This window comes from Epinephelus lanceolatus, chromosome 2 (assembly GCF_041903045.1).
Source record: "Epinephelus lanceolatus isolate andai-2023 chromosome 2, ASM4190304v1, whole genome shotgun sequence".
Classification (NCBI taxonomy): Eukaryota; Metazoa; Chordata; class Actinopteri; order Perciformes; family Serranidae; genus Epinephelus; species Epinephelus lanceolatus.
Window position 1 is genome coordinate 7,269,707 of NC_135735.1, and position 72,089 is coordinate 7,341,795.

Below are 72,089 nucleotides of genomic sequence, written 5' to 3' on the forward strand. Positions count from 1 at the left end.
GATGATGTTGTAGTTGGTTGTTGTGTTTTGGATCAGCTGGGTGGATATCGTTGTGGAATGGGTAAGAAAAGACAAATTTTGGGGGGTAGCAGTGCTCTCTGGAAAAACTTTACAACTCCAGATCAAACAAAATGGGCTGCCAGAGCAAAAAGAATATTTTATCCGATAAGCATGATGTGGATTTTGGAAATGATTACATCTTTTTATTTTTATTTATTTTTTTTTTAAATAAATTTTGACTTTCAGACTATAAAATGCTCTTGAGTGATTGGAAATGTCCGGCATTCTCTGGTGTCCTCCATCAGCTGTGCTGGTGACATGGTGTTACTAGCTTAAACATTAATTAATAATATTAATTATTAATATTTGTGGATGTTGGAGCTAAATCTGTTTATGGAAAAAATAATTCAGCAGATAATCTTAGTCATAACAAGATTGAGCTAGCAAAGAAGCGGTGTCTTTATACATAGGGTACTTACTCAGTTTGGGAAACCCGACAATCACTGGAAAGTATTAAGCTCATGTTGGCTGGTGGAATCAACAGGGACTAGAAAACAGATCTGTTGTTAGGTTGTTACTATGGTTCGGTCTACTTGCCAGAGTAGTAAACTAGGTTTTATTACATATAGGTGCCTACTTATGATTCTTTTTTCAGTTATCAGTCAGACCCTATGTATTTCCATGGAAACGGAGACAACTTTAAAAACTAATTGTCCCTCAACATGAATACATTTTGATTATATACTTTATTTTGTTGGTGCTAGTTGTATAATTGCAATATTACACTCTCGTGTAATATTGGTTAAATATATTGTTGATGAATTTCCATTCAGGTTGGTTAAAGGCACAAGAAAGTGCTGAAAGCTTGGCGACATAGTGACGACTTGTCCTCTTGGTCTGGAGCAGTTTATACCCCAACATAACAGTTATTAAATAGAGTGATATAAAATTAGGTGATGAGACAGCTATAGTAGTTTCTTACATTCTGGCCATTCTGTGTCTTTGTCACTCCAAAGGTCAGCACTGTCAAGACAGTTGTCAATCTGTCAGTAGCTCAAATTTGCAAATCAAACTTTAAGTTAAACTCTACATGCAAAAGCACTGATTTATGTTGCCTCTGCAGTGATTACACTGAATGGAATTGTTTTCTGTCCCTGTTATAGGTGCTGTTTTACACTGTCTGCTCAAGGCGGGAATGCTGCGCAGTTATTCCACCTTGCTGTTCTATGTAAGGGATAATGTATAATGAGCCGTTGAATACTGGGAAAATAACTCCCGACAGGGGAATAGAATAGTTTTATTCCCCTGAAGGGAGTTATTTTCCCAGTATTCACCGGCTCATTATACATTATCCCGCTTATTACACGGCTAATTATCAGTTAAATAAATAATGTTGTCTGCCTCCACGAAGTGCATTAAAACCGACCGGATTCGACAACTTTTGGTGAAAGTTTTGTACTCACCCAGGCTTAGTGGACTGAACCGAGGCATAAAACTCGCGTAAAATGTCATTAAGCATGACTGCCGAGTGTGTATTCAAATCCATGTTCTTTTGTTTTTGGCAGAGAAAGTCCGTATTCTTATTCTTCAGCGGCATCCCATTCCTCAAAATCCTTATAGCTACTCTCCAAATAAGTTAAAAGAAATGTTAAAATCAGCCACTTCACTTCAACGCTGGGCTACATAGCAACTGTGTAATGACCGTTGCTAGTAGCAACGGTCATTACATGCTGAATGCCGTGACTGACCAATCAGAATACAGCATTTAATAGAGCCGTGTAATAAATAAAGGTATTAACATGAATTGTGGCACAGAGTTGTTAAGCCAGCAGCAGAGGTAGTAGCAGAGCTGAATCGACGAAGGTATAAAAGGAACAATTGGCGTGGCAAGACCACTCTTTTGTACTCTGTGCTCTAACTCTCAAACCCATAACAACAACAAAATATAATTTACCACTGTAATATTTGTTTTGTGATCTTCATTACAAATGAGGAGTATTTACTTTGGAAGATAAAAAATGATACATAGACAACTGATCTCAGTAATGTTTTTCAGGATTGTTGAGAGCTGTGTCATCACAGCATGCAAAGTATGACGCCACATTACAGATACTAGTTTTGACTGTCAGTCATCTGGGTACTAAAACATCATTTTTAACATGCCACTGGCACCAGCCAAAACCAATAAGCACCATTCTGGAGAACTGGGACAAATCATGTCCTACCTAAAAAACAAAAAAAGGCTGAAAATTACAATCTACCAACACACTAATTCTGTTTGTGGGGTGAAATATTATTATGAAAGAATTAATTTATATGAAATATATTTGATTAAACAGCCTTGTTCCAGACAAGAACTCACAACTTAAAACAGTTTAAAAATGCATTAAAAGCATTCAAAATCTAAAAATGTGTCTTGGGTTTTTTGTCAACACTGTCAGGTTTCTACTAGTCTCGCTCACTGGTCTGGCTGTGCTGACTCTCACTTTAAGATTGGAGGAAAAAAATGCCCGGCTTTTTTTATTTCTTTCAACCAATCACAATCGTTCTTGGCGGTGCCACAGCAACGGTGCGCTTGAAAACTGGAGGTGGTAGGGTGGGACTTCAGCAGGTGGCTCGTTCCGCCCAATGAGAGGCTCATCTATGCAGTGAACTTCCACCCACTCAGACTAGGTTTCTACAAAAACATGATTTAATCAGGCATAGAGGAGCTTAGCTATATCCAAATAACTCTCACTTCCTTGTTTCCAAAAAGGTGGGAATGCTGCTCAAGTACTGAGTAAGCTCTCTATTATATGATTTTTATTAAATAATATTGCTATCGGGTGTGTCTCAGCCATAACAGGTCAACTGTGTAGCTCGTCTTAATCAAAACTAAATAAGAATTATGGTTTAAAAATGAGTATTTTGATTAGCATTAAGATAACTCTTAGCTAATGTACAAATAAAATGGCTGCTCACTGCGACTGCTGTGAACTTAATTAATATATTTCAGTCAGACAGCTCACAATTTAAATGTTTATTTAAACAGCAGAACACAGTTAGAGTTTGGTGTCTAGACTCCGGCCTCATCCGGCTCCCTGCAGATATGTTTACATGAGACAATGGGGAGTGATGATTAAATATTCCCCCCTAGCTGGAGCCTGCAGGTGGATGCTGGGGTGGAGGTGGGGCTGAAAGAGCAAGCACCAGCAAACACATATCCCCAGCCTAATTAAAGAATAAAAAATAAGCTTCACAAATGGTTGAAAGAAAAAGTGTTCCTCTGACTGTGAGTGAACTGCAAAAGAAATGTTGAGGTTATTGTTTGTATGTTTTTTTGGTACTGTATTTTCTCTCTGTATTTCTCTCGCATCATCTCATAAACATTTAATTTCCGTCTCATCAGCCTGAGTTGGCGCTCAGGACAGTCCCACACAAAGTCAAATTATATGGGCCACTGCTTCACAGACAAATGCCTGGAATTAGCATCTGGATATGCATTGTGCCCCAATCTCCCACACCAGCAAATTTTAATTTAAATATACACCCTTTCTGGAAGTCTGAGCTGGCTCGCTCAAATGAGACCAGAGTACCTTTTATGTTATGTCTACAAATTTTCATTGCAGAGTTGCTCAAGGTTACAATAGGCCATTTATTAAACTGTAATGGATTTTCTAGTTGATACATTCTGCAGTGAAACTGCACACTGAACGACTGGCTGGACTGTCTGATGGATGAGTTTTCATGAGGCTGCATTATGTATAACAAACCACTCCTTTTGCATTAGGTTTCGAGATGTGGAGGCACAGTTTTCAATATTTCATGTAATTTGGAGAACATGTTTTCAGTCAGCTTCAACTTTGCTGATTGGATGCTTTCTCTCTATTTCCAAAACCTTGAGAGACAAGTCCTAATAAAGACAGCATTGTTCTTGTCTTCTAGGCGTCACAGGGATGTGGAATTAAGCATTTAGTTATATTACACAATAGTGTAAGCTGCCCATTTTCAAACAATGTGTAATACATTGTGCTTATACTTGTAAAAATGTATATATATTTATTTATCCTTTTTTTTGTTTTTTTTTCTTTTTTTGTTGTAGCTAGGAATGTCCCATTGAGATATAAAAACCCTTCTCCAGGAAGTCAAAATGTACATTTTGCAGAGTTAATTAAAACAAAACAAAATGTAGCACATCAACATTAATGAATCATCCATTAGCCAGTATTATTACAGTTGTTTTGCCCTGCAGTACATTACTAATTACCAATAACATTTCATTTAAATTTATCTAGTCAAACAAGCTTTGTGATTCTTAGAGACGCACCCTGTTTAATTTGGGTTTCACCAAATCATCCTTCCACAATAACAAATGGCATTATGGGTGAATGTTGTCATACAAAATAAAAGGGAGGTGATTTGTTGAATTTTTAACTTTTTGAATTCCTTGGTCATGCAATGATCTAAAGTACATAGTGCAAGTGCATTTTGGGTATGTCCAACTTCATGGTGCATAATCTGGTGGCAAAGTACAACACAAGAGGTTGTATTTAGTCCGCTATGTGTGTTCTGGGCATAAGTAGCATGAATTCAACCAGCCCATTCCCTTTAAAAACCACATGTGCCAGCACCTGATGTAGTGCTTCTTACGTGCTGCAAATTGGAAAAGCGAGTGATTTTCTGATGAGAGGAATGCAGTATGGGTAGTAATGTCACTACAGCAAATCATGGGACATTAAAACAGCAAAACTAAACACTGTAGTTATCAATATGAGAAATGGAGCTAAACCTTTAAAGATAACTTTATATTTCTTTCCAGCAAAGTGACAATATGTTGCCTCAAACACAGTGTTGACTTACCTTAGAACAGATGTAGACATCATTGTTAATCTTATTCATGTTGAGTTGATGCTGTGGTCTAACGTTACCACACAACTTTATCCTAAGGAGACACTTTTCTCGGTTGAGATGTGGTTTAGGAAAGGGTAAAAAATACACCTCGTTGCCCAGCCTCTCAGGATACCTCATGTCAGAGTTGCACATACCCTATGCACACCGTTTGACCATTTTTAAACTTGTGTGTGGGAATGGCTATACGCACTGTGATTGGCTCATCGCGTTTGAGGGCGGGACTTAGCCATAGGTCAATTGAGAGGCCAAGCGGTAGACTTAAGAGCAAGCTAGTCTTAACCCTAGTTCAGACCAAAGATTTGTGACGAGATGAAACGTAGAGAAAAGTTGTAGCAGTGTGAACTGGCCGGTCTGAGTTCGACTCACATCTGCTGATGGTGTCACCTGCAACTCAGCTGGTCAAAATGCCAGTGGCTGGTTTTGGAACGTAACGCATGTGACCTGTTTCAACGGCTTGTAGTGGAGTCTTGTAGGGCTGGTTGGTCGCTACTCCTCACAATGGTAGTAGGTTGGGACGGCATTATCAGTGGTAACCACTGTGCATGTGCGACCAGAACAGCCACCACAACAAAAAACAGAAGAGCTTGGATTACAACATGCAAAGAGGAAGCGTGACTTACTTTTTCCTGCTACATTATTGCATTTAACATTGCATACGGCTCATTTAATATTTCAAAATTAATACAATTTCATAGGATTCCTGGAAAGCTTTGGCTAATGTATAAAGATGAGAGAAAAAAAGTTTTTCTGTGTAAAAATTCAAGCTGCTGCGTTCTGACAGAGTGGAAGTCATTTTGTTTCTCAGGGAGGCCATGGACAGTTTGTTTTCATCTACTTAAACACGCACAGACAACAGTCAGAAGATTTAGTCAATACATTACAATGTGAGGAAAAATGAGAATTAGAAGATTAGCCAACCCAGTCTCACTCGGAAGTTGATGAAATCCAGCGCCATTATAATCTGAAGGCTGTGAGGAACAGGTGGTGGATAGGTCCAGCAAACACCGACTCTCACCCAGGAGAGCAGTGTTCACATCCCATAAAATTATAAGGCCAAACCCTGTCCTTTTTTCCTACACGCAACCAATGCACCCAGGGTACCTTTCACGTCACATCTGGAAGTAGAAGGTCCGTGACCAAACATCAATTTGCAATGAGGTCAGAGTGAGATGGCCGCTTATGCCTCGACCTAAAAGGGTCAATTCTGCCATCACATATTATCAGTTTTGAGTCTGTGTTTGTTACAGTAAACATCAGAATTTTGACAGACAAGTTTTTATCACACATGTTATTCTAATTTATTCAGCTCAATACAAGCAATTACGCTTAATTCAACACGTCCAGGTTGTTTTTGTGCTTTCTTCAGCATGAAAACCTTCAAATTAACTTATGTGCACAGAGAGAAATACACAGCCCACACAACACCAAGCAAAGTGTCAGGGTTATTAAATAAGGTCAAATTTAAATAATCTACATGGTAATTGGCTATAATATGTAAATGTGGGGGAATTTAATCATAACACAGTTTACTGTTACAGCAAGTTGCAGAGAGGGCAAGAGAGAGAAGAGAGAAAGAACAATACACACAGCCACAGGAGGTTATGTGAGGTTATTTAAAATCTTCCACTCCAATTAATCACTTCCTGCGTGGGGGAGAGATCATCAGACCGTGACCACTATGTCCATGCTTGACACCTGAATTTAATTTGGGCAAATCTTATGTGTCTCAATTAGAGGAAACATAACTCCGCTCCACTTTATGATTTGGCCTAATAAAACATGCACTCCCTTTGCTGTTTTTCATAAGTTACCTTCACCACATACCTATATATGAAGCCCCTTAGTAGATATATACTACTGATGAAAGGCTTTCCTTAAACAATTTGTATGTGCCGTTAGCTGTGTTGTATGATGAGCCTGTTTTATACAAACATATGAGCAACATAAAGAATAAATACACTCTTTATTTTACCCAAGTTTAAATATAGCGTCTTGAGTTCACTCTCTCTTCTCACTCTGTTATCCTCACAAGGTCACAGTCGTCACCATCATTAACCCAGTGAACTGCTGACCTGAGAGAGTATGCGCAATTCATTATGCCCTCTTCAAATTATCTGGCAAATTAGCTCTGCCAAAGTCAGAGCGAGGCAATTACCTCAATCGTGTGAGAACTCCAATCAGAAACTCATCTCCATGACTAATACACAGACCTCCAGCGTACTCATATGGATATATTCTTAGGTTGTTTTCTTTCTTTTTTTGTCATAATGTTTCTCTGCATCATGTCAGGGTAAAATAACTTTCTCACTGACATTTCTGGGTCTATTTAGGTACCCTCTGCAGTATATCAGTGCATGTATCTCATGGGCGTTATGTATATCCATGAACATTAGAATAATTTATGAATTATTAGATTAATTTCTAAACATAGCACAAGCTAGAATTACAGCCTTGCAGTTGTATGCCTCCACTAACCAGTCAAGTTGCTGTTCACATGCATGTCTGTCCAGACTCAGATGTAGGCAAAACAGCAGACAGTGCTTCAAATACAGATGTTGTTGTACATAAGCTACATATTCTAAAACATGGATGCTTCAAACACATCTTCAACCCAGCAGCACAGAGGATCTATACACTTAATACATTCTCAAGGTGCACACCCAGCTTAGTGTCACCAATTAAGTAGACGACCAAATGTCTCCTCCTCTGTTCCTGAGGGTTAGGGTTAGGGTTAGGTGATGCCGTTTAATAATGGCTAGAAAAAGGTTTTTTCAGAACACTTTGATGTCACAGTGGAGTTGAACTTTGAACTTATGGATTTAAAATATAATAACATCATCAGTTTATCACATTAGACATTTGTGTGGAATTTTGTCATAATAAGCACATGAATTTATGAGTTATGGCCAAAAACATGTTTTGTTAGCTCACAGTGACCTCAACATTTGACCACCGAAATCGAATTAGTTCATTTTTGAGTGCACATGGACGTTAGGGCCAAATTTGTGGTAGTTCCCTCAAGGCCTTCTTGAGATATTGTATTTGGGAGAATGGGACAGAAGCAAGAGCACAATGACCTTGATTTTTTACTACCAAATTGTAATCAGCTCATCCTTCCGTAAAGGTGGGCATTTGTGCTAAATTTGAAGAAATTCCCCTAAGTTCTTACTGAGATTTAACATTCGCGAGAATGGGACAGACCAGGTCACTTCAACCTTGACCTTTTTGCCCACCAAAATCTGAACAGTTCATTGTTAAGTGCAGGTGGAAACTTGTGCCAAACTTGAGGAAATTCGCTCAAGGCCTTCATAAGATATCACATTCACGGGAATGAGACTGACACAAGGTCACAATGACCTTGACCTTTGACCATCAAAATCTAATCAGTTCATTGCTGAGTCCAAGGGGACATTTTTGCCAAATCTGAAGAAAGGTTGTCTTGAAATATCGCATTCAAGAGAGTGGGATTGAACAATGACTGTGACCATGACCTGTGACCTTTAACCACCAAATCTGCTCAGTTTATCCTTGAGTCCAAGTCAACATTTGCGCATTCACAAGAATGGGACGTATGAACGTACTGACAATCTGAAAACATAATGCCTCTGGCCACAGCTATTGCTGGCATGGAGACATAAAAATACGATGTTTTGAAATGGGGAACATATTTTCGAGAGGAAAACAACATCAGAGACAGTATATAAAATATCCACAATAAAGGGAATACAGTGAGAAATTGACTTGAGGGGTTAAAAGGTCCCCTGTCTCAGCTGTAAAATGTTAATCCTTGATCACATTCTTCTTTCTTCTCACAAATCTTACTTATTCCTCTGCGTTTCTCTTTAATTACTAACTCAGTGAAACCTTCAAGGCTGTGCCCCCTTGCTCTTTATTCATTCTTACAGGCATTCTTCTCTTTGGCCTTCAATCTCCCCCTGCCACTTTTTCCATTTCTCTCCCTTTCATTGTCTCATTTTTCTCCTCATATTTACTTCTTCTTTTCCTCCCTTTTATTTCAGGCAAACTTGCTTCAGTGTAAGACGGATCACAGCTCTGGTCTATGCAATCTATCCTCTCTCTCCCTCTCAGCTCTTTCCCTCCAGCACTCTTTTCTTTTCTCCTTTTCTTTCATTAATGACTGGCTTTGACCCTCTTTAACCCCACTAACTCCAGCACGCTGGTCTATATTCAAGAGACATGTTGATCGAAGGATGACTCCCTCTGTTAAGCACCACTTGAATGTGTTTGGCCTTGAGAGGCAGTGTGTGGCCTACTGCTTAAAAATAACTTAAAAAAAAGTGAATGTGAAAGAGAAAGTGAGAAAATATTGACAAAACATTAGAAAAAGGATTTGAATTCAGACCTGGGTATGGCTATTAGGTCCGTGCAAAAGTTTTATTTGGGTTTTTCTTTTTGCATGAAGCTTCAATACCACATCCTCCTACTGTACTGCAGTAAATAAGGCAGTGCATAGACCCTGTAGAGACAACGTAGTAGTAGATAAAAAGTTGAAGTCTAAAATGCTATAATACAATAACAACATTTAAATAATACATGCATTTAAAAAAGAACCATAGTAACTATAAATAGTTAAAGGAATAACACAAATAAGAATCTCAATAAAATGTGTAAAATTTATGCTCTTTTTATAACATGCCAAACTGAAAGAACCCCTGTACATTTTAAGATAACCTCACAGGCCACCACTGCAAAGAGTCATTAAAATAACCTCGACAAAGTTCAGACCTCACAGCCACACACAAATCACAATAAATAACTATCGATTCATTGCCCACACATTGGGAAACCGTTTTCTAACCCGCATGTCATCGGACAAATTAGTCTTCAGCCAGATATGTTGTTTGTAACTGCCCTCCAAAACAACACATATAAGGCTTTCCCAATGTGACATAACTTTTTCCATGCTGACATCATTTGTCACTGCTGTCCAAAAACCTTTTTCCCTCTGTGGTGCCATTGAGGTTAAAGGGATAGTGCACCCTAATATGAAAATTCAGCCATTATCTACTCACCCATATGCCGATGGAGGCTCAGGTGAAGTCTTAGAGTCCTCACAACACTTGTGAAGATCCAAGGGGAGAGGGGGTAGCAACTAAACTCCACCTAATGGAGGCTTATGGTGCCCCAGATTCAAACATCCAAAAACACATAATTGAAATCACAAAATATCTCCATACTGCTCGTCCATAGTGATCCAAGCGTCCTGAAGCCCCGACATAAAAAGTTCATCATTTGAACTCTGTTGTTAGTCTCATTGTAGCCTGTAGCTCTAACTGCCTCTCTGGGCACCATGTTCACGTGTGCACGCTTGCATGCGAGACCAGCACAGTGCCCATGTCTCACAAGCGCGCACAAGGCCTAGTTGAGTTTAGGCAAAAAAAAAAAAAAATGCCTTGGTAAGGGAAAGATCTTGGTTGGGGTTAGGGGGCCTTCGTAATTAAAATTGGCCAATGTATGCGACGTTCAGAGAATAACTACAATTCAGTAGTGTGGGATGGAATCGTCAGCATTGAGGTTGCTGAACTGGGGGCGAGCAGCTAACAGCGCTAAATCCATAAACAGTGCAAACAACGGCTACAGTGCTGACAGAACTAACATTCTTAACCTTGGGGGAAGTGGAGGGTGGGCGCTACACTTTTGTGACACCGCTATCCTGATATCAGTGCAGTGGCAGTGAGCTAGCCAGTGGGATACGCACAGGGCTTGCATGCACTAACATGCACATATGGGCAGCACAGCCACCACACCAACCCCCTGAGAAGCTCAAGATTACAACACACAAAGAGGTAGTGTGAATTTATTCTCTGCTGTGGACGCCACTGCTCCACTTTATCTTTACACATAGTGGTTTGTTGCTCTAATAACACTGAATGCCAGCTCCTTGAAGGTTATGAAGCAGCTGCGGTCATGGTGCTAAGAGGTCAGTGTTGACTGTTGGCAGGAATCAGCTAGCAGACAGCGGTCTCCTGTTTCAAAGTCCAATGTTTTGACCTTCTCACTCTGCAAACTTAGCTGAGCAGCTTTATTTCTTACAAACAAGAATCATAATTCATGCAGCTGCTAGAGGGCTCCATCAGATAAACATAAACATATGTTAACTGGCTGTTGCTGACAAAACTGATATTGTCATATGTCTTGGCGGACATTCTCTATTGAACTGTAGGATTCTCTTTTTTTGCCTTGAGTGCCCTTTCATTAGGACATGTCTGGGCCTAATGAGACACAAGACCATGCTTCATTGTTGCTGTAATATTATAGTCCCCTTTCATCCCCAACATGCCTTGCTGGTCAGCCAGATGCCTTTCTGCTAACTAACTGTTCCCCTTATCATAAGCTTAGTAGAGGAGCTCCTTTTTCCTTTTCATAGAATCTTCTTAGAGAGTCTGTGCACGTCAGTAGAGGCCAGTGACATCGGCTGCTGTCTAATGACCACAGCACAGTTCTTCCAGCAGAAAAATAGGGAACCTGTGGAAGAGCATATGCTGCCTCACTCCCCACGTCCAGGTCAACATCATCATATGAGGGCTGGAGAAAGAGCCAAAAGTGGAAGCCCGACATCAGTGGGTGGTATTTTATATGCCCCCGGGCAGACACTGTGGTGAGTCTGGGGCAAAAGAAGCAGTGCCACATAAAGGAGAGCAGAGATGAGACCATCCTTGACTGTAGGTAATTGTCTCATTTGTCACATAGCTCTGTCAGTCGTGGGGAAAAAAAAGGGGGAAGCGAAGCTCAGCACAAGCTGGCTCTGAGCCAGTCTAAACCAAAAATACATATCCTGCAAACACACACAATAAAATGATTGTTGACCTCCTGTATGCACAAGCTGCCACAACAAATACAATATCACCTTTTTGTCACTAATCCACCATTTTGCTATCAAAGGCTGATTTGTTTCAAGTGCCTTGCCACTTCTGTCAGTTTCTCCTCCAACCACTGAATTGCTGTTTCATAGTTTTTCAGTAATTGTACCAAGTATTGAAGAACAGTGGATAGTTTACAGTCCTTTGCCAGATGAAATGCTTGAATGGTCCTAGCTTATTCTGGCATATTCTACTGCAATGCTTTGCTTATGGTTGCTTTGTAATTAGAGCTGAAACAATCACTCCATTAACTGAATAGTCAATCGACTGCAGTTTAAGTTACAGCTAGTTTAATGATTGATCTTTTTTTTTCAGTCATTTTACAATCAACAAATAAATATTTGCTAAATTGATTTGCTTGTTTCAGCTTGTGAGGATTTGGAACTCTTCTAATGTCTACATATTAATAAATTGAATGCCGTTTGGACACCACCTCACTGATAATTAGACTATTGAATTTATAATTGATTCAGTGGGAAATTAATTGGCAGATTAATTGATGAAAATAATTGATACATGTCCTCAACTCTTGCTTTGCCAGTGGATGGGTGTCACTGATTTACACAAGGGGAAACCCTGTTCCATGAAGCAGGTATAGTGAAAGACATGGTGCTGCCAAATGTCACACATATAACTCACTAAATGTGTTTCTTGCAACAGGGCCCTGTAATATTCAAACTTTTATAATGTTGACATGACTGTGTTGATGGTCTCTACTTTACTTGAGTAGTGACTTTAGTGTTTCTGTTACTGTGAGATAAAAATGATTTAGTAAGAAGGTGTCATAAACATGTGATAAGGCTGTTTGCAAGTTGTCAAAGAAGTGATCAGTGGAAGGCAGGAATCTGTTAAGAAGCAGACTGGTTTTCTTTGCTTTGCTTTTGATTAAACAACCGATATCTTGACTGAAGTAAATGGCTTGAAGTAAATGGCTTTAAGTTTCCATCAGAGTGGGTGGTCTCTGCGCAGGTTTACAATCAGACATGCAAAAGTGGTTTTCAGGAATCCAAGTCAAAACAAATTGCCAACACTTCAATGCAATCTCAACCTTCACAGTGGCCACAGGGCACAGTCATGACGAAAAGCTTAGTGCTTAATGCATAGTGTTTGTGCTCCTATAAGTAAGGTATGAGATATCTAAAAAATTAAAGCCCATCAAATTAGCACCCTCATCGGTTAGGTTTAGGAAAAGAATCATGGTTGAGGGTTGCCATTGTTACACACTTAACATAACGTTACGTAGGTTTGGGTTGGGAAAGTAAAGTTACATTTGTTTCTTGTGGTTCCTTGCTTGTCTCTCTTTGTGTCTGTGTGTCTGGGCGTGGCTCTCATCAGTCCTATTGCCATCAACCTGCTGTCAATGTGCCTGTTCACCTGAAAGCCATCCACTAATCAACCCCAGTAGTACAAATACCCCAGCTCTGCTGTCCAGTCTCCGCCAAATCGTTCAGTCTACCTGTTCTACTAACTACGGCCTATTTGTTGCTTGTTGTGTTTTTTTTTCCTCTTGGATTTTTTTTGCCTAAACCCTTGTTTCTCTGTGCCTCAGATCCACACTCACTGGTCACCCCTTTGCCTGCCACTCCAGCCTGCCAACCTGTTTCCAGCCCTGCTCAGCCTGCCTGCCCTGTTTCCCCCAAGTGCCCTGGATCAAGCCAAGACAGCCCTTCTTGCTTCATTGAAAATAAATCCATTTTAAACTGAACAGCTGTTTGAGTCATGCTTTTGGACCCAGTTCTCTCTATACTATACAACAGTAGGCTAGGTTTAGGAAGGTGAAGTTCCGTAAGATGAGAAACATGATTGGGTATTGTCACATTACATACTTAACGTAAAGTTACATAGGTTATGTTTAGGAAAGTGAAGTTAAGTAGTTCAGGATTAGGAAAAGAATCCTGATGGATGTCATCATGTTACATACTTAAATTTAAATAAGTTAGGTCAAGGAAATTAAAGTTATGTGGATTAGGTTGAGGATGATTGGGTTTCGTCACATTACCTTCTAAAGGTTGCATATCCTCATAATAATTCAAAGTTCACTTGGTTTCATACAGGATATGAACAGCGGACTCCTGGGGGAAAGTCCTGTGTTTGTTTGACCCATCCTCCACTGCAACCTGCCTTCCCATGTGGACTTTTGCTCTTTATAGTACTTCCGTCTTTATTCCTGTCAATGCATTCGCCACGTGAACACAGCCTTCACAATTACGTGGGTTACCCATATACGAATTATTTGCTCATGATTACGTTGCCTACATAGTAATTGTGGTGCTTTGCTTTTTGTAGGTGTACAAAAAGAATGTGCAGCGGCATATTGTGACTAAAATACTCACATTAAATACACTATTATGACACAGTCTTGCTTAACATGACAATAGTGGTATAAATACTGTGTATATTTGATCTGCTTGATTTTTAATTCACAGTAGATATCCACTTTTTGTTTAAATCCGTTATTTTAATGAGGCCGACTTTAGATAGCAGAATTCTTCTGATGGATACAGTTTGATTGATGCTGTCTATTTGGTGACTCTCCCTCAACTTATCTTCATATGAAAGGTACACAGACAAAAGAGGAGAGAGTGACTCCTAAAATAGTGCTGTTTTATAACAAACAGCATGCGGCAGTGGACATGACAGCTTCCCACTCCTCTCTCCCCTTCAGCCATAAGTTAACAAAGAGTGAGGACTGTATGAGCTAGGGAGCTTTCAGATCACTCACGCACCAAGTCCCAGCCCTATCTTATGTCACCCTTGAGTTCCAACGACTGAATTTAATTTTCAAACACAATACCTTCAAGATCTATTGTCATTTATTGTGAGCTGAGAACAACGAAGATATTATCCATGAGAGAGATATTCCTCTGGCAAGCATGATATGGTATAACAATTCTCATCTATCAATCTCAGCCAAGACATTGGGCTATTATTGTTATGACCACAATCATCAACACCCATAGTGAATATAAAATTGAATAATAAAGGATTCTGTTTTCTATTGAGCATACACAAAGAATTACTGCAGCTGTGTCCTTGATTGACCTTGACTAGGTGGACCCATTGAATATAAATAGTCATATTCAGTGATTCCAATCACAGCACTGCTCAAGCTTGCTAAATCCAGCTTGTAATGTGTGTTCAGACCTGAGCACTGAGTCACTGAGTGAACAAAGAGTGATGCGAATATTTAAAATAGTGAAAAACCATACAGATACCACGTGGCCATCAACCCGCACTGTGAGTTTATTTGTTAAACTGTATGTCTTTGTTGGTTTTCATCTGTCAGCATACTTTGCTATTAAATGCTATTCAGATTCTGAGCCTCCACAATTGGGAACCCAAGATGCAAACACAAAGACATGTTGGTATAGAAGGTTATTGTGGATGATATGGAGCTGATGAGAGTTTATTTTGGCTGTAAAAAAAAAAACACTAGAAATGGAACAGCTAACATCTACTGCAGCCTGTTTTTATTCCAATGGTGTCAAATACTTTTGGTTTGTGGACGTTGGTGTCTGATTCCAAAGCACAATGAACCCTATCGCATCTGTTTGAGACATATCGGGCTTTCAGCTAACTCCAGTGTAAACCCATCTGTGGCAATGATGTAGTATAAAGAGCGGGAAAGTTTCACTAGGGGTGGTGTATGGGTCAAACAAACACATGACTTTCACCCAGGAGATCACTGTTCATGTCCCATGAGAAACACTGAGTTTTTACAAAGTTGACATCATGTGGCATGTGTGAAAAGACACTATGCATGTAACAAATAGAAAGTGACATGCTGTCCCTGAGCATCCAAGCCTGATGCTAGACAGGTACCTAGAGCATGGCAAGGTATTCTGATTCAATAAAGGTATTCTGATTATAGTTTGAAGCATAGGGTCACTGACCAAGCTGTAGTATTTGATGAGTTGGGAGTGAGAACGTGTTGTGTGGTGAAGTCCACAAAATACCCAGACATGAATGGAACTGAAATTGGAATTTAATCACATAACATTCTGTGCTTCCTAATTGAAAGTTTGGAGAAATTTGGGAGTTTTACTTCCTAGCAGAAAGTTTGACAAGGACATCAATACCACTCTACAGCCTGTTCTCATTCAAAAGCTGTCCAATCTGGAAATCCGTCAGTAAAAAAAAACCCACCTCTGGAGGCACAGCTCAGAGTTTTTCGACTAATGGAAGTGCAGGGGCCTCGGCGATTGCTCATGCCCTTCACTTCCGGTGGATCCCCCAGATAATCGCCGTGTTGTTTACAAATACTTCGGGTAGAAAACCAGCAGAGTTTAGCTATATATCACATTTTTCACGTTTCTGTTTCACCGTGTAGATAATCTAATGTTTGTAAAGTCTATAAAACAAACGTTACTATTTCTGTGTGCACGTTTTGTAATTAATAACATGGTTATCGTAGATTAGCTGGGCTAACCATTAGCTGTTAACATTAGCCGTTAGCGGTGTCTGTAATAACCATAGACTGTATAAAAATAAGGTAATAACTCAATAAACGGTCTGTGAATAAAATATTTTTTCCAGCGGATATCTTAGTTACAACATGATTGAGCTAGCAAAGCAGTTTTGTGTTGCTATGTGTGGTATTTATTCAGTTATGGGAAATCACGATGTCTAGAAAGCATCAGTGGCTGCAGCTGACAGGGACAGTTAGCAAAGCTAACATCAGGACGTCATCTGTTAAAAGCCTCCCGTTGTCGGATACGACATGAAACTACTCCAGTTAGCTCAATCATGTTGTAACTCAGACATCCACTGGAAAAAAAAAAAATTCACGTTGACGAGACGGCGTTTTGGGTGGAGCAGTCGCTCTGGACGCGGAGCTTGCTGTTTCTGTAGGTACACATTTCCTGGGGACACCTGCACATCTCGGCCAAATACTGCTGTTCTGTCAGTGATTTCGGTGTCAGACACCGACCCAAAAAAGCCACCTTTTAAGGTGGTATGATACGTCACTGGGCTATGTAACACTACTGGACGGAACCATTGTGGTGTTATAAGAAACTTTATTGTCTCAAATGGAAAATTGGTTTTGGACACATAGTCGCATAGCACATACAACCATCATATACAATCAAGACACCCAGGAGACAACCATATAGTACTGCAAGAATGCCGATTTGAATAACATGATTGCACAGTCAGGACTTCTGGGCAAAATAAATACATCAACTTTGTTGTAACAGGCATGGCTAAAGAATAAAAGCTCCTTAAAGTTGTTCTAGCCCAGGAGATAATAATTAAAAGTGCAGAAAAAACTGTAGTATGAAAAGTGCAAATGAAACTGCTGCGAATAAAAACTGAACTGTGCAAATAAAAATGTACCAAAGCGTGCAATAGGTCAACAGTCACAATAGCAGCCCTGCTCTGCCAGGGTGACACCGCGGGGTCAGCAGATGAAGAGACTGGCATAACCAAAAGAACATTACAAGAATATTTTTTGTGAGGGGGGTGTCAGGCAGGGGATCCGCAGCTATGAGCCTCCCCCCTGCCTAGCTTATTGTATGTGTCCAGAAGGAAGGGCAATGGAGGTAATGGTTCCACAGCAGTGCCCCCCCCCTCTCCACCCTGACTGGGGTGGGGGGTGGAAGGGGGACTAAGGTGGTGGATCCCAGCAGTAGACCTCCCCTGATACGCTGCCAGTTGGCCAGATGACTGGACAGCACCTGTTGGTGTATAATATATAGATGGGCGGCGGCGGTATGTGTTGCAGTGGTATGATGTGCTGCTGGATGGCGTCTCTTTGACACACCACTGGTAATGACGTAATATAAAGAGCTGGGAAGTCCCTATATGGCAGGTGATAGGGGTGGTGTATGTGTCCAACAAACCCTGGACTTTCACCTGCAAGCCCAGTGTTCACATCCCTTATGAATGAAGAGCCAAACCATGATGTTTTTTCTCAGCCTAACCATGTGCTTTTGTTTTCTAAACCTAACCACGTGTCTCATTAGTGAGCTTCAGAGGTGATAGTAGGCAGATCTTGTTACTATTGTTTCCAGTTTTAGTGCCAATCTAACGGTAGTTGTGGCTTCATATTAAATGGACAAATGTGAGAGTGGTTTTGATCTTCCCAACTACCTCTCCAACAGAATCCCAATAAGCATATTTCCCCAAATGTCAAAAGAGTTCTTCAACAGTTGATGTCAATTCTAAATGATTCTGTATTATCTGTCATTACCTCTTCTCTTGAAAAATAGTGCTCTGCAGTTTTTAGTTTCCTATCCAGCCCTGACACGTCCAGCATGCAGTTCAATGAGCTCACACATACAGTGGGCCTGGATAATTAGAGTGGTTAACAAACATGTCTGTGACAGTCCACTTCTAAACTGGCAGTCACCTTACTCGGATTACCTAAATGCTGAACTAAAGACCTCATAAAATCACTCAACTGAGAGTAAATGCGTATTTTGTTACTAGCAGATTATAAATATCCTACACTGTTTTTTCAGAATGGATTATTTGCAGGCTGATGGCATGTTGATGTTAAAATTTCAGATATAAAAGTACCCCAGGATATAAAAGAAAGCAAGACACAACCAGTGTTGACAGGCTAATACAACAGCAACTTTTGCTTTAAATTTTGCTTACCACTGCTCAAGCAAAATTATTTGTACAGGAAAGATCTCACAGCGGTGGCACTATTTATTCTCCTTACTTTTTGACACATACAAAGATACAGTGTGGATAAATACCATATTCGCAAAATGTACATAGAGAGTCATACTACAGTATCAAGCTGGCAGTGCAGTTTGAGAAAGACCGACGTGTCCCACAGAACAGAAGGTGTCACAAACTGTCATGTGCAAGCAGAAGAGAGAAATCATGCAATGAGATTATTGTCAAATCAGGGTTTTGTGAAGTTCATCTGCATTTTTTTTTTTTTTTTTTTTGCATCCTCAGTTCATCAAGGACGAGTGCTCATCATTATTGTAATCGGGTTTGAATGAGGCAGTGATGAAAATAACTGGCTTGCAATACTGCCGGCTCTGACAGTATATTGTAGTCGGGGGGCATTGTGTATAGGTACAAGAAAGGAAAGAAATTTCATTGCAATACTCATAACAAGGTGGCACTGTGTATACTGTGTGTGTGTGTGTGTGTGTGTGTGTGTGTGTGTGTGTGTGTGGGGGTAATAGTCAAGCTGCAAACTAAACTAAACTAAACTGCAAGAGACAAGATGTAATGTGGAAACAAAGCTGTTGTACAATATCTTATTCTGTAAGCCCCAAACCAGTTCCTCTCATAGAACTGCTGAACAGTTTGTAACTTTGGTGGTAAGAAACACATCCAGTTTTATATTCTGTTGTCTGTACAGATGTCTATCTTATCAATTTTACATTTCACTTTAACAGGAAGACTACTCAATTTCATGATTTGCTCCCAGCGATATTCCTATGTCACTCTACATTTTTTTTTTATCTCCTATGAGCAGAGAAACAAGACAGCAAATTTCATCAAAATGTAATCTCTGTGCTGCCTGGGAGATGGATTCAGAGCTAACACTATGAGTTTTGAACTAGAAAATGTGCCCTAATACCCAGAAAATCATCCTGGGTTCTGCCATAACCATTAACTCTGCTGGGTACTGTCAAAAGCCCTCGTTTTTTCTTTATCAATTGATTCTCCATGGAGCTGTCCAACTCTCTGCAATTTTATATGAGATGACTTACAAGCTCTCAACTTGCATTTATTGCTATGGGAAAATAAAGTAAATGTTAATATAACAACTTACACAACACAGGGGCATAGGTATGAGATATGAAAGTTGAAATTAAGTTACAGTCACTAAGTCTTGCTCAGAAAATATGCTTTTAGTTTATCTCTGCACACAGTGGGGACATGTTTGCCTGCCTCTCTCTTACAGTGATTCTTGTGTTGTCCAGTCAGTTAGCAAGGTGGTCAGCAGTCTGTGTGGATACCTACTGCAGTCATGGGAAGCTTCTCATTTTTACTCATTAGTTTTTATGGAATGATTATGTTTCCAGGTGGCAGAACATGTTAGATTGGACAACCACTGCTCAACTTGTACACTCGATTTCTGACATTTCTCAAACCTGTTGTGTCCACTGACCCTTCTTAAGTCCCGCCCCTTTTCTCTCTGTAATCCAATAGCAGTTGAGCAAGCTTGGAACCCAGCAGAACCTCAGTCGATTTCCTTCTTTCCTGTTGTAGATATGTGCAGCGCCAGTCCATGTTGAAATGAAAACCAAACTTTGAAGATGTTTAAAAGATGTGGCTTGAGGACTGTCATGTCTGCATGTCTGCATGTCAAAGTATCCTTGAGCAAGATACTGACCCCCAAATTGCTCCCGATGGCTGTTCCATCAGTGTGTGAGTGTGTTGAAAACTGAGTTAAAGGTGACACCCTGTATGGTAGCCTCGGCCACCAGTGGGTGAATGTGACTCAGTGTAAAAAAGCGCTTTGAGTGGTGAGATGACTAGAAAGGTGCTATACAAGTGTAGGTCCATTTACCATTGTCTATAGTCACGTCTTAAGTTAGCTAATATTAGCAAAATGCCAGATAATTCGCTGTCTAATGTATAGCTATATCAACAGGAGCTAATGTCAGATCAATGTCAGCTTCCTCCTTAATTCTGTGGTAACATTAAAGAGGTTTGGAAAAGGAAACGTAGGTTGTTTGCTGACATATTTTTAGGATGACAAGAATCATTGTTAGTCAGATAAGATCAAGGCTAACATCCCTTTATATATAATATCTCTGTAAGGCTACGTGCCAAACTGAAGTGAACGTTATTTTCGACAGTGAAGAATACGATTGAATACATTGAGTATGTCACTGATCCACAGACGAGGAAAAGGGGACACATACTAGCAGTGGAGGAACAATGCTGACCAAAAGTCATATCATTCCCGTCGCTACTTGTTCCCTTTTTGTTGAGACCGGAAGCCACATTTGTATTTTTTCACCTTGTTATAAAAATCAACATCGTGAATACATCCTTCTATTAAGTGCTGTAGTCCCTCATGTCAGCTTCTTAAAGCTATATTGCCTTATGCCCTCTAATAAACCACTGTAGCACATGGCTAAACGGAACGGGTGTATAAGGAAGGGTCAATTCTTGCATCTAACATATATGTTACACATATGCATGCCACAAAAATAAATGCATTATTAAAAAAAATGACCAGTTGCAGGCAGTGCAGTGCTTTTTTGTTCCCAAATCTTCTATTTTGAAACATGCCAAATTGGTAGTTAGATCTCTACTGCTTGTTGCAAACCTGTGTGCTGTTGGGGCCACAAACATGATGCCATCATTTAAGCAACAGATTACCATGAACATTACATGGATGTGAGTCTAACAGGCAATTTTGCTCACAGTGAGATTAGTTTAATGATTGATTAGTCTAATGTTTATCTGCCATTAATACTGACCTACTTAGTGCATGATTATGCCTTCAGGAAGAAGAAAGTGCTTCCTTGAAAAACAACCCCTCTTCAACATGTATCTGCAGGAGCTATTTGTGATAGTTTTCCAACCTGTGCAGCAATGCATCATGGCATTAAGCAGGAACCAAACCCATTAGCTCATACAGCCATTAGCCATTAGCTCATGGCCCCTAAGCAGTCATGTCACCACTGCAACACTGGTTCCAACCTTTCCAAGGTTACTCGGCTATCCCTGTTGAATAGGAGAAGGTATCCCATGGTCAGTGATGGCCCCTTCAGTTCACCTTTTCTGTATTCACACACTTCTTCACTTTCTTTACTTCTTCCGTAGCCTTTAGCTTCTCACACCAGTGTAATGTCCTGCAGGGGCCAGGTGGAAACCCAGGACTTCCTGCCCCTCAAGCAACAACGCTACAACAGTGCCAACAGGGATATCGCTGTTTCTTTCCCAAATACTGTAACAACCCAGGGGCCACTAAGTGACCCAACACCAAACAGAAATAGCCAACAAACAGGATACTCTGTTTGGCACAGGGGAAGCGTCTTTGCTTGAGGGTCAGGAAGTCTTGGGGTTGCCCCTGGTACTCAAGGTTGTAATATGCTTTCATTGCAACACGGAGCATAACCGAGTGAAAACATCCCTGAGGACAATGCTGCTGATAGGAGAAGCTGACTGGACTGATTTGGATGTCTTCACACTTTCCTCTTTCAAGGTCTAATCTGAGTCCAGGCATTGCCTTTCCCAGGATGCAGAAAAGCTTGAGTGATCATCTGGATCACCAAGTTAATTCTTTCCCTCAGGTAAAGTGTAAAGTCCTCATATCTAACATAAAGCAACTCCCATATATTGCCTTTTACCAGTGGCACTCAATGTGTAGCAGGTATTTTTCCTTCGCAGTGACACTTTGAATCGAACAGTAGTGGCAGTTTGACCTTCTGTGCCCTCTTCACGGAGAGAATGACAGGTTGGAACAGGACTGAAAATGTCACTCCTGTCGCTCCTGGGCTCTGGCCACTCAGGGTGGTACACTAATTCAAACATACAGAAGGGTGATATACAGTATCTTAAACAGAAGCAAAAAGAAATGTCTGTATTCAGTGTTATGTTTGTACAACTGGTTGTTAGGGGTTGTAACAGAATTACTCATTAAAATTCAACACCTAAAGCTTTGAAAGATAACAGTAACACTGGAAAGCCTGAAAAAATATTCCAGGCTGTGCCTTTTTCGCTGAATCAAAGGGTATTTAAAACTTTGTGACTTTCAACTCGTGTACAGTCGATTCAGTCAACGCCAAGGCAAAAAGATAAGCATGGTATCTATGACTGAAGGGTCTCCATTTGTGTTACAGCATTGCCAGTCCCAAACGTGTTTCTGTGCTCAGTCAGGTAAAATTGGGGTTTATGTTCAATGGAAGTGGGCACAGTTCAAGAGAATAAAAGACATTCTGGTGTAGGAGAAAGGTAGATGTGGGAGTTTATTTCTTCCCCTCAGGTAGCTTCAACTTTCCTGGCACAGGAAATAAAGAAAAACTACCTTTTTGTTGAGAAGTTGATTTAATCTTTAAAAGTGCCGATAGAAACATAACACACATGTTTAAAGCAAAGGATATTCCCCTGTGGAGTATCTTGTAGAGTTTGTTGCCTGTGCGAGTCTCCCGAAACTTCATCGATAGACAGGATATGATCACTGTGGCACAAACAGGAATCAAGTACAGGTTGGTACAGCAGGTTCAATGGTTTCCCTACACACATACGACCTCTGAGTGTTTGACTGCGGGGAAAGTCAATGAGAGGCTCCACCATTCTCCTCCACCGTACGTCCGCATGACTAATGAAGTAAGCCAAGAAGGCTGGGGCACGACTCGTGGAGAAAGATTAAGAAAGAAGACAAAAAGCCTCCTCTTCTGAGGGAGAAATCGTACTCTTGTTCAATCTGCCCACATTACCTTACACTGTTATCCGATATAAAGAGACACACAATGCTGGTCAGTGTTGATGTGGTAGCTTACAGAGAAAGAGAGAAAGGACAGCAGCCTGTGAGAAGGGGTGGGGTGAGGGGGTTGTGATTGAGCCACTGAAGTGATTGTCTCCCAAACAATCCTGATTAAAAACTGATGAATCAAGTACCATCATCAACCAGACATAAAGGGCATCCACATTAAGTTCAATGTTAATGAAAAAATCAGGGCATGATTGCAAGTTTTTCTGACCCAATAGCAAAAGACCCAAGTACCCAATCTGTCACTGTTTGTATTGGTGTTGGTGGAAAATCATTTCAGCAGCCCTATTGTAACAATTCAAGTTGTTTTTGGGGACTGTTCATACTTACATTATTTACGGTGCATTAGTTTTGGCAGGTATATCCCACATAATCATGAGCCAATAATTTGTGTGTAAACCTACATAATTGGATCACGTGACCAATGTACTGATGGAGGTAAAGAAGGAAGTAGTCTGCATAAGGAGGCAGGCTGGGGTGTCAGCGGGTCACAAAGCACAGGACTTCCCCCAGGATACCAGTGTTTGGAACCGTGTGAAACTGAGTTATTTTAAGATACGTTGTCACCATGTTTCTTTTCATAAACTAACCACAGTAACTTTACTTGCCTACACCTAACCTACTTAACTTTATGTTAAGTAAATAACTCTTTGTAAAGTCTAATTATCATTCATGATATCATGCATATAAGCCGCTACGTGGACATTTTCGTAGGACATCATACGAATTGTTGTATAGGAGGATACGTCGATAATTCGTACACATCTGAAAATGCACAGATTTTTATGCTTTCTTACACTTTGATTTAAATGCCAAATTTATCATTAAATTGTGTGTACTTTTAAAGTCTTCGTTGCACTTATGATTGGAATTATGATCTGGGAATTACAGCTGTGAACACTACTTCCTCCGAGAATAAAGTATAATCTGTTTTGCAAATTATGTTGGGATGGAAAATGTAATTCCTGCCTAGGTTAGATTCACAGGCAACATTTTTTTTTTTTTAAGATATTTTTCTGGGCATTTTAGTCTTTAATTGACAGGACAGGTGAGTGTGAAAGGGGGAAAGAGAGGGAGAGTGACATGCAGCAAAGGGCCACGGGCTGCACTTGGGGCGCCTGCTCTATCCACTAAGCCACCAACGCCCCCACAGGCAACATTTTTCTTGTGAGTGTGTGAAGAGCTACTTTTTTTTTGCATCTAGTGCAGAGGTGGCTAGGTTTGATGGCTGAACAAAGTCCAGGACTTGGTAACACTTTCCATTATGGCCCCCAAGATACAGCACTATTCTACTCATTTCATAGTGTAGTTTCTTTGTACTGACAGTGTACCAGACATTGCAGTACGTACAGATACGTACACGGTGGTGTAACTGAACAAGGTGAGAAGTCAGGAAATAATACTTATTTTATTATTATAGGCTACATGACTGTGATGAGTGGTCACATCAGACCAATAAAGCCATTTTAACCCAAGCTATGACCACCCATCGTTCCCTAAATCTAACCAAGTTGTTTCTAACAGATTAATTGTTTAAACAGTTTAGAAACCATGGACATATAATCATGAGAAAAGAGGCATCAGATCAGAAAATGCTTTCGTCCTAGAGGGCATGGACAGACAACGCAATTTGTCATTTAATTTGAAGAGCTTGTCAGAGGGTCTGGTTTGATTCTGTAATGGATAAAACAAATAACTTTTTCTAAACATTTCAAACATTTAAGCTCCACAGTGGAGATCGTCTTTGTTGCTCTTTTATACATATTGCCCTAGTGTACTTGTCGAGGCTTGGCTTCTTGACAATACACCAAGTTATTTATAACTTTCAACACTTTCCTCTTGTTCTAGGGAAGGAGCTTTTCAAGACTGAGTCCCCAACCGTTGGATTTTTTAGCACTTACACCAGGGATATTCAAACTTTTGTGAGTGGGGACCAGATAAGATAATGTGAAAACACCTGAAGGGCCAGCTGCTTCTTGAATCATACAGGTTATAAGAAAATGAATGAGACAAGTGTAAATGGTTCATCTTGCAGTAAAAAAAGTATTCAACTTTTCACCACTCCTGCAAGTGACTTGTTTGCTTCTTTGCCGTGGCCATGTCTGCTACTAGTAGGAAATATCTTCTGTTAGGTAACCATTCATGTGCTTGTTTGCCGTCTGTTTATAAAAACACATTGATTTCATCCATGTAGTTTCTACTTGGTGCATGTCTACAAACTGTAAGTGTTCCTGCTTGATTAACCAATATTGTGAGGTGGGCTGCATTTAGTATATTTTGAACAACAAGTCGTGGGCCGTTTAAACTCAGTGCACAAGCCATAATTGCCCCTTGGGCCAGACTTTGGACATGCCTGACTTAGACGATAAAAATAAAGATTTTTTTTTTTTTTAAAGAATGTCTTATGACCAGTTTTTTATATTTATCCTTTCAAAAGAATTTGAGTTTTTGGCATTTAACCTCACTGGCTCTGCATGAGCTGAGTGGAGTCAGCTGCTAGCAGCTAACGGTACTAGCTCCATAAACAGCACTAAACGATGGCAACAGTGCTGACAGGGCTAATGGTGTTAACAAGAGAGAAACTTGAAGGTGGGTGCTATATTTCTGTGACAGTGCTGTATGAGAACAGTGCAAAGTGTCGGCAATGAGCAAGCCTGCGGGATACACACATGCACTAACATGCACGTGCAGCCAGATCGGCTTACCACAACAAACCACAGAGAAGCTCTGATACAACACACACAGAGGTAGCGTGACTTCATTCTTTGCTCAGGACGCCGTCTCACCACTCTACCTTTACAAAGCAAATGGTAGCTGCTGCTTCATTAATGCTTTGAATGTTGCATACAGAGCCTTTAAATTCAATAATATGGGACCCTCAACTTGGAATCTCTTTTCTGTCCTCAAGCAAAAACCTCCAAAGGTTCTGCTCATTCCTTCATTCTGAAAGGACCTTAGATAACAATATAAAAAAAACCTGTCTAGGGCAGTGCTTTGAAAAAGTTGAATAGAGAAACTTACAAGAAATCAAATAATCTCACATTCCTCTATTGACTGTGCTAGAGCTGTGTCTGCACAGGAGAGAGGGACCATAGCGGTTGGTATTCAAGCAGCTCAGATGTATCTTCCCCTTTGTGCAGTATCTTACTTGGATGTTTTGAACACAGAGCATTTGTGGAACCTTACCTGCCTACAGGGGCATAGTGTTCATCTGTTAGCATGACAGTGTATAGGTGTTCAAAAGGTAACTCTCCCACTACAGTCCGCTGCAGACCATTGGCTATGTGATGAAATGTCTTCAGAGTCTTTAAATAATTTGAATTACTCTAACTGCATAGTCTGATTGTGGTTAACTTTATGATTTGTGGGTTGAGGAGCCATACAGTCATCATCAGCAACCATGAGTAACCATAATTGCAATCTCCCAATCAACACTCCCAGACAGAAGATTAGTGGATAATGCACTTAATCAAAACACTGACTTTAACGTTGGCGTCCGACAGAAAAATATCTTATTATCATTAAGGGGTGTTCATTATTGTAATCAGTCACTTGTGGCTCTTGTTTTGCTCATGAGTAAATACAGCCTAATGTTTTTGGATTCATTTTCATCCCTGTCTTCTCTACTCTTCTTTCTACTAATTTGTCACTTTGCATCTGCAATAACAAAAGAAGGGAATGAGCCTTATCTACAGCATGGTTCCACAAGTAATAAAAGCACCTGTGGCTCTCATTAAATAATTTTCCCTGATGACATTTTAGCTTTACTCTGCTGTGTCTAAACAGGCTTTAGCGGGTTTAAATTGGTCTTTTGAAAGCACAATCACACTTTATCCTCTGATAAGAGGGCACCTCCAGCCCATGACAGCAATGTCTCATCAAAATGGGTCATTTTCTTTTTTAATTTCACAGTCATTTAATTCTGACCTCTTTGAACTCCCAAAGCCTGAGAAATGAGCAACCTGACTATAAACACTGCAGAAACATGTGAAAGTGTCCTCAGGGAATTGGAACAAAACACTATTTTGCTCATGTGTACGATGCATGTGTGGGCTCTTTTTTCCAATTCTAGTAAGCACAGACCCGCAGATGTTGAAGACAAAGCGCTCCGCTTCTTTCTTTGCTCTCATGTGGGACATATAAAATGGCCAGAGGAACTGGTAGCCTGCGCACAAACTCAATATTCCTCTCATAAATCTTTCGGTTTCTTAATAGAGACAAAGCGCAAGTGAGCATCTGGGTCGCAATTCCATTGAAGGGGTGGAAAATTTGTTTTCCTTTGCCCCTCAAATGCTCTCCTAGTTGGGGGATCAATTTATCATGCAAGCAAATGATCCTTTTATTTTTTGTTTTTGCATGTGCACGTTTCACTGCTGCACGGTAAATTCAAATTGTTATGCAGTTTGGACATATACGGTAAATTACAGGCTTGGGATAAGAGATAGTTTTGCAGTACATGAAGCAGTGGGAGTTTTCCATCCTCTGCTGAGTGGAGCTGTTTCCTCCTCTGTGGTGGATTCACTGCAGAGCGAAGGCGGATTGGGACCGTTGTTCTGGGTCAAGAGCAGGCAGCAGAAACCATTCTCCCTTTGAGTGTTGTTTGGTTAGATACTCTCTCAACTCCCACACAAATAGATGAATAGCTTTTCTTCGATATTTTTCACAACTGTGTCAAATATTTGGCCTTTGCTAAATGTTCCCACTAATTCTCCACCTTCAAACATCCCACTGTGAGAAGGTGAATTGATCTGACATGCTCCTGTGCATTGAAGAAGATACATCCCACTTTATTTTTTCCACCAACCACTGTTGTCATTCAGATCATCCTGCATTCCTCACATCTTTGTTTTGCAGCCACTGCAAATCAAAACGACCTGTCCCATAATTCATTGCAGCTGAAAGAGAGGGTGGATGTGATTTATTTCTCGTGATTAGCATAGAAAAGGAAAAGGTGTGTTATTGAGAGGGGGAGAGGAAGATGAGGCCCTTTGAATGTGACATTCCAGGCCTGGTTCACTGGTTTAACTGAAGCCACATAACAGGTCTCATATAACCTTTAACTTTTACTGTATCGCCATGGCGACTGCTGAGGTAAGCAGTTGATCTCATTAAAACAGGAGCTTAGGCTGACAACAGTTTGGAAGTTGTCCTTGGGAAACAGAAACAGCAGCCTTGGAATGCTAGCGCAAGTCTCATTGCTTTTTGGCAATATCCGTTTTTATTCAACAAACCTTTAAAGCTTGTGTTTCAAAACCTCATTAGCATGATAATAAGATTCAGGAGGACAGCGTACAATGTAGCAGGGCAGACCTTGATACCCTGCAAGATGAGCCTGTATTCCAGATTTCCCTTTGTGAGACCCTGATTTTAGCATGCGGTGTCTAAGGCCAGGTGCTGTACATCCAAGACATTTGAAATTCTAGTAAGACGCCTCCACGAATAATGGCTGATATTTATCACACCATCACAAAAAAACCACATTAATTATGTTTTCATCAAATGTGGGGCATGTTCTAAGCAAATTTTCCCAACTTCCATAAAACATAAAACAGCATCTGTTTACTAAAAGTATAAAAAAGGGTATGAGGGCCATAATTAAGAAAATTTTGGTCAACTGACATTCTACTTTCTCTTCAATCAATCGATTGGTTGATGGGGGAAAAAGATGCATATAATCTCTAGGTTAACTAAAGCCTTGTTCACATTACACGACTGGCTGACCAATCTTGAGTCGTGGAGATCTTTTCAGTGTTCATACCAGGCGACGTGTGTTTCTGTCATTGGGAGTCTCGCCAACTTAGTTACGACCTGTGTGTGCACACCACAAGATTTCACTACCGAGTCCTTGCCGACAGAGCCCCAGATAATGCAGTGACGTCACCAAACTACGTTTTGTCACGTGTGACCAGGTCATTTGTGCCCTGCTCTGTGCTGAGAAGAAACAGAAAAAGAAAAACGGGATTTGGGTAAAGGTGGGTTGCTGCATGCAGATTGCGCAGGTTGTCAACTCTGCAGAGAGAGTTGGAGGTGAGTTCTGTGCCACTAGCCTATTAGCTTGCATCGTACTGTCTATATAGTCTATGCATGTATTCTGACCCAGATTATTGTACCTGTCATCGAATGGGTTTTTGGGAGATGCTACAGATGACAGCAGAGGACTCTGATTTCTTGCTGGGGCTGGTAGAGCCGTACATCGCAAGGAAAAACACCAGATTTTGGCTTGCCATATCCCCTAGAGAACATCTCTCCTTGACCCTGCGCTATCTGGCCACAGGTGGGTTATTTAAATTGCGTGGAAGTAAAAATAAATGAATTAGATCTGCCTCCAGAGCCTGGGTCAAAACACAACGCGCACTACATGCTCCTGTGGATGCCGCTTGTCCCCCTCACATTCCGTCCTCCTGCGTGCTGACGTGGGACGTATCCCGCCTGTCATTGGCTGATGCTCTTTGTCAGTCGTGTCACACCTCTCTCTAGCATGCCAGATATCCAGTCCCAGTCTCAGACGAGGGGGCGACTTGCTCGTAGGCTTGTTCACACATGAGGACTCGTCATGGCAGACTATCTGCCGACTCACCTCCGACCCAAGGTGGCTCTCAAGATCCTCTGCGACGTCAAAATCGCGGTGAAAATGGTGTAATGTGAACTAGGCTTACGTTGGCCACAGTACACTGAGTGCACTCTACCTCGTGGTGTTGTGTGTTGACCAAAATGTTTTTTTTCTCCCCTGAGCTCGACATTAACAGTTGCTTAGGGTAAATAATCTCTGGGTTCAGACAAGTGGAATGCCTCAAGTGAAAATTAAACGTGATCTTTAATGTAATATTGTCTGAAAATAAAGCTTCCGCACTGAAGGTTTTTCCACCAGAGCTGCGTGCGTGAATCCACCTCACCACTAAACGTTTAACCGATGAGGAAAATCTGACATACTGGACACCATAGAAGTTAACTTTTGGGTTGATGATGCGAGAATGACTTACCATTTTTAGCTCAGACTCTAACGTCAGCCATCCTGCTGCTCCAACAATAATCACATCCTTTTGAGAAGCTTTGTGATGCAGCCTTGAACTGCGTGTGTCTTTTTGGAGATTTAGTAAAATGAATCCATAATGATAAATCCAACACTGAATGTCTTCTGTGATTATTTATCTGTTTTTTTGATGAAAATGAGAGTTGGAAAATGTTTAACTTTGGGTAAAAGGTTGCACTTGTCACTGTCACCAGCCGTCGAATGACAGTGGAGAAGGGGCGGGACAAATGCTGCAAAGACCAACCATCACAAAGGACAAATCTGTGTGTTAAATACCATTTTTCAACAGGTAAAGAAACACTTTGGTGAGAATTTTGTCGACCAACTGACCAGAAGATTACAACTCTACATGGTATACATGGAAACACATGTAGTCTGGCAGATAACCCCCCAAAAACAGTGATTTTGTTTTTTTGCATGGATAACAAACAAGACACCTGCAGTGACATCCCACTTCAAGTTACAAATCAGTCAATACAGTTTAACAGTATGTTCATACATCTGCCAAATACTGTGGTTACAACAATGTAAACAATACCTTTAACAAAAGGGAACGTGTTTCATAAAATCTTTGAAAGGAATCCAGGTTAAAACAAAGCTCTTGTGGGCTTCACATACTTTATATAAGAGTTTTTCCTAGAGGCGAAAGAGACAGCACCTTCCTTAACCACTGTAAGAATGACGTGACCTTATTTGACTTCCAGTTAAAAAGAATAAGGCTGTGAGCCACCAGTGAAGCAAATGCTTTAGCATTCGCCTGTAGGGTTGTGACCCTGCATTGTGGGGGTGATATACCAAAGATGGCTGTGTTTTTTTTTAGAGATATTTGAAAATATTTTTCCTCAGTAGCTGTTGAGAGAGTGACACGCCCAGAAACTGTTCTACTAATGCTGGACTGTGGTTGCATGTTGGACAGTCAGGGTCTGTGCTGGAAAAGAGTCTGGCAAGTTTTTGCCCCAAGTAATGGAGACAGTGAAATACAGTAAAGTGAATTAGATCGTGTTGTATACACAGTGAGGAGGTGTGTATACGAGTTAAACTATTCCACCAAGCATCCTGAGTGCTCCCAGCTCTTTCTCAAGCAGTTTTGAGTCCTGTGTTTGTTTGACCCATCCACCACACTTCCCTCCCACCATATTCAGACTTCTCACTTTTTATACTGCATCACTGCTGCAAATGGGTCTACTGTGGAGTCACTTAAAAGCCTGGTATGTATCATAAGCCCCGTTTCAGGTATGATTCAGTTCAGTTTGGGACACATTTTTTCCGTTTCCACTGTGAAAAGTTGTGGATGGTACCAATGGAACCGTTCCTAACCGTTCCCATTGTGGTCCCTCTTCTGCTGGGGTACCTAGCACATTGATCCAGTACTAAAAGGTGGAGCTAGAAACACTACAGTCTGTTGATTGGTCAATAGAGTGATCGGACACTCTTGGTCAGGGCGTTGTGTCTGGTTTTGAGGCTCATGTAACCACTGTTCATACTGTGGAAAGTCTTACATACATTAGTAAACTTTAACTATAAAATGAAAGGATGTTTTGCTGCCTTCAGCAACAGCTGTCGAGTGAGAAAAAAAATATTTTATTCACTGGGCTGACTGCCAGCAACTTATAAGGTGGAACGTTTATTTGTAATGTTACTCAATGCATGAGTTGACGACGTGAATCCATCAACCAACCTTAAATTTCAATGTGACAATTTTGACCGTTCCATTAGCTTTTATTATCTTTATTATCTAATCCTCACTTGAAGAAAAAAAAAAAAGCAGCACGGAGCGTCGTTCCTGTGGGCTACGGCAACACTAAACCCCTGAGCTTGCCTGAGAAGGACTAAATGCACAAACCTGCTGTTTTTAGATATCTAATTGAGAGAGACTCTCACTGCAGCCTGTTCTGTTTTGTTCTGAAAATGCTGGCATGCATCCTTGTTCTGTGGACGATAAACAAGGTGCAGACTTCCATCTGTGTCACCAGTGATGAGAAATTACAGTGAGAGCGGGACGGAGCAGTGAGTGACAACAACCCCGCCCACATTTAAAAGAATTGTTTGCGGTGGAAATGCTAAACAGACCTATGGTCTAGGTACCATGTCTGAAGGGTTACTTTTGGCTCCAAATGTACCATACCGAAAGTGTTTGGTGGAAACGGGGCTATAGAGTCGCTAAAGGGTGCCTTGTACATCAAAATCAGACCCAACGGCCACTCACGGAGCTGCCGTATTTGACGAGTGAAATTTCATGATGCTTAGTATTTTAGAAATGTTTTCAAAAATGTCATGAAGATTTATAGTTTTATAATTTTATTTTAACTAGAACATCGCCAAATTGATTATCTTAAAAAAAGACAGCACAGTTCTTAAATTTATAACTTAAGGTGAAAGTTAATGAGACCACAGACAGGTGGCTTGAGGCATTTCCCATAGCACCACAGGCACACTGCGTTCATCACATTAATGCATTTGCAGTAAAACAGATCCCAGTCTGTGTGTGTGTGTGTGTGTGTGTGTGTGTGTGTTGTAACAACTAAGAATGTTGTAGCCAGTGTTTACTCTCGGGCTGCTGGCATTCCCACCTGAGCTTTAACTGCTGTGGCAGAGTTTTATCAAAGATGGCCGTCATGGTCAGGGTCAGATCCCCACGGGAAAGCGAGGAGGGTAATCCTGTTAGAGGTGTTATTATCACCTCTGACAGCTACACACATACTGTGACCATCTCAGCTGCAACCATGTCAGCTGAGCCACCAGGTCCTGCATTTTGCTTAAGTGTATTTTTTTGTATTAAAATTGGACTCATGCTGTGTGTTGCACACACCGTCTTCTGACATTTGAAAATACCAAATGTCACAAGAAGATGGTTCTCATATGTCCACTGCTCAGTGTTTCATATGTAATAAATATGCCTGCACGAAAGCATTCATAGTGAGACTTGGGAAAAATCCAGATACATTCAGTTTTTATCTCAGACACTGATTTTAGTGGCACTTAATTTGATTGAAGTGGTTAGATTCACTTTAAAAATAGCTACAGGGAAAAGATTTTAGTGTTGTGAGCCAAAACTTTATCTGCTGTGTTTTTCATGCGCTAATCTGAATACTAATTATGTTGACAGACAGTTCACTGTGGTGGGTGGATGCCACGGAGACCTCATCAGCTTTGCACAAGAGATGTTTATATAACTACACGTAACGCTTCAGATACCTTCTGGAAATAACAGCTTGCCTGCAATCAGAGCTTAAAGCTACCTTGACAATATCAACCTTCTGGGACTTTGACACTGCCTGCTCATTTAATGGTGAGTGACACATAGGGGGCTAAATAAAATTCACAATTTTAAGTGTGCTCTCATGAGCTGTGGAATTAAATAGACTTTACTGACTCAGAGTTACCAACGTGCCTCAGGAATTTGTATCTGAGGACTGAGATGAATTGTGGATGTCTGCTTTGTACTGTTTCCATGGATGGTGGGTGGTTGGCTGGCAGCTGTCAATACACAGTGAAGGACTCAGGATACTAAAACATAGTTCCAGTCAACAGTTAAACCAACAGTCTCAGTCACTGTACAAGGTATTTTGAACTGAAGGTTGTGATAATGACAGTACCTAGGATAACAATACAAACAATGTTTTGTGGTATCCCACACAGCACAACAAAAGAAAAAGAGCCTCTCTAGTTTTGTACACATTAGGCTGTTGACATGTCTTTATTTGCCCCATTTGGAGCTAAAGTCACTGGCTTCACCTTTAATTTTAGAAATCTGGAAAAGGCAAAAACCAAACAAACAAGAAAAAAAAAAATAACAGCAGAATTTGAAAATACACCTTCTCCTACAGCTCTCCTGTCTCTGTCTTCAGCCCCTCCCACCTGATAATGATGGTCACATGCATGTGCTTCATACACTAACCCATGCTTCACATACACTGATTTATTTTCTCCAGTGTCATTGTACAGTTGACCGCAAATGAGAATTAGCTAGCTAACATTAGCCACAACGAGGTCTCTCCCCACTCCTCATCACTGTGGGTTGCTTTCCCAGGAGGAGAGCAGGCAGCAGTGTGGGAGATAAACTCACAGTCAGTGGCTGTAGCGGTTCAAATCAGGCCAGTGCAAACCATGGATGTATAATAATTAGGGCTGTCGAGCGATTAAAAACATAATCTAATTAAGTACATGCTCTGTGATTAATTAATCTTAATTAATCACATACATCAGTTTTTGCTGTGAAAGTATGTAAAAATTTCAATTCAAGTGATTTTTGACTGATGTGTTGTAGCAAAGCTGCTGGATTTTGGACACAAATGTCCCCCTGTCCTCTACCACCGAAACTAATCTGCAGTCCATTGCAATCCAAGGGAGTTGAAAGGGTGTTAGTTAGTCAATCACAGGTAGATTTTCTCAGTTTGCATCTGAACACTTGGTCAAGTTTGGCTAAGCGCTAGCATTAGAGGCTGTGCTAGCTTGTACCTCTGGGTTTGCTGCTAAATGCTTTGCGTTAAGGTGATATTTCGAGCCTAAAGTTCTCTGATGGTAAAACTCCTTACAGCATAAATTGCTAAATGTAAACAGTTCTCCTATCAACAGTTCCATTTGGGCGTTTTTTAAATGCAAATGTTTCATTCCAGCATCTTCTCATCTGCCTCCATCAAGAGACAAAGCCTCTGAGGCCTTCAGTGACGCACCAGGTCAAAGGGCACCATGAGATGCCATTAATCAGCATTAATTTTTTTAACGTGTTATATTTTCTGTGATTTATTAATTGAAATTAACATGTTATTTTGGTAGCACTAATAATAATAACTATGTAGATACTGTACCTTAGGATGGCGCCTCTTTAGTCCAGTGGATCTGCTTATGTGTCTCTAGCTCTTGGGTTTACTTCTGCACTATGCTGTACACTGAATATATGCGGTAGCGTTTCTGTGGCTGGCCCCATCCATGAGTTCCCAGTCAACTTATAGAATTAACATGTGATGATGTCATGGATTTTAAACCACTTTTCTAGGCTTAAGGAAAAGGAAAGGAAAGACGTCTCCTATGTGGTCCATGGGGAAAATGCCTTTTGGGCTGCAGAGGATTATTTGCTGCAATACTACCAGTGGCCACTGGAAAATTAAAAAAAAAGGCTAAGCTGCTTTCCTGGGGGCCTAGCATGAACCCCCCACACCAGGTGTCAAAGCGGGCTGATGGCCAGCAGCAGCGCCAGGTCTAACCTGTGAAATGGCAGTAACAGAAAGTGCTGTTCCTGCGGGGAGTCGGGGCCGTCCGGTCCCATGGAGCTGGGGGTTTGCACTGGCTGGATTCAAGTTCCTGCTGCCGCCGACTGGGGGTCCATCTCTGGAGCCTCTGCCTGCTCTTGTCCTAACAAGGTGATCTGTCTGTAGCAGTGGGGAGTAAGGTGAAGTACACACTGTGATTGACAGCTCTAGCTGTGATTGGCCAAAGTCTCCTGTCATGGCTAGACTTTCTAAAGCTTGATAACAGAGCCAAGAGGAGGGGCAGAATGCTCGTGTTCTCTCAGAGTGCTTGAATTACAATATACTCAGAGTTTATTATGGGATTTTTGCCCAACAAAGCCAAAATTAGACAGTCTAGACCAGCTTTAATGCAGTAGTTCAAAGCAACTTGGAATCTTGTAGACAAGTGAATTTAAAAATGGAGCCATGTATGTAAGATGGTGTGACATATACTCCAACTGCAAAGCTGAAAAATGTTTAAAATTAAATGCAAGATAATTAACAATGTGATATAAAAAAAATGAATGTTTGATATATGAGATGTTTTCCATTGTATGGAATTATATTAAAATAATATCTGACTGAACAGTTTTTGCATAAAGACTTTGTGTCATATCTCTTTAAAGTGAACACCCAGAATCTTTTGATGATTTCAAACTGAGCCCAGTTTTCTGCCTGTTTTTGTCTTCTGATGAGCACCGTTCATTTTTCTAATTGATACGCTTGCACCAGACTGCTGCAATAACAGATATGTGCATTTTTAGACTGACAGCTTATTGTTTTTAAATGACATAAATATGACACAAAGATCCACTGTAATGAAGCCTTTATGAATGGTGATTATCCATTAATGCTTCATTAGACATGAAATATGATCCTGTTATGAATGGGAAATGTAAATGTCTCTCAAAGAAAAGCGATAAGTTGACTGAGTGGTAAGTCAATTTTACAGGCAAGCTGCCACCTCATTCATTCAGTGAAACTACAGGAGTCAATCAGGGGGAAGACTTTAAGAGGCAAGGACAAGGTTTTAAAAACCAGAGCCTATCCTAGCATTTTAGTGTGAAAGGACTTTTCTATTTCCCATGAGAGATCTATAAAAATATCTCACGTCTGCCGTTTAAGCGTAGCTGCAGAGCCACAGGCTGATCGGCACACTCTGCACAGTTAGCAGCTAATGTAATACACGAGCAGCGGACACACCAAACTCTACAGCATGCTGGTGTGACTCATGAAGACTGACACCTACATCTACCTGCCAGGAAGAGCTTGTTTGTATCGTGAATATATCTGTGTGGGTTTGATAGATACGGTTTCTGCACACCTGTGCTTCAGCGTGTGTGTGTGTGTGTGTGTGTGTGTATTTGCTGCTACCTGTGAGTGCACAGGTGTATCAGATACAGCACGCACACAGTTGTGTTTACGCAGTAATTTTACATCTCCATCTGATGCTTTAACAAGTTGAGTTGTTATTCTGACTGTGGAGTGAGCGCTCACTGCCTCAGATTGGGATAACAGATTGCCTTGGGTGTTTGGACTCCGAGACTGGTATTAAATCCACATTGATAAAACAGATCCTCTTCTCACCTCTGATAGGCTGAGGCACTTTGAAAGTCTTTCTAATATAACTGAGGGAGATACCTGTGACACTACAGAGGTTAATTTGAATTTCAATACATGAAATAGAAAATCATACAAGTCGTGTTCATTTGTATCTTAGCAACCACAGTGTGACTACATCTCAGTAATTACACTGTCCACTAATAGGAATTTAATCATTGGCTATTAAAAATAAAGTTTAATTAGACACTTTAAAATTATTCCAACAATTGTATCAGTTGTATTAATTATATTGTACTGTTTATTTTGTGACAGCTAAGATGCAGACTAATTAAAAACTTACGCTACCAGAAACTCTGACTCACAACACCTAGAGCAAATTCACATCTCTTTCTTCTCACATATTTCCATTGAAAATGGTATGCAACCTTACAGCCTTCCATAACTCTTTTGCACTCAGTATAAACCCATAAATTGTCTCTTAATGCATTAAACATAAAAACACAATGACTTGCTCGGCTAATGAATTCAGGAAAATCTGTTCATTTAGGTTTTTAAAGACAGTGTGCCCTTTTTGCAAACCAGTCTCTGAACCCATCGGCCATTGGCGTCATGATCCTGGGTTTGTGTTAATGGTTTTGTAGATTACCTCCATTTGTGTCATGTCTGGTTTTATGCTGCATTCCCAAGCATTGGGAGGTGGGATACATCCCACCTGGAGTTAACTAGATCCCACCTCAAAGCATTCCAGATAATCGATGTTGAACATAAACAACAAACATGGAGGACCGCAGACCCAATTACTTTACATAGCAATATCCAGATACAACTAGATATCGCTATGTAAAGTAATTGGGCATTTACGTTTCACCACATATTGTCATGGAAAGACACTATAGCAACATATTTCCACACCAACAGCATGCAGAACTAGTTGTGTTAACATTACAATGTGTAATATTACCACATACATGCAGAGAATTATAGTTTCTTGTCTGTGTGCGCCGCCATTGTTGTGTTGATTCACTTTGTTGATTCACGGTGAGGTCGGGGTAGCTCGATTTGACCCGACTCCACAACTAGGACCTCCAGCTTCAATGGGCGTTTCAATGCATTTTTAGGGACGCACCATAACTTCCTGTCTTTGTGTGTTTTCCCACCTGCTTTCTATCCCACCTGTCTTCCACCAGTCTCGTTAGTCCTTCCCTGTTCCCAGAGTCTTCCCTTCACACCTGTTCTGTATTAAAGTTAAAGTTCCACTGATTGTCACACACCTGAGTGTGTGAAATTTGTTCTCCGCATTTGACCCATACCCTGAGGGAGCGGTGAGCAGCAGTGGTGCCGCGCTCGGGAATCATGCGATGATAGTCTTGTTTGCTCCACCCTAGTGTTCCACACCACACCCTTGTTGTAGACCAGTGCCCATTTTCCTCCTTTTGCCCATGTCCTCCTCCTACAGCTGTGACTCGTTCTTGGGATTAGTTTTCTGTGTATATATACCTGTGTGTTTCTCTTTGTTCCTTGTTAGTTTGCCCTGTCAAGTATCAGTTCAGGAAAGGATCCAAATCTAGAGTATTAGGCAACAAAAGAAAGAAGAACCAAACTAAACTGGAAACCAACCGGGATAACGCCATGAACTCAGAGGAAAAAATCCAAAACGCAACACAAGAGACCAGGCAGGAAACAGAAGAGGGAACGTCACCATGAACTATGACACAATAGATACCGTCAGTTTTGGACACTCAGTGATAAAGTTTTAATTTCTCCTCATTACATGCATCGTCTCTTTTTCTAAAATAAACTACCATGTTTGCAGGAAAGGTTGGTTGTGTCACCAAAACTACTTTGGACAACAAAACTACTTGGTGATAGGTTTAGAAAAAAAGATCATGTTTGGGTTAAAATAAGTATGTTGTTACAAAACTTAATCAAGGAAACAAGTATGTCCCACTGTATGTGACATGTGGTGTGTGTCATGTGACATTAAAGACTTAAAGTCCTGTGTTTGTTTGACCCATCCACTGTCTCTCTCTCCTTACCTTTTCACTCTTTATACTACACCATACAGTGTCATTGCTGCAAATAGCTTTACATTAGAGTTAGTTGAATGTCCGGTACATCTCACATGGATGCCAAAGGGTGCCTTGAGCATCAGAATCAGATACAGACAGCGGCTGATCAGCTGCAGTATTTGATGCCCCGAAAATTAGAATGCAGGCTGTGCTGAAAGTACTCAAGATTTTTTTTTACCTTGTATGTTGAGCTTTACAACCCAGAATGAGTCACTGTGCTTCCTGTCCTTACTTCCTTGCTCATCAGCATTAACATGGTTGCCAGAGCACAGTACTGGGTATCTCTGAAGCTAAGCTAACCAGCACCTCGCTGTCCAACAGAAAACAGGCCAACTGTGTGTCACCTTGTCGACTTCATGTTTTGCCTCACTGCACTCCCATGTCCTCAAGTGTGTGTCCACTATTTCTGTTACTTCTACTCCACTGACACTGAGCATTTCTTCAAACTGCTGTTTCAGACAATCCTGCCCATTGGGACACTGAAGAGTCAATGACCTGCGACATGATCTGGTGGTTGTGCATGGTGGTGATGTTGCATCAACAAGAGGGACAAGCACACAGTGTCTATACTAATACAGCCTACTGCCAAATGCCTCATTCGGCTGGTGGGTAACCCATGACATCAACATTTTTAGTGTCAGCATCATGACTTAATCAAGGAGGAACTCTAGATGAAATACTCTGCAAGTTATAAGAAAATTTGTTTTGACTAGTTCTTAGAGATGCAGAGCGCTCAACATTAAGGCTAAACTATAATTGTTTTTTTTTGTAGGTGTACAGTGTTTAGCTGTTACCTTGAGCCCTTGTGAGTTGTGGTTGCAGTTGCTTTTATAATTTAGTCTTTTCATGCCCTGTTGGCTTGGAAATTATTCCTCAAATTGTATAAGATGCACTGATGCTCAGTTGCCCAATAGGCTAATTGTTGACTGTGTTTTAGTTTGGTGCCTAATAGACAATTGGCCATGCTGTTACTGAGAATACTCGGTGACTAATGATAAGCAGGTCAACCCTGCAGTTGTGGGAAAAAAATTAAATAGCTCTTTTACTTTGCCTGTTAGGTTAATCCATGTATTAATTTGTTAATTGTGTTTTTCTATTCAATTTACAGGGTAAGCGTCCTCTCTGACCTAACTGTCTGAGTCACATTTATAACTGACGACCCCAACCAATTACATTTCCGAGCCTCAAACCTCAAATAAACTTGCTGTTGTTAATACCAAAGTACAGGCTGATTGGACGATGCAACAGACTGTGCTTTGGCTCATGTCGCTGTAACTAGTAATCTCACTGTCATGTATGCCGACCGTCTTCTGTTTTCATCAAGATAAATGAGTCAAATAATTCATGATGACAAATGCAATCGCTCAAAGGTTATGCAATATTCATGCAACACGGTTCCATCACAATCATGTTTTGTTCATTTTGCTGTGGCCTAGGACCTTACACAGTACAGACTGAATGATAAAATATGCTGATTTGAAATATACATTTCATCTTCTGATCAGTATTTCATCCAGGTAAAAAATTGACCCCCTGCCCATTAAAATGTATGTGAACATCCCCAAATATCTATACACCATCTGGGGGATAAAACATAGGACTTTGTGAATAATAAAGAATGTCAAACTGTTTAACATAGTGAGTGGAACTGTAACAATACATTTGCAAATTAATTTGGTCTGTTGTCCTTGGCTTAATTCCACCTCTCAAGCAGAAGTATGAAAAAGTGTAGTGATGCTGTTTCCAGTGTGTGGGGAGCAGTGTTCGCCTTGTTACTCTAAAAATGTGATATAGTACTCATTTCCCCTTTTTTCTTTTCAAAAGTAATAATATTGCTTTACTTATTACTCCCTGCCAACAGTAATTCTTTACACTACTCATTACATTATTTTTCTGTTACTCCCCATAAAACTGATAATTGTGTATCTCCCCAAAATTCAGATGTGTGCCTCTGTGTGAATGTCAGGGTAATCGCCAGTAAGTGTAGCTAAGGTTAGATAACGTGCAAATGATTTGTCTGTGATCTGTATTTTCCCGAGGCTTTGCCTGAAAGACGGACAGTCACTCATGGAGCACCATTTCATCCACAACATATCCATCCACAAGCTTCATTACGTCTCTGTAGCTGCAGCTGTCCATGATTAAAATCCAGTTTTGGTTGTTTAACTAGTGTAGGGCTACACCCGACCTCTGCGGCCAAAGAGGGCTCCCCTTTGATGGGGTGTATTTTATGGAGCTTCAAGTTGTTGTGCTGTCAGTCGTAGTAGCTGTTTGAGGACATGTTTTTCGCAGTTACTGAGTTTAAGTTCTACTACCTGCAGCAACAGTGTTCTCGTAATCTTTCCACCTGACAGAATCAAAAGCCCTTTTTAGATAGGAATTGTGCAAATTTGCAGGAAAGCCCAATCAGTCTTTTTTCAGCATTGGCAGTATAAAAGCAAAATCGTGGCATGCAGCAAAATGCCACCTGCCTACTTGTGTTTATACAGAATGCACCTTTTTCGGGGCAATGGGGGGCGTGAGCAAGTAACAAAACGTGTAGCTCAGCATGTGACGTAAACAGTGACGTGAGAGGGAAGCCGCGGCTGGTCAGTCCTGTGGCGATTCTCTCATAAGTCGGCCCGTTCCTCACCGTCCCCGTCATCTGACAGTTAATGGCCTCTTCATTTGTGAGGACAAGGAGGGCGCGCAATTCCTTGTCTCCCCAGTTGCTCATCTTTACAGTGTCTGTCAGGTTTGTGTTTCCCTCTTGCTACTAGCTGCTCACTAATTCCTGCTATCAGCTGTTTCCTGTTTATCCACCGCCAGTGGGTCGCACGTGCAGCGTCATCAACAGCCCCTCCCGTTGCAGAAGGCCGCCTCAGTCTTTTTAAACCAAAAAGGTCCCGCCAATATGTCTACCCTACGAGGCAGAAAATTGGGCATCTCGGATTAACGTGCCAATCCGGCTCTGTGCGTCTAAACGCTCACAGCTTGCCGGCAAAATGATCCAACACTCGCCGAAAATCTGGCAGTGTAAAAGGGGCTAAAGTAATGGGAATATTTCCAGCTGTTAAAGTAAGTGATTCCATTTTCCAAACTAGCACAATGCTTTGTGACGGGACTGCCCAGTGCAACGATTACAAAAATGAGTCCGTTAATGTGATTATTGTATTTCGTGTCAGTAGCAAAGTGATAACAAAAGTGACGTTGTAACAAGTTGTTTGGTGTTGGGGTAACTGTAATAATATAACTGAAATTTTATTAGTAATTATTCTTTACTGGAAAAAGTAATATTATTATTACTTATTACTTATTACTGCCTAACACTGGTGAGGAGAGACGACAAAGCTGCTTGCTGGTTTCTACAGTCAGGGAATTTCTCTGCAGCTGAACTTCCAGTGAACTAGAACAACATTGGTACTGGGACGCCCTAGAGTATGTCTAACTCCTCGGGCAGTTCTGAACAAGTTTAGGATACACCACCCCCTCTCCCCCAATGACTTCTTGGACACAGAGGAAATGAACAGTAGGAAACTGCACTGCACTCTGTGACAACTTGAGGGGCCACTGGCAGATTCAGACGAGCCCTGTGTCTTCCACCTTGCAGGATGTGAACATCCCCACCAGCCAATCTACACATCGCCTCAACAGTCGACCGCACCACCCCCCAATCACAGCCCTGTGTGGCATGTTGGAAATTGACCAGGGGATGATAGTGACAGTGCTCGGATGGAAGAGGTGAGTGGAAGAGGGAGGCAGGGAATTACAGGGAAGATTTTTACTGATAGAAAAGACAGAGTCGGGGGCATGTTGAAAATGGAGAAGATATCACAGGGAGGGAGCTGTGTTTGCATGGTAATCCGGTAGAACGTGGCTCAGCTCGGAAAATCCTCTGTCTCTTTTGTAAGAGATTGCTGCTGGCAAGGCAAGCTACCAACAAGGCCTTTGGAGATAAAAAAAAAAAGTGTGTGTGTGTTGCACATGTGCAGGCACATGTTTTATACATACCTTAGCACGCAGTCACTGTGAGTTTGTGTGCACGCTTTTCTTTGTACTGCATGTGTGTGTTTTCTGTGTGCGTGTACAAGACGGCATCCAGACAGGAAATTGTTGCTCATATCAGTGGCCGGCCAGTGGCTTTGGTGAAGGCGGAGGGCTGGGTGAGGGAGAGAGGCGATGCACGGCTGCCTGGCTGTCCCCTTATCCCTGAATTTTGGCAGCCCATCAGAGGCGAACAGATAAGGCCTCACACATGCTTCATGTTTGGTGGACTGGCAGTGGGCTGTTCAGAGACAGATGCTGTGGCCAGGTGGGAGGAGTGGACATTGCACTTTCCATCTCCTGTCTGTCTCCATTTCCTACAGCAGGATGCTGATTTATACCAGAGTAGCAGCATCTAATTTGTATGAATAATGCATCTCTTCTCCCTTTTCCTAATACTACCCCCTCTCTCTCTATCCCTCTTACAAATACTGAGCAGGAAAAGAAATCAAGCTCCAACAACAGCAGTGAGGTGAAGTCACACATGTAGCCCAGAAGAACAAAATGGATGAGCGCCAGACTATCTGCCATTAAAACTAATGACTTTAATTACTGACTTTTAATGGTGAAAGTGTGGTGCCATCCGTTTTGTAACAAATGCCGAAATTAGTGCAAAAAAAGTGCCACACAAGGAACATTCTGTAATATCCAAACCCAGCCTTGGTCTCACTGAAAAGAAGCACAACCTTTTTGATTTCATGCTGCGCTCTCAGGATAATATTCGAATACCAATTATAAGCTAGATAAAAATTGTGCTCTGTTCCATTATTCAAAAAGTCACCCTTCCATCTTTAAATGTCACGCATTACCTCTCACAAAGTATTCAGCCTCCCTTCTGATTCTTTTCCCTGCATTTTTTGGTGTCAAAGCCTGAGTTGGAAATGGAAAATGGATTTTTTTTTTTTAATCGCACATCTTCAGAGGATGCCTCATAATGCCATACTGGATGTTTAATTTGCAAATTAAAAATAATGAACTGCTGGAAAATGTTCTGTGTCAATACACATGTAGTCCCTCTTCTCGTCAATGACACTTGAACCTGAATCACTGGTAGTGTGCTTCTGGATTTGTTTGAACACGCTTGAGTTATAACTTGAATGGAATCGTCTGTGGAGATTCTAAATGATGAATGAGAAGTAGTGGCTCAGGAGGTTGAATACAAAGTGAGTAAAAAAAGTGGTGATTTGAGGGTAAAATACAGTAAGCTAAAACATTAGACACTGAGAAAACAGGTGCTTAATAATCCTCTTGAGGCTGCTGAAGGCACAACACAGTCAACCATCCTCACTCCCAACTTATCAAATATCGATGCTCGGTCAGAGGCCCTACATATCCTGAACTAGGACGCTCCAAGTACCCCTTCCAGTGTAGGTTTTGGACACTCAGGGGCAGTGTGTCTATTTGCTATCATTAAATGCATTATAAAAAAATCAGTTTTCACATGAAATTGACAGTTTCTGCTTGTTGAATGCATTCTCATTTCAAAATAAACTTACAATGTGGGTAAAGAAAATACTTTGTTTTTAGATTTACTTTCTTAGGTTTAGGCGACAAAAGTTATGGTTAGGTTTAGAAAAAAAAAAGGTTTGGCTTCAAGCTTCAAGTATGTTTGTTACTAACATAATATAACGTCACTTCTGTACTTACACTTAATATTTTGAGTGCATAAGTGCGTTCACACTGAGAAGTATGGAAAAATGCAGTGCACTATGAGTACCTGGATGGTGCACTCAAAACGGTCAAGAAGTTGAGTGTGGAACTATGGACATTCCTCGCCCTCTATGGTCGCCATCTTGGCTATGTAGCTGAAGGGGAGGGACCACTTTTCAAACTGGAAATGGCAACCGAGGACTGTGCGACCGTGAATGTCGCTGCATTATACCGCGAATGATAACGCAAATGCTAATGCTAGTTTGCTAACTAGCTAACAGCTGCACATTTTGATGTTGTGCGCAAATGGTGGCGGTAATGCTCCACTGGCCGGTTACAATTAGGCATTAAAAGAAGAAGAAGAAGAACAAATTTGCGGCTGTCATTTCCGGTAGGTGCACCATGGCCATGTTTGGTTTGAGACAACACTACCCTGTTGAAATTTGCGCACTATGCCAATAAGTAGCTACACAGTGGACATAGTACACTACATGGAAGTGTACTAACGGAATTATGTGATTTGAGACACACCACAGGACTGAACAAATAAGCAGTGCAGGAAGTGCTGAAAACTGCAGTTCCGCAAAAGGCCACTTGAGGCTGGCTCCAGAAGCGAGTCGATCCTCATAGACCTCCATGTTAAGATGCCCAACTTTACAGCAGGAATAACATGTTTGCAGCCTGGTACAAAAAAACGATTTTGGTCTCTATAGCTAATTCCCCCCTTCATAATATAGTGTAGATGACCTGACATGACTCTGACCAAATTTGGTTATGTGAGAAGAAGCAATCGTTCTCAGAAGTAGTTGTCTTCATAACAGGAAGCAACAGTTTAAGGAACAGTACAGTACCTACAGTGCTTGTTTGTCACATACTATCAATTGTCATATACATTTTCCAATATAATAAAAATATAAAGAAACATGACATCATTGAGTGATGGGCAGAGAGTTATTAAATACATACACCCTATAAATACCAAAAATATCTGAAGACAGAAGACTGCAAAATACACAGAGTTCAAAAGAGATGGAAGAATAACAAAGGAACAGAGAGGATGGGCTACATTTGCTGCACAGGTCATGCAACCACATCTAGTTTTCTAGTTATATATTTGCAAGATACCAAATACATTTTGAGAGCCTAATGAATAATGTTGGAGAGCCTGTATTCCACAATTTATGTCAACGGGTGCTATCATGATACTGGTTACTGGTGTCCTCAGAGGCCAAATCTAGACCTGCATTAATACATGTGAGCAAAATTAAATATGAAATTCTAAATTATTCAAGACAGTAAATCCCATGAAAATACAGGGGGGCTGAGGAATTGTCCGGTTGCATTAGTTATCAACAGATGAACTTTGGAGGAGGCTCTCCATTTGTATATGTATGTGATTATATGTAAATAAATCATGAAGCTCTGTGTGTTCAGAGGGGACACTCACGCATGTAGCATTGTGCAAGGTTCAGTATCAGATGTTAGATTCATAATCCAGCAAACATTATGGGTAAGAAGGACTTTGAGGATTTGATTATGTTTCTGGTTGTTGTATTATTTTGTATTTTCTCTGATGGGTTGGTGAGTTATTAATGGCACAGTTCAGACCTATAACTGCAGATGTTTAGTTCCTGGTAGGATGGTTGCCATGCTTTCCAACCAATACAGATGTTCGTGGGTGGGAAGGCGGCAGGGAATTATGTCCCTGTGTCTGCACTCGCACTTCCTATTGTGAAGCTTAGTGAAGTTCCATGCTGGTACATGAAATGAAGCAGCTGAGAACACCATGTGTAACAAAGGACACACACAGTTTGTCTGTCTGCAGCTCTGTTCAGGCCAACACCAGAGCTAACAGTAGCCTCTTTCACATATGTACTGCAACCCTGAACTTATCTAGACATTACCTGGATGAGCTGTATACGAGACTTTACCTTGCCAGCTTCCTGTAGAGTGCAAAAGAGCGAATGTGTGAAGAACAGGTAACTTGTCGAGAATTTACAGCTGGAAAATGGGTGTGTTGATGATGTTTTGTATCATGCGACTGGGGTGAAACATGAAGAATACAAACATTTGAGGGTATAAAAAAGTTATTTAAGCCCTGTTTCTACCGAGCAGCGTGGTACAGTCCAGTTTGGTACGCATTTTTTTCTACTTCCACTGTGAAAAGTTGTGGGTAGTACCAATGGAACTGTTCCGCACCGTCCCCATTTTGGGTCCCCCCTCTGCTGGGGTACCTCGCACACAGATCTGGTACTAAAAGGTGGAGCTGTGAACACTGAACGCTGTTGATTGGTCAGTTGCTACTTGGACCATTACTTAAGTTTCTATTGTCACAAAAAGCATCACAGAGCATCGTTCCTGTGGGCTTCGGCCGGCTGAGCTTGCCTTAGAGTGACTAAATGCACAAACCAGCCATTTATAAATATCCCATAGAGAGAGACTCTCACTGCAGCCTGTTCTATTTTGTTCTGAAAATGTCAGCATACAACCTCATTCTGCACACAATAAACGAGGTGCAGACTTCCATTTATGTCATCGGTGATGAGGAAATACAGGAGCAGGAGTGACAGCAACCACGCCCACGTTTAAGGGTACTGTTTGTGGTGGAAACACTAGGGTCTAGGTGCCATGTCTGAAGGGTTACTCTTGGTTCTAAAGGTACCATACCAAAAGTGTTTGGCAGAAACGAGGCTTTACATGAAGACACCAACAAAAATGTCTGACTAGAGAGACGCTGAGATTTAGAAACTTCTGTCAGTAAGGGCCATCACTGAAATTGTCAAACAAATCAGGGGAACAGCAAGGGACTCAGCTATTTATGACCTGATTATGAACCGGCTTCAGAAACAAAACACTGCAATTACTGGGCATATTTATGCATCACGTCTGGCCTCCTGCGCACTCTACCCAGGCTCCAACCCTCGCCTCAACCAAACTGAGCATTTCCAGTAAGTGGCAATGCAGCTGACACAAACAACTCCTGTTGTGTGCTACATGTGAGAAAGGGCAACTCCGGACAATGTGTTAAGTTCATATGACAAAACGGATCGTGGCTTTTGACATTACATGGTGAATTGGACATCAGGAAAAATAATAAAAGAAGTTTGAATCTCTCTGCATGATTTTTAAAAGTCAGCATTACAAGTTTAACAAGTTTTTTTGTATCATAACATTTGCTTATTTGTTTTACAGTGTTTCTGTTCTACCACTGGCAGCACAGTAACACCTGCCCTCCCTGAGAAAAGAAAAATGCAAATTGTGCTTTCATATATTTGCAGTTAAAAGAGCAGAAACTCAGCTGCACTTTCACATCTTGCTTCCACCTTTAGATACAGTGTGTTCTCCTGCTCTCTCTGTTTTTTCCAGCATCTGGACAGCTGCATGGTTGGAATACACAAAGAGAGCACAGTAGAACTGACCTTTTAAGTGTAAATCCAAACTGGTCCAGTGTTTTATTGCTCCTTACTGGTCCTACTCTTGGAAAACCACTAAACTAAACTAAAATATTGATAATTATAACTGTGATTAGATGACACTGTGATGGCTCTTTACTCTTAACAAACACTTTGTACTTATCTATGGAAAGAAGCATGTGTTGTTAAAACAGAAAAAAAGCTATTGACATCTTGTCTCCTTGTCAAACATGATAAAGAGAAACATTTACTTGTATGGATTTGATATTGATTTTACTTCCTGTCACATTCTGCCTCTCTGCCTCTCTTTGCAGGAAAGCCCAATCAGTCTTTTTTCAGCATTGGCAGTGTAAAAACAAAATCAGGGAGTGTGGCAAAATGCAGCCTACCTACTTTTGTTCACACAGAATGTGCCTTTTTCGGGGCAATGGGGGGCGTGAGCAAGTAACAAAACTTTGTAGCTCAGTGTGTGACGTAAACAGTGACGTGGGAGGGAAGCCGCAGCTGGTCAGTCCTTCGGCGATTCTCTCATAAGTCGGCCCGTCCTTCACCGTCCCCGTCATCTGACGGTTAATGGCCTCTTTGTTTGCGAGGACAAGGAGGGCGCGCAATTCCTTGTCTCCCCAGTTGCTCATCTTTACAGTGTCTGTCAGGTTTGTGTTTCCCTCTTGCTACTAGCTGCTTGCTAATTCCTGCTATCAGCTGTTTCCTGTTTGTCCACCGCTAGTGGGTCGCATGTGCGGCATCATCAACAGCCCCTCCCATTGCGGAAGGCCGCATCAGCCTTTTTAAACTAAAAGGGTTCCGCCAATATGACTACCCTACGAGGCGGAAAATTGGGCACCTTGGATAAACTCGTCAATCCGGCTCTGTGTGTCTAAACTACTGTTTGAGTTGTTGCATAAACACTTACTTGTCCAGTCCAGGGTGTTCGTCTAAAAGAGTTTCACGGGGTTCCAGTAACCAATATAAACATTGGGTAGGGGTTGTTGGTAATTGGTGTGTATGTATAGTAATTGTTAGTATGTTTATGTGTGTATTTGGGGAGTATGTAGCAGTAAAAAGATAATGGTAAATATTATGTGTTAAGGAATTTAAATATTTAATATACTTAATTCAATGATGACATAATATGTTGGGAATACCTGTTCATAGAAGGCGCCAAGGTAGTGGAGCAGTGACACAGTATAAAAGGAACTGTTAAATCTCCATCCTTGTTCATTTGCCATATCTGTTTGCTGCTGCTGTTTAAATGAACAACTTACCACCGCCTGGTATCACTTTGTCCTGCAACAGGCACCCTTTGCTGTGGTAGGATGCACCTTTTGCATTGGTAGGATGAGTACTAGACAGCAGCTGTCTCTGACACTGCAGGTAACTACACTGGTATAATGAGTGATAAAGTTCCTACTTTAAGCCAAACCATGATTTTATTTCTTTATCTGCACCTAAACATGTGCTTTGTTGCCTAAATCTAAAGTAAAGTAAACCTAAAAACAAAATGTTAACCTAAGCTGTTATTGTCATTTGCTGACATCAGACTGGGAGCGGAGAGAACACAAGTTTACCCGAGTAGCATTTCTGCAGTTCATCCTCATTTTGTTTTGTTTTTTGCTCTTTCCATGACCAGAACAATAGTTCCACTTCATCCTCTTATTATAATGTAAACACTCACACCCGCTTTGACACGAGGGGGAGGCCACGTAGCTTGAGTAGTGAGCGTATAGTGCTGCCCGGCTCTGCATATATGATACAGAAATAGGGTCACCAGAAGGTACAGGCCAGCTCACTGTAGGCCAATATCTATCTCTCTGATGCATAATGCACACACACACACACACACACACACACACACACACACACACACACGCAACTATAGTCAAGCTTTTTTTTTTTTTTTTCTCCCTGTGAATTTATATTTCCCCCCGGGGAAAGCCTCGGGGCTTGAGCCCTGCTAAGCCTATACATTCAAATGGCTTCATGCTTCTTCACCAGACTTCCCTATTCATCTGCACACCTGTCCTCACTACCCTCATCAGCCCTGCAGTCGCCTCACTTCTCGGCCCAAATTTGCCCCTACTCCCTCTCAATCCTTGACAGAGTGAACTCCATCTGTGCTCAAACTCACTGCTGTATGAAGCACCCCTCTTTAAGGTGTAAGCGTCAGGACAAAGTTCCCTGCTCCCTGAGAAACTGTCATAACTTTTCGAAATCGAACCCAGAGAGTGAAAAAAATTATCTCATGTTATGTTCTTTATATGTATTTGTATTTATTTGATCTTTAAATCAATCAATCTAATTTAATAGCAATAAAATAAACTCCCAGAAGGGTCCCTACTGTGTTGCAGACTTTCAGGTCGTCCTTCAGAGGTGCTCCGCCCATCTCATCATCCTTCTACCCATCCACCAGAGCTGCTCAAGCATTCTAGTCACCCTCCAGACTTGGTGTGTCCATTGGCCCTGCTGTCTGGTAGAGAACACTTGATATATTCTGCCTATTATTTGCTTACAATTCAGATGTTTACAATTAATCCAAGCAGCATCAATCCAACATTATTATTGTAAGCAATTGTGTCAGCACCGTTGGGTTCATTGTAATTGTCCATAACCTTCAGTTTCATGCCAGGTTCTCAGCAAATAAACATGTTTCATCATACTGTGATGAGTTGTTTTAATGCAGCAAAACAGCAATTCATTTTTTGTCCACATTTCATTGTGGAGTATTGCAACTTTTTTGGTGACTCATGGACTCTGATAAATGCTCACAAATTAGTAACTATTATTGGGATTATTCACGAACAATGGAGACATTCAGTTCATTTCAGCTTTGCAAACTCAGAAATGTTTGCCTAAGATGTAATCACCTCGACTGGTGCTGCTGTATCTCAGCGGAGCAGAAGAAATTGATTAGCTGCAGAAGAAATGTCAAGAGCTGTGCTGGATGTTGACTGATGAGAACGTCCTTGACATTATTCTGATCCCTGTATTATTTCCTACAATTTAGCCTCCAACCTGTTTAAATCAGGGGGCTAATTTGGGCCAATGTCAGTTTTACTGCCCTGTCATTGTTTGTGGATCAGCCAGCAGTTATTGCTGTCTCTGTGACACTTAATTACTGCCTAATTAGTATTCTGGATTAATTGGCCATCTTGTTAACCGTAACCTCTAAATATTATGATAAAGCTGCTGAGCAATTAAAACGAGGTGGGTTAGAGGCCATAGAGCTACAGCGGAGAGAAAAACTGCAGTCTGTCTCCCTCTGTTTGTTTCATTCTCCTCTCTGCGTGAATGATGTGCTTCAGTTTTGCTTCTTGTGCCTTTGTACAGCCTGTCCTCTGTCCAGGGTACATGGTGGAGAGGAGGTGTTGTGGCTCAGGCTCTGACTGTCTGGGGACACCGGGAAGCTGCTTGACATCCTCTTGGATCTGTCTTTTTCACACATGTTCCCGTTCTAGGCATCGTTTTGTCATATGGATTGCCTATTTTGTGATTTTATTATGTTGGTGTATTCTGCAAACAAGACATCTATTGCACATCTGTCCATCCAGGCAGAGGGAAACCTCCTCAGCTGCTCCTCTTGAGATTTCTTCCATTTTTCCCTGTTAAAGGGATTTTCAGGGGGAATTTTTCTGTGTCCCCTGTGAGGCTCAAGGACAAACAGTGGTGTATGCTGTGCAGACTGTAAAGCTCCCTGAGGAAAACTGTGATTTGTGATATCGGGCTATATGAATAAAATTGGCTTGCTTGTCATGATGACAAAGTTACCTTAATGAAGTTAACCCATCTTGCCTCATTATACTTCAAGAAGAGACAGGTGAATGAAGGTAAAATAATTGTCTAATACAGATTACAGGAGCACAGATAAAAAGAAGATATGTGATGCTTCAAATCTGGTGCGTAGACTCTACAGAGAGCTTTGTAATCAAGGGGTGTCTGCCCAGAGCAACAGCAAGATAAATGAGGACCTGATTGCACACATTTCCTTTTGTTTGTGTCACAGCTCAAGTTTCTTAGGTTATGTTTTTTATTTCATTCATTCATGTCGTTTCCTGTTTTACTTTAAAACTCACATCTCCTCTCATTTCTGATCACTTCACTTCCTGTCCCTGTGTGTTTTCCCTCCCCTTTGACAACCTCACCTGTGTTTGATTGTCTGTCCCGCCCTGATTAGCCTCACCTGTGTCTCGTTATCCTTCCCCTCACCAGGGTATTTAGTGTGTGTCTTGTTTTCTCTCAGTGCCAGTTCGTCTTAGCTCCTTGTGTGTCTAGTGTTCCAGCCTTTTGTTTCCCTGTGTCCTTTTCTTGTTTTTTTGGATTTAGCCTATTGATTGACTCTGACTCATCCCTATTAGATTTGTTTGCCTCCACTGACTGTCCTTCTGTGTACTGAACCAACCATTTGACCAGTAAAGACTGTTCAGTTACCTGAACTGTCTCCAGAGTCCTGCATTTGAGTCAAGTCTCACCTGGTTCACCAGTTGTTACAGTAATACAGTTAAGGCCTACATGAAATACCTCGCCAATAACTGACTGGAGAGATCCTGCTGCATAAAACCACAAAGCAATCATTAATTGTAAAGGGGCTTGAAGAGCGCAGCTTTGGAAAGTTTAGTGATCTAACCCCAGACAGTTAGAATCACAAACTGACTTTTGGTCAGATTTAAAGTGCAAAATCAGCTCATTATTAAGCACGGTTGTGGAACAATCTTCTCAGGATGCCTTAATTTTTCTCATTTATCTCCATAAACTCAGTCATGTTGCAGCTGAGATGTAGTCAGAGGTACTTAATGTTTTTGTTCTTACTTTGGTCATGAAGGTTTTTGTGGGTTTAATAAACTTTTAGCAGTTCTTTAAAGGATAACTTAGGTATTTTTCAACCTGGGCCCTATTTCCCCATGTGTATGTGTGCGTATGATTCATAGGTACAACTCGTTCTAAAATTGGTTCAGTATTGAGGGAGGCGGATGCAGCCGGCAGCCGCGAAACGAGCTAAAACAGTAACGGGGGCAAATGCGTCCCGTATAAGTTTGCGCATTAAAAGTGCTTTTTTTCGCCACTGACCGGTTCAGATCACCAGTGCTATCTCTGTAAATAGCATACTAAGCGTTTCCCTTACCTCTGGGCTGTGTGACGTCATCTCGCGAGAGCTTTGCTCCACTGTGTCTGTAGCTCTCTCTACTCGTGGGCAGCCGTTTTCTTGAGGAAGAGGTGTTTCGGGATTGGATGTCTTCTCTTCTTCGGCTGGCAGTAGTCATCTTGGGAGAAGTGAGCACTGCAGACCTGATGGTCTGCAAGGCGCAGTGTCTGGACAGGAGTGTTAGCATCCATTTGTAGCACAACTAGCCACAATTTCAGCATCTCGCCGTCCGACAAAGGCAGCCTATGAAAGCTGTACGGGGTGTTGCGCGACATCCTGTTCTTACAATTCGGATAAGCACAAACACGGAACCATTGTTTTCAATCGATGCAGTAAAACTCTCAACTGTACTCCGGGACAACCAGCACCACTCTGAGCGGCGCTCTGCATGGCTCCTCTGTTTTCTTCCGGCAACAAGCAAAGCTCTCGCGAGATGACGTCACAGCCCAGAGGTAAGGGAAACACTTAGTATGCTATTTACAGAGATAGCACTGGTGATCTGAACCGGTCAGTGGCGAAAAAAAGCACTTTTAATGCATAAACTTATACGGGACGCATTTGCCCCCGTTACCGTTTTAGCTTGTTTCGTGGCTCCCGGCTGCATCCGCCTCCCTCAATACTGAACCAATTTTAGAACGAGTTGTACCTATGAATCATACGCACACATACACATGGGGAAATAGGGCCCAGGTTGAAAAATACCAAAGTTATCCTTTAAATATAAGACCAAGATAAGGAGAAAAACTTAAATCCTTAAGTAAACATTTAAGGAAACCCTAGAAGACTTGAGGATGTTTTGTGCAACAGATTTTCTTTCAAGGAGACCTTAACTTGGATTTAAAGAAAAATCTCAATTTAAGGTGCTTTGTGCAACCAGCCCCAGACACTGGTGGTGGTGGTGGTGGTGACTCTGCTGAGACCAGCAGGCTGATGAAGCTGATGGATTTGCACAGACTAGGCGGTGATGGGGAGGTGGAGGGTGCGCACAACTGCAGCATGAACACATTAAAGGCAGAAAGAGAATCATATACCCAACCATACCCTAACCATAGCATTATTAGATCATAAGCATTTTGTAGAGTAATGTTGAGAATGTATAGGCTATAAAGTCCTGTTTCAAATCTACTTGGGTTGAGTTTTTATACTTTAAAGGTAGAGTTTAGGTGTCAAAATCCTTTTTATCTAAAAGAAAATCATATAACTGTTAAAGTTTAAATATGTTAGATAGTTATACTTTTATACTATTTATGCTTCCAAACATCAAGAGAGGAATCTGAAGTCTTTCTGCACTATTCACTGTGACCCAGATCTAAGAAGATACAAGCTGATTCATCTCAGTGTGCAGGAGGGGCAATTTATATATTTACTGATATATGTATTTATTTGTGATTTGGACAGGGTTTTTTTCCCATGTATTTATTATTTATTTTAAAGGGCAGCCAGAAATCAATTCATCTAAAACATCCCACTGTGTAATCTTCTTCCGTGCACGCACCGAGTTAAAAACTGACAGGTGCTTGCATCTCGCAGCTTGTCACAGTTTCCCTGCATCTCTAAATCTCCAACTGGTCAAGGTCAGATTTACGAGTCTGATTTGGATAACAAGAGGCAGTCGGTCAGTAAATCAGGTCAATGGACATAATCCAATATAATCCACACTAATCTCACGGAGTACTCATGGCAGGAGATTACCTTAGTGATTCATTTTAATTGCAATGTTAAAATCCCGATTTGGCTCCAAATGATTTGTAAAACTAAAACAAAAAAAAAAAAAAAAAAAAAAAAAAGTGTCGGGGATGTGTCCTGAAATTGAGGTGACATTAGTGCAAGTTTGTCCATTTCTCTAACAGTCTGCAGCCATGTGTTTAAATTCATCGTGTTTTCCCTTTTAAAGATTCCCTTAATAAAAATCAAGCCATTCAGAACAAAATAAGACAATTACTGTGCTTTTTGTTTTTACTATTTACAGCATGTTTTTACTGCTTTACTGGTCACATTTAAACACGCACTGACAGCAGAGACACAGAGGCACAATGCTGAGAAAAGCCACCAACTGGGTGCAATTCTATCAAAATGAGACCAAAATAACCCGTTAATCCTCAGAAGAAAATACCCACTAATCTAACCAAACATACAAATAAACAAAGGGATTCAGACCACGACACATGACCGCAGCCACACCACACCCTCCATCAGTTACTCATCAGCCACAGGAGGTTCAAGAACGATAAAAGCAATTCTCTCTTGGTGTCGTAAAGCTCACAATATTATGTTAATATGAAATTTCTAAAGGGCATGCAGATCCTCTTCTGTGTCTTAACACTAAAACAAAAAATGTATTTGCATGGGTTCTGTTGCAGAGATTAGAAACAATACAAATGTGTAAGTGTGACGTGGGTTGACTGGGTGGGTCATCAGTGCAATTTGCTACACCTGTGAGATGGGAGTGGCTTTAAAAGGCCAGCTCTCCCAGGATTTATTTTTCTCTTGCTGAGCAGCAATCACTTTTTTGACTTGCTTCAAACCAACTCTTTTCACATCCTTTTCCTTTGATACTTCAGTCAGTTTAATTGGCATTTATAATCGTTGTGTGTGTCGACTCTTTCAAACTGTTATCAGAGCCAAATGTATAATATAACAGCAGTAAGGCATGCAGTCTTCCACACAGACTGGCTTCTTCCACTGCAGCTAAAATCACAGCCCAGTCAAGAACAAATGTTGGCATTCTATGTTTCTGTAGGATCAATAGGATACGTCATATTAATGCATTTCATACCTATCATACCAGTTCAGATTATATACTTATGAGCTGAATTTGTCACCTGAAGGAGGAGGATATGGTTCCTAGACCAGTGGTTCCCAACAGGTCCAGCCACACGGTCTATGTTTATCATTTCATTAAATATCAGTAGTTCAAGGTCCAAATAGTTTAATACATTCAGCGTCCTACTTCATTGAGCTAGTTTGCTGTCTGTGTCAAGTAGCTGTCCCTTCAGCCCTGTTCGGATGGGATTAGTCTAACGTGGAGACGTGCGGTAAAGTAATTATTACCAGGGATTTTAGTCCCGTCTGAACGAACCATGTCTGTAATCATTACGGATAATGCCAGTAAAAATTCTGTAAAACAGTTTGGAGAAAATACTTCGAGTAATATTAATCCCGTGCAAACGCGATCCTTTTGTCACATCCTGTTTACGACCATTTGTCTGCATTTACAACTAGTTTTCTGCGTTTCTTTGATGATGGAGGCGCTTGAAGAAGCATTCAGTGTTGTCGGCAGTCGTGATAGTGGAAATTCTTCTACTGATCGCATAGCCCTACGTGGGAGACCAATCAAAACAGTTGAGAAGAAAGCACTTTTCAGAGCCACGAGACTTCTGGTTGTGTTAGGTAGGCCTAATATAAATCCATATTGCTAATTGTTGTGTACCCACAATCCCGATCATGGACAATATTTCATATTCATTAATCATTAATTATTATTACACATACAGGAAGCAACATAGAACCCACATGCCGACAGGGAGGAGACGCCAGGACGCAAACCGAGTTACCACTCCCATCTCTGGTAGATTTCTTGTCCCGTGCAAATTGGACATTTATATTACAGACATCCTGTGGTAAACTAACTTAGTCCACATCCCTATGTAAAACTAATCCCATCCGAATAGTACTATAGTCACTCACTCTACAGCAGGAAACAGCACTTCAAAGTAAAAGCTTGTGCCAGAAATTCACTGTACTTAAAAATAAAGTGTTTTTTTTACAAACTTGACGTGTTTGTTTTTTCTCTCATCCACAGCCAGGCAGCTGCTATGCAAATATGCAATATTATTTATTTATCTATGTGCAATATAACACAATCATGTGTTTATGTATATATATATTATTTATAAAGCTCTCTTTTTATACAGTTTTTCTTTTTTATTTATCTGTGTTTTTAACGGGACCATGCTCGTAATTTCCTTCTGCTTTGCATCACTGATGTTTTGCTGAATGACAATAAAAGGATCTTGAATCTTGAATATTTGCGAGCTACTTGCAGTCCATTCTGAATGGACCTACGACCCACTTTTGGACCACAACCCACCAGTTGGGAACAACTGCTCTAGACCACTGCACCCGACTGTTCGAGAGCAACAAACAACATAAACAGTTTTGTTAGCAAGACTTTGTGGCATTTGCAGCCAAGATTGTCACCAAAACCTGGTATTTTAAGCCAAAACATAATCTTTTCCTAAACATAACTATATATTTTTTTCTGCCTAAATATTACCACACATTGTTGAAATGTAAAGTTTCAACATACCTGCTAAAACTAATGTACAAATGTCACATGTCTGTGGTTTGCAGAAATGTACAATGCCATTATTTATTCTGGCAATGGGGTCGAGAATCAAGTCTGCACCATTCTAATTGGAAAGATATTAAAACTGCTGGTGGAAGGTTTAATCTATTCACATTTCACCACTAATTCAATCTGCCTGTCATTTATTATTTCTCATTCTGCAACCCACTTTCCATAAGAAAATGGGAGTATTGCATATTACCTGCTCTCAGAGCAGGAAATGTACAACTATGGACTCATAGTGACCTTTTTCAAATTATTTGAAATGAATGTTGGAACATTTGAACATACCAAGGTATTGGTATTACTGCCACTTTATAAAACTGAATAGTCCATGTTCCGTGTAAACTGAGGACGCAGAATGTTTGTCTCTGTTAGTTGAATAAGTGCATTATTTGAGCCGTAGTGATCAGCCAGTTTTGTTATTGGACACGGATACAGTTGGTCTGGGTAGGGTGTCCTTCTGTGACCTACGTATATGCCGAACTGATGAATGTTTTCCTGTTGGGATGGGGAGGCACTTGCGTGATGAGAGCAGAGGGTGGCAAGCTGGCTCTGGAGGAGTCATGCAACATCAATCTTCTTGGGATGGATGCAGTGCCACAGGTCTTCTAAGTCTTCAATCCATTGCTGAGTGGCACGGATGTGTTGGTGAGGGCAGACAACTGAATGATTATAGTTCACATCAACAGGCAGCTGGGATTCTCAGTTTGCCTCCATTTAAAAGATGAAAAGACCCGAAGAGCTGAGCATTAGAGAGTTTTCACAATTTCAAAGTCGTCCACATTCCTGGTGTTTGAGAAATCCAGACTTCCTGAAGTGACCCTAGAGTTCGGGGGATTTCAGGTGGCACCTGATATTGGCAATTTGCTATTTTTTGGAAACTGTATGTGTCGATTTTCATATATATTTTTGGTTTCTCCTCGTCTGTGGTGCAGACGATCCGGAGTGCACAGACTCATTCCATATCTGCATGCAAGGTCATATTGACAGCATAACGTGCATCATGGTGATTTTGATGGAAGGCCAGTATTCAGTCACCTTTTTTTTCAGATTTATTAAAAAACAGTTTTTGCAGGGAGCGAGGCCACAAAGGCCGACTGTTTCCCCATCTGTCCCACAGTGGGATCATTCTGTGGCACTCGGGAAGCTCTCCCATGAGCCATATGCACCCGGGGAGAATTCCCTGAAGTTGCTGTCTCTGAAGAAACCCCTGTTGCTGGCACTAGCTTCAGTCAAGCGTGTTAGTAATCTATATGCTCTGTTGGTCCACCTGTGCTCAATTCTCATTTGAGGGCTTGCAGCAGCGCTATGTTTTAAACCAACCTGTCATGCTTGCCCCCAAACACCACACATTTAGGTCCAGAATGGGGCTGCTCTATACTTTGTATTTCCTGTTTCACTTCTGCTACAGAAAGGCAGAGTAAAGAACATTGTCTGTGTAATGTGCTGGCATATATCGAGTGTGATTCATTCTGGTTAAAGGCTTAAGAAATTGCAAGTCCTCTATATAGTAAACTTGGTCAGTGTCTATTGACAATGTGCCTAACCTGCTGACAATGCTCATTGAGCTTTAGACAACAATGAGTGAAGTAATGAGCTTTTAAAGGCTGACAATTAGCAATCAATTTCACAGAGCTGCATTCAGCTTGTCTTGTTATTCTCAGATCGCATCTGTCCTTAATATAGAGAAGACCATAAACTGTGATCAATACAATTTGACTCAGAAATGTCAACATAGAAACAATGGTAGTCTAGCCAGTGCTGAATATAGTGCATCATTAGAAGGAAACTGGTTCCATCTGCTTCATTTTAAAAGCTAAAAAGCACTTAGTTCCCCTTTTTGCAAGTAAATATGTTATAGACACACTCTAGATGAGTCAATAATTGTCAACAGAGTAGAACAATAATAGCAATAGAGTAGAAATGCTCTATGTGGTCATGGGCAGTGGTGCCTCCCTTTCTTAGGGGTGGTCAATTGACCCTTTGCTAATTTTTGTCCCCAGACACAGACTGGCCAATCATAACGTAGCATTGGGCGACTCAGACCAGGGTCCAACAACAACACAGCTGTGCTCCATTGACTCCATTGGCTGGTTTTGTGGATTTGGAGCTAAATGCTGTACCTGGAGAGGTTGGAAAAAGATAGATGTCTCTTCTCTGTTCCAAAACCAAAATCAAACCCTGAAAAGTGTAGAGTTAGCTAGCTAGCTACTGAAGATATAGCCTACTGAATATATACACATGCTGCTTTTGCTTTGTAATGATTATAACAGTGAAACAAAGACCGACCCTGCTGTGCAGAAACCAGTGAAGGGAAGCAGGGAAACTTTGCTGATATTCAACCAGCTGTGTGTCATCGCAGTGCGCGCAGATGAATGTTGTTGGCTTCCCCCGGAGTTACAGTGTGGGCTCTATGTTTACTCTGACAGCTTGTCGGACCATCACAAAGGCATAGAGCTTAGCGAAAGGTCAATTGTCAACAGAATAGAACAATAATAGCAATTGAATAGAAATGCATGTAGCCATGGGCAGTGGCTCCCCCAAAAATGTTCATAGGGGTGGTCAGATGGGGCCACGAGTTGCAGACCAAAAGCAAAAGCCATAACTGAATGTATATTACGCTGTTTTTTTCTGGCACTGTGCTAAATTGGTTTAAATCTTATTTACAAGACAGGGATTTCTTTGTGTCACTTGGCAATTATGAATCTGTGTGAACAAAAATTACATGTGGAGTTCCTCAAGGGCCCATTCTTGGGCCTCTTCTGTTCAATATCTATATGCTCCCTCTTGCTCAGATTATGGAATATCATAACATCTCCTACCATACTTATGCGGATGACACACAACTTTACATAACAGTGTCACCAGATGACTACAGTCCCCTACATCTGCTAAATAAGTGCATTGACGAAATCAATACGTGGATGTGCCAGAATTTTCTACAACTAAACACAGACAAAACTGAGATAGTTGTTTTTGGCCCCAAAGAACAAAGATCAATAGTCAGTGCTCACCTTGACGCCATGACACTAAAACCTACAAATCAAGCCAGAAATCTTGGTGTAGTTCTGGACTCAGACCTAAATTTCAATAGTCACATTAAGACAATTACTAAATCAGCCTACTACCACCTTAAAAACATAGCAAGAATAAAAGAATTTCTGTCTAAACAAGATACAGAAAAACTTGTTCATGCTTTCATTTTCAGCAGGCTGGACTATTGTAACAGTGTCTTCACAGGCCTGAGTAAAAAATCAATCAGACAACTGCAGCTCGTCCAGAACGCTGCTGCCAGAGTCCTCACCAACACCAAGAGAGTGGAGCACATTACACCAGTGCTTAAGTCACTGCACTGGCTTCCTGTGTGTCAAAGGATAGACTTTAAAATCTTGTTACTTGTCTATAAAGCACTAAATGGTCTCGGGCCTAAATACATCTCTGATATACTTGTACGTTATGAAGCATCCAGACTCCTCAGATCATCTGGAACAGGTTTACTCAGTGTTCCCAGGATCAAAACCAAACAAGGTGAAGCAGCCTTTAGTTTCTATGCTCCCCGCCTGTGGAACAAACTTCCAGAATATCTGAGGTCAGCTGAAACTGTCAACTCATTTAAATCAGGGCTTAAAACATTACTATTTACTGCATCTTACCAGTGAACTAGATATGTAACTTATTGTTAGGATAGAACGAATATACAGCTTTAATTTGAAGGAGTACATTAATTGTAAGGAACCAAACATTTACTGGAAACAAGCCTTCTTAAGTTTAGGGAAGACTTAAGGTACCCAGAGAACCCATTTTCACTCAGATATCTTGAGGTGAGAGTTCAAGAGACCCCTTTGAAAATTTGCCATACCAGTTGTTCCCTTGGCCATGAGAAGGAGTGGTGAATTACTGAGAGAGAAGAACTACATGGGCTCTGAATACAAGGGAACCTCACTGCGATTTTTTTCAGCACTTATTGCCATGACAGTGCGCCTACACACTATTGATTTCTGAGTAATATCTCTCACTCACCGACCAATTTCAGGAAGGGCATCGCTTATGAGTACACTCTTACTTCAGATTATTTGAATAGATGTTGAAAATGGATTCACCTGAAGAGGCGATTATGACTTGATGAGTCATTTGGTCTCACACTGCAATGTTCCAGCTTTCGCTCTCACAAAATCAACAGAAGTCCCAATGCCAAAAGCTCATTTTAATTAGTCAATCTGAGTTCATTACCTCAGAAACGTGTACCGTTTCTCTCAGGGTGGTGAGGTTACCATATGAACGCTCATCCTAATGTCTCTCTCCCCACCTGAGCGATTTTGCAGTATGAACCACTGTCCCCCACGGGTGCTAAGGTACGTGTGATGCAAAATGGAGACCTAATTGGAAATGATCGCTGACAGAAGCTTGAGCCACAGGGTCCCTAATGATCCAGGCAGCACTTGGATCAGAGTGAGCCCCCTCTCTACCTTTGAAAGGCATTTAGAGTGGATGACAGCAGCACAAGCCCTGTTGAGGGACTGAGGGGTTACAGCTATGTTGTGTTGCAGGGTGGGAGAGAGGGACAGAGGGAGAGGGAAAGGCAGAAGGAAGGGGAGCGTCTTTGACAGATGAAAGCAGACTGGAAATTGAACTGGTGGTGCCTCAGATGTCATGAAAGAAAATGTTCAAGTGCCATTTAGGATCTTCTGCTAAGTGCAGGAGACAAACTTCATGTGCTGGTGACCACTTCCTACATGCACCATTTACTTTGAAGCCTAAATTATTATTATACTTATTCATTTTCAAAAAATAAATATGGGTCATCTGCAAAGATTTTCTCCTGTTTACAGGTTTGACTGACATTAAGCAAGCTGAAGACAACTCAAAGTGTTACTTGTCTGTGTCAGTCCATCGTGTACAATCATCTCCACTCAACTCCCTGTAAATGCCACTTCAAAAATGAAATTGTTGCCATTTTCAATAAGAAAAGTTTTGTTTTGTTTCCGGCCCAATGTTCCTGCAACTAAGGCTTTGTGTAATTATTGTCTATACCCAGGACATAACACTGGCAGTATGTGTGCCAGCTATAGTTTATCAAAATGGAAAGGATGGCCAATTTATCTGGCAGGGAAATTCAGAAGGGTCCTGTACTGTATACTTGGCACCAGCAAATATGGTTATAACTATTTCCTGTGTGGAAACCTCAGTAATTCATCTTTGTCAAATGTGGATCTGTTCCTCTCACTCGAAAGGGGGTTAAAGATGGAGAGTGTTGGGATTGCTGACACAACAAATGGTCTTCAAAATATGGTATTTTTTTCCGACTATATCACAAAACACAAGTGGGTGAAGGCCATGCTGAATGCTTTTCCATTTATCAACAACAACAGTCATAATATGCAACCATGGGTGCCGATTTATTTTGCTGCTGGTGGGTGCTCAAAACAAATGCTGTTCTCCCCATGACTTGTTGCTGTGTGGATTTGGAAAAAATGGTCAAATGCACACATTTCAGCACCGTAGGACATTTCCAGTGACGACCAACACACACACACAAACTGGAGCCTATTCCAGCTGTCATTGGGCGAGAGGTGGGGTACACCTTGGACAGGTCGCCAGACTATCACAGGGAGACTATCATCTCCTCGCCCTTAAATGCACCACGCGAAGGCGTAATGAGTTTACTCAATTCGCCATGGCAGAAGAGAGCAGCAGCGTCAGACGGCCAAACTTCTCCCAGGAGGAAACTGATGTTTTGGTCCGGGAGGGTCTGCTCGCAGTGTCGGAATATATGGAACTGCGAGCAGACCTCCACGGGCTGATGATGCAAAGGTAGCCTGGAAGGAGGTCACCACAATTGTAAATCAATGTTGCGTTTCTCTGGTGCACGCGCTCTCTCTTTCTCTCTCGCAGTCTCACTCTGTTTCTTTTCTTTTGACTTTTCTAAGATGACAGATGCTGAATATATACTCCCTATCTGATGCTGTGGCTGTTTGTGGTTGGCTGAGAGGGATGTGAACTCATTAGTTTGCAGCTGTGCTAATCAAATCAGGTTGGGTTTCCATTACGCGTGCCAAACGTGCCAAACGGTGCCAATCCCCTTTGATCTGACATCAGATGTGACGGGACAGTCGATATAGAGATACATTTATGTGCTGATTGCAGATAGTTGCATTGAATAGTGTTTTTTTGGTTATTTATTGCATTGTTAATGTGCCTGATATTCTGGAAACCTGCCTGTGAGGTTTTGGTGACGTGTGTGCACTGTCCACCGGTCAGCCAAACTTCGGCTTACACCGGCTGCGCTCCCCCCGCGCTGACAGTAGACCTGGTTTCAGCTGGCGAGCTTTTAGCACACCTTTGGCCTTTTGGCACGAAAGTGTCACTGCGCCAAGCTGGATCTGTCGACACCTCCCCCTTCTGCGCCGCCACACCCATCTCAGCACACCTCGGTCTGCCAAACTACCAAACTGAACGCGCCTCAGGTTGCGCTGCTCGAAACTAGCTCTGTGTGGGGTTCGCCACCCTGCGCCACCCTGCGTTGCATCGGGAAACTAGACCCCATAGAGACAACCATTCACGCTCACATTAACACCTGTGGGCAATTTAGAGTCACCAATTAACCTAACATGCATGTTTCTGGACTGTGAGAGGAAGCCTGAGACTCCAGAGACACCAGCTGGCTGGTGGATTCAAACCCGGGACGCTTTTTGCTGTGTGGCGATGGTGCTAACCACTGTACCACTGTACTGTCGAAGTGATAAACAATGCCACTGAAATGACTAAGTTTCCTAAAACAGGCTCACATAAACATAAATCATAGGACAAGTGCACAATTCAACACCTCCATGACTGTTTGTGACACCGCTGCTATAGTATAGCTGCAAAGAACACAACTTAACAATATAGGCTGGAATTGCAATGCAAATTTGCCCCCCATTGTGCACTGGTGCACATGGGTGATCAGCCTAATCAGCAGTGTTGGGGAAGCTATTTTTTTGAAAGCATAGCTTTGCAAGCTACCAATTACTTTACACAGGAAGATGCTGAACTACAGCAAAGCTACCCTCAGGAGGAGTCTGGTTTGATTAACTAAAGCTACTTAGAAAAGGTAGGTCCAAGTACTTTGTTAAAAAAAAGTTGACAATCTGATATACAATAATATTAAGATACAACTAGTCCATAGCCATTGGTAGCTTTGTCACCTTCTACCTATGCCAGTCCTCAATGTCTATGTGCAGTTTCACATAGATTGACCACGTCAGTGAGTAGAAAAACGTGGGACAGACAAAATGACTGACTGACAGAATGACACACTGACAGTTTCCATGATTATTTACAGCATACCATACCATGACTTAGTCAAACCCAAAAATTAGAAAGAAAAACAACAACACTGGTCCACAGGGGGAGCCACAGCGACCGGTCGCATTTTAGCCATTATAAGCATTTTTCTGTTGTTATAGCGCCACCCAGTTGCCAATTAGAGTTAAATTTCTCCAGTCACCTTGAGGCATCCTGTTCTACATATCTACCAAGTTTAGTAAAAATCCATATGGCGGTTAGGCCTAGATAAGAAATGAGCTCTCTAGCGCCCCCATTTTGTTTGATGGGGTCAATAATGGAGGGGTCCCCTCAGATTATGTGTGGTCATATGCCTACAAAGTTGCGTGGTGATGGGTGAAACCCTTGAGATGTTATACACCTTTATGTGATGAGCCACGCCCTCCGCAATATTCATTGCCTTATAGAAGCTCAGTTTTAGTAAGTTTTCCAACTTTTGCCAAGAGGGAACTTTAGATGTTGGTCCCTAGATTATGTTCACCCAGTTTCATGCAGATCACTCAAACTTCCTAGGAAGAGATTTTAGGAATTGCAGGCCGAATTCACAAAAGGATTGTGTGGCTTTTGCGGCCGCTAAACCGGTAAAAATGGAGCAAACAGATACCGTCTAATTCACAAAGCACGCGCAGAGGGTGAAATGCTCCACTAATTGCGCTGCCAAGCAGACTGTGTCTCGGTGCTCCGGTGTTATTTGTACGTATTTAAATGAGGTAATATGCTTATATTTGGCGGAAAAATTGCCCCTTTCTATGCAAATGAGCCTCATTGATAAACAACGTCTAATTCACTAACACCAGCGCTAATAGCCACACACAGTTTGAGTGAAATAAATAACGTCTTTAGAAAGCTGGTGCAAACTGGGTGCTCCTCTGTGGAAGCCTCTCGCCCAGACTTTCCAGTGATCATGGCAGCAGTGATCGTCTGTTAAATCAGTCTGTAAATAATATTTTGACATTATTATTATAATCATTATTACTTTAATTGCATCCGAAGATACTGATGCGTTGAACAGGTGACAGTCTGCGGTCGTTCTCAAAACGAACTTCTGTCACGCACTTCAAAAGCAACTTTCAATAATTTATTTTACGAAACGGGGGAAACAAACGTGAACAAAAATGGTTCCATAATTCATATTAAATTCAAAAGATAACGAAAAAACAGCTACAAGTGAGAGGGAATAGTGATAAAGTGGTCAAACTTGGTCAAATCCACAGCCTCAACCCATCCGACACTGTTAGACTGACTCACCAGCAGACATCACTACATGATGATCTAAGCGCTACCTCCCATGACCCTCTAACACTGTACCAAATTTCACATGTATTGACCAAGTCAGTGAGGAGAAAAACGTGGAACAGACACACACACACAGAGTTTTCGTCATTATATACTGTAGTAAGATAAGACATAGTAAGATACAAAAATGTACATGCCAACAAAAGAATGCCACTCAGTTTAATTTATTGCCAAAAGTGCTCATGTCATAAATCAACAAATAAAATACCCCACCACTCACAAGAAAGTGCCAGAAAGTCACCTTTGTTTTTATGTACAATGTGCATCAGTTAGATACGTGCCTTCTAGAAACTGGAGTCCAGGTGGAGGAACTGTACCAAGCATGATGAGTGAGTTAGCCAAGTCACTTGTAATCATTACTTTCCTTTTATGGCCTAAAAATGTTTGTAGTTTCAATAGTTAACTACACACAAAATGGCAAAAAAAATATTTTGGCACTTGAATCACTATGTAAATATGAATGTAGTACAACTGTCAGCAAGCTACTGTAATTAAACTACTAGTTTAATTACATATAGGTCACTACTCCCCAACACTGGTACTCGGTGCCTATGTACACAACACTGTTGAAAAATGTGAAAAGTTTGAAGAAGTATGAGAACCTTCTGCTGCTGGCTGTCACAAGTGCATCACTGCAGACACAGTAACCTTTTAAGAACACTTGCTCTTTCTCATATCTACAATGGACACACAAATGACACTCCAGGCAGCCATTTCCAGCCATCTTGAGTTATTGTCAAAAGACTAAGGAAGACCTTGTCAAGTGAGATCCAGACCCAGGTCTTTAATATCACTGCATAAGCCAAGAGAGAAACGTTGACAGATAAACCCTGGGGGCTAAATCACCGAAGGCAAGCTTGTCCAAGCAGTGTCATTTCCTCACTGCCTCAGGTCTTAGCATGCTACGGTAGAGCTTTAAATGTCCTTCTGTCTGTAGGGCTGGGCTGAATCGAACAGCGTTGTCAATACAGCTATCCATCATCAGAAGTTAACTGACAAGGTGACACTTTAATGAAACGACTGAAAGTTCCCCTCGGCGCTTTAGTTGTTGAGCGATGATGAGTGACGTTCGGATGTCACATTGTCATCATCTTGCAGCTGAAGTCTGGGGCGTTGTGTTTACTTGTAATGTGCAAAAACTAAAACTACAGTAAATGTTAAGATGAAAAAACAGATGAGTGCTGTCAGGAACTTCTAACAGGGACTTGCAGTTATCAAAAATATTTCAGTGTTGACAAACAATGAAACACTGCAACTTTACAATGGCCATGAAAATAATGTTTGTAAGTGTGCTACAAGGTTTTTATCAACCATTTAACAAGTTATTATTATCAATAGTTGCAACTTTGTAATAGCCATCCAAATAATGTGTATAGAAAATGTACAAACTAAATATTAACCATTAACAAAATCTGAATACACTACAGAGCATTTTATAATGTATTCAACAATAAAAAGTTCTACAAATAAATAAAATACTTAAATATATATAAATAATAGCATTATTAATGATTAGAAACATTCATCAGCCGAACTGGACGAAGTTACACAGTTGCAGATCAATGTAAATACAAAGTAGCTTGTGAGTTCCTGGCGTGTGTGCTGCATTGCCTGGCAACAGACTGGGGGAACTGTTTTTTTTTTTCGCGGAGCTACATAACATACTTAAATAATTTATTTCATCGCCTTTTGTTAACATTTCCTTACTCAGCATTGCTGTTTAAGCTGTTGTTGAACTGTTGTATAAAAGCAATATCACACTCGAGGTTGTGACGTTGTACTGTATATCGTCACGGCTGTAATTGTCTTCTATGACTGAATCACAGCCGTGACGACATACAGTACAACATCAAGACCTCGAGTGTGATATTGCTTAATTGAATGAGGTATTATATTGATCATTTACAACTTGACAACTGCCTTACAAATAACGTTCAGAGACAGTTTACAAACCAATAATTAACATTAACAAATACGTAATGCCATATTTCGTACAACAATAAAATGTTAAAATGTCATATCATTTCTTATAACTAGTAAACATTATTAATCATTATTTCATTGTTTGTTAACTTGCACTACACCATATTTATTAATCATTTAACAAGGTGTTATAATCATCAGTTGAAACATTTAATATCATCCAAATATTATTTATAGATGGTTTACAAACTAATTCATGATGAACAAAAAAATGTTTTGTGTTAAACAATGAAAATATAACATCATATAACATCATTAATAATGAGTTAAAATCATTGATTATAATTTCATTACTTACAGTAAAAAAACAACACGCAATGTTTATAATTATAGAAAGTATCCAAATACTGTTTATGGGCAGTTTACAAACCGATAATTAGCCATAACAAATACTAGCATTACTGATACTTAATTAAAATGATTAATTAAAATGTCATCTTTAACAGTAAAACAACTACACTACACAGTATTAACAGGTTTTAGTAGGTATTATAATCATCAGCTGCAGCTTTATAATACCCATCAAATAATGTTTATGGACAGTTTACAAGCCAATAATTAAAAAACATTTAATGTAGTTTATAAAATGTTATAATGTGTGCAAGAATAAACTGTTCAATTTCATTGTTAAAAGTAAAGTAACTATTAACTAAAGTCTAATTAACTACCAATTTGCCACGTATTATTGATGGTTTTTATAAAGTGTTACCTAAGGGCAAAGCATAACTGACAGAATTCAACCTTTTTAATACTCTGAGGCGGATGAATATCATGTGTGTCTGCTGCAGCTTACATGATGACCCCAGGACGGTCAGTGCACCCTGCCCCCTTCAGACTGCATTGACTTCAATATGAGACTCTTTGGTAATCCAGACAGACATCGAGAAAGTCATCTGTCAGTCCATCCTCGACTTCCAGCTTCGGAACAGTGATCAGTCACCTACACTCCGTCAGGTTTGTATGTAAAGTCAGTGCTGTATCAACTGAGACGTAACATTTGCCCTGTTTGGCCTGCGCACAATTACATGATTCAAAAGATATCAGTGGTGCTGTTATGGAGTGAGTCAACAAGAGGGTGCCTGTACATGCATCTCATAAGCTGGCACACTTCTGTAAAGGTCATTTATATCCATTTATTAGTATCTGTTAGAGTCTGTGTCAGGTACATGTGTTATGTGTTGATACTACAGTACATATTTGTGCAGCCCAGAATAACACCGGCTCAGTTTTCTTAGGTGTTATTGTAATGTACTGAATGCAACCAGTTGCCGAGCAGGTTAAACAGATGGAAGTGGTAAATCATCCGCTGCATTTAGGGCACATACCGTGTTACCTTCCTTCAGGAGTCCCATGTGAAAGTTTCACATTGCTATATTAAAGAGAAATGGGTCACGTATGCTTCAGGGGAAGTCTGGAGAGATTTGGTTTTAATAAATTAATCAGATCTCATGACACTACTGACCCCAATGTACCAAACTGTGGCTGTAGCTGTGCAAGATATCTGTAAGTCTGACCAGTTTATGGATTCAGCTGGGGCGCAGGAGGAGGGTGTACTTGTTGATTATCAGAAATTAGACACACAGACATTATATTCAATTTTACATGAAAGGGTCAATTATAAGTCAAGGTGCACTATGGGAAAATGTGTACAGTTATCTTATCTTACTATATAATGACGAAAACTCTGTCCGTGTGTGTGTGTCTCTGTGTCTCTGTTCCACGTATTTCTCCTCACTGACTTGGTCAATCCATGTGAAATTTGGCACAGTGGTAGAGGGTCATGGGAGGATGCCAATGAAGCAATATTACATCAATTGGCCAAAGGGGGGCGCTATAGCAAACAATTGAAATTGCAAACTTTGAATGGGCATATCTCATGGCCCGTATGTCGTAGAGACATGAAACTTTGCACAGAGATGCCTCTCCTCATGAGGAACAAATTTACCTCAAGAACCCATAACTTCCGGTTATATAGATTTTCCATCATTTTGAATTTTTTTTGAAAAACACTTCAAATCATTCTCTTCCTAGGAAGTTTGAGCGATCTGCATGAAACTGGGTGAACATAATCTAGGGACCAATATCTAAAGTTCCCTCTTGGCAAAAGTTGGAAAACTTACTAAAACTGAGCTTCTATAAGGCAATGAATATTGCGGAGGGCGTGGCTCATCACATAAAGGTATATAACATCTCAAGGGTTTCACCCATCACCACGCAACTTTGTAGGCATATGACCACACATAATCTGAGGGGACCCCTCCATTATTGACCCCATCAAACAAAATGGGGGCGCTAGAGAGCTAATTTCTTATCTAGGCCTAACCGCCATATGGATTTTTACTAAACTTGGTAGATATGTAGAACAGGACGCCTCAAGGTGACTGGAGAAATTTAACTCTAATTGGCAACTGGGTGGTGCTATAACAACAGAAAAATGCTTACAAATGGCTAAAATGTGACCGATCGCTGTGGCTCCCCCTGTGGACCAATGTTTGTTTGTTTTCTAATTTTTGGTATGACTAAGTCATGGTATGGTATGCTGTACATAATCAGGGAAACTGTCAGTGTGTCATTCTGTCAGTCAGTCATTTTGTCTGTCCCACGTTTTTCTGCTCACCGACGTGTTCAATCTATGTGAAACTGCACATAGGCATTGAGGATTGGCATAGGTAGAAGGTGACAAAGCTACCAATGGGTATGGACTAGTATAAAGTATCTACAGATTCCCACTTTAAAGAGATCAAGCATGGGTAAAATGGGTAGAAGTTTTTATTTAATATTTTTTTTAGGAAATGTATGAAATATGTGCATGACTTTAATCTTCTCTGCTGATTCCCCATTTTTCAAATCTATTGTTAATGTGTTGGCCATATTTTCCATCTGATGATATAGCTTACACTATTGACTGGCTGGTGTTGTGTAATCACGGTAGATCAATAGTGCAGCAAGCCCATGATAAGCCTTCCTGCAGAGGCAATCATGTACTGTATACCAAATCAATCACATCATACACATCACACAGCAACATAGCAGAGCCTGAAAGACATTCGTTCCTCTACTGAAGCACTGTTCTATGATAAATACATACAGAGTTTGATTCTTGCAGTTCATTCCTCTAGAAATGAATGCAGACTTATTTAATCTACATGTGTATATAATATGATTAATGTATTCTGGTACTATGAATTTTAAAAGTGATTAAATAGAAACTCTGCTCAAGATCATGCATTTCAATCACACTGGTTTTAAGTAATGATAAGAATGTACCATCTGTTCAAATTATGACTTGTTTTACATTTGTTTTTGTGAACCCAGTGCAACACATCTAAATGCACGCTGACACAAGACGTCCAGGGGGCCAAGAACCATAACTGAGCAGGGTTTAACTCATACAAAAATGTGGCATAAGTGTCTGCAAGTTTAGGTACTGTTCTCTGTAAACACTTAAAGCCTTAAAACCTAAAAATGATACTTTCTTTACCAGGTTCACTGATTTGTTATACACTGGAAACACCACTGAATGTTTGTACATTTGTGCACTATTTTGTGGCAGGGACAAGTCGGTGGGGTGGCAGTAGCTCAGTCCATAGGAACTTGGGTCCCAAGTCCCCATCTGGACCAAATATGGAGTGAGGACTGGTAGCTGGAAAGGTGCCAAGGTGCCCTTGAGCAAGGCACTGAACCCCCAACTACTCAGGGTTCCTGTCTAAGGAGCCCGGCCTCACTCCAAAGTCGTCAATATCCAGCGCCAGAAATATGGAGATATATTTGTGTCTTTATTACATGCGAGAAAATAAATGATATGAGAGGGGAAAAAAATGTTTGAG